Source organism: Agelaius phoeniceus, chromosome W (genome assembly GCF_051311805.1).
Source record: "Agelaius phoeniceus isolate bAgePho1 chromosome W, bAgePho1.hap1, whole genome shotgun sequence".
In the NCBI taxonomy this organism is placed as follows: domain Eukaryota; kingdom Metazoa; phylum Chordata; class Aves; order Passeriformes; family Icteridae; genus Agelaius; species Agelaius phoeniceus.
In genome coordinates, this window is record NC_135301.1 from 4,947,060 (window position 1) to 5,019,148 (window position 72,089).

A 72,089-nucleotide genomic window follows, 5' to 3' on the forward strand; every position below is an offset into this window, starting at 1 on the left:
GTTGTTCTCAGTGAGAGATAATTCTTACTAATTTTGAAAGTAATTCATATAAAGGAATGTTAAAAACTTCTTGCAACACAGCATTCTCTGCCCTAGACACTACACCTGCAATGTAAGCTGAATCAGTAACTAAATTTAAAGGCTCGGAAAATCTCTCAAAGGCTCTGACGACAGTGGCCAACTCAGCAATTTGGGGTGATCCCTCCACCTTGGCAGTATCTGCTTCCCACTGTTGAGTTTGAGGATCTTTCCAAGTCACCACTGACTTGTGAGACGCACCAGACACGTCAGTGAAAACTGTCAGTGCCTTTAGAGGCGTCTTGCTCTGAATACTTGTCAATGATAAAGAAAACTGAACATCCAAATTAAAAATTTTGTGGGCCGGTCGGTGAATCGAAATTTGGCCTGTGTAGCTGTCTAGCTCAAATTGCAGGGCTTCATTCTCTTGATAGAATTGCTCTAGCATTGCTTGAGACAGATGGCCTGGTTTCAGGTTTAAGGAAATGTAAATGCAGTCAAAGTCACACCCTGCCAATTCTCTGATCCGAATCCTTGCTTTCCGGATCAGTTCTGCCATCAGCTTCTGTGGCATTGTCATCCTTTTGGACCTGTTGTGACTGAGGAAGACCCATTCTATAATTAAGAGTGGATCTTTCTTGGCCTGGTCACCTTTCCTTGCCTGGGCAGTTTCCCACTGAAAGATCATCCCATGGAGGTGTGGCAACTTGCCTAAGATGATAAAATTGAAGGGGAGACCCTGCTGGCACCTGTGGGCCTGCCTGGTGGACATTATTTCCTGAACTTTCTCCAGTGCAGTTCTCGTCTCCTGGGTGAGGGTCCTAGTAGAACTAAGGTCATCTCCCCCTTTTAACAAATTGAAAAGGGGGGCTAGGTCTTCGGTGGAAATGCCTAGACAAGGTCTCACCCAGTTTAAAGACCCACAGAGTTGATGGAGTTCCGCTAAGGTTTTGATGTCATGTTTGATAGTTAATTTTTGCAGCACAATGGTCCGCTTTCCAATGTCGAGACCCAGGTACCTCCAAGGTGGCATCTTTTTAATCTTTTATTCCTGGAGCTCGAACCCTGCAGCAACCAATGCATTGATTGTCAGGTCAAGTGTGTGAGTAAGCATGTCATCAGTTGGGGCACACACCAGGATGTCATCCATGTAGTGCAGGATGATGGAATCTCCTGCAGCTTCATGGAATGGGGACAGCAAGGAAGAGACGTACCACTGGCAAATCACAGGACTCACTTTGAGACCTTGTGGGAGAACTTTCCAGTGGTATCTCTTCATTGAGGCCTCTAGGTTAATGGTGGGAACCAAGAAGGCATAATGCGGGGCATCGTCAGCATGTAGGGGAATTTGAAAAAAAACAGTCTTTGATGTCAATTACAGCTAAAGACTAATTCTGTGGAAGCATGCTTGCTGAGGGCATCCCTGGTTGTAGAGAGCCCATGTCTTCAATAATGTTGTTGATTTGACGGAGATCGTGGAGAAGCCACCACTTGTCTTTGTTGGGTTTTTTAATGACAAAGACAGGGGAATTCCATGGTGACGTGGTCTCCACAATGTGACCTTTTCTTAGCTGCTCTTCTATGAGCTCTTCAAGAGCCTTTAATTTGGTTTTGTTGAGTGGCCACTGAACTACCCATATTGGAGTATCAGTTTTCCAAATCAATTTTTGGGCGTGGCGCACTTCAGTGACCGCTCCCCGAAAAACCTGCGGGGTTTCTGGGATGTTAATTGTGGTTCCCCACTGAACCATTAAATCTCTGCCCCAGAGGGGCTCTGTGTAGTCTAAAACAAATGGGCGAATGGAAGCTACTTTGCCATTCGGTCCTTCAATTTGGACAACGTTTTTTGACTGTCTTGCCAATTGAATGCCCCCTACACCTTGCCTGTGTCCTGCCATGTTTTGCAATTCCCAGTGTGACGGCCACTCCTTGGACGGAATGATCGTAACATCTGCTCCGGTATCTAAAAGTCCTTGTATAGATTTGTACTCACCACCTCGGTGCAACCCACATGATAACTTGGGTTTTTCTCTTCCCAATACCTGAGTCCAGCAGACATTGGGATGGAGTTTATCTCTGAGGGTGTCTGCCTGCTCCTGGTCCCATGGAGGCTCAGGCACTGGGATGGCTTGGGCTATTATTTGGCCCTTGGGCAAGTACACGGGTAGGTGAGTACAGTGGAGCCAAATGACAAACTGTTTTGGGTCTGATGATATGAGACCTGGAGGAATATTAATTTCTTGAGGTGTGTGTTTTATGTCCCCAAGGACGACATACTTACTGTGACATTTCTGGCAAAGCTGTGTCCAAGTACCTGGATGTTCAGGGTTAGCAGTTATGAAATGCCAGTTAGTGTCCTTGAGATGGAGAGGCTCTGTCAGTGCCAATCTGTAAGGGTTGTGGGGAGAACTGGTAGTTAGAATTGGTCTGGGATTGTCACAATTAAATGAATGTTCTGTTTTGTTCAATGCTAGTGGCTGACTTGGCACAGGTATGTGTCTTGAACTAGGTATTTTGTCCCCCCCGTGCTGGAATTGAACCCACCCTATTTTTGTCATAGCGTTGGGAAAAAGAGCGCTCTTTATTCAGTTTTTTGAAAGGTTGTCTTTTGGGGAATTCTGATCTTTAAGCTTATTGTATTTAAAATCTAAAAACTGCTTTTTCAGAGGGCAGTCAGGCATCCAATGCCCTAACTTCCCACAAAGATGGCAAGGTCGATTAGAGTTGGAGGTTCTCTCTTGTGGCATCGTGACACGCTGAAGCTGGCTGGTGGATGGTGGATCAGGGGCGTCCACAGCTGCAATCTTTCACTGTGGTTTTGGTCTCTCATCTTGGTCAGCAAGGGTGATGGTAACTTTCCTCTCACACACTTCTAGCATTGCTTGTAGTGTTGGTGTTGGATCGAGAGGCAGGCTCAGGATGGCAGCTTTACACTTGTCATTGGCATTTTCTTTAGCAATCTCGGTGAGGATTTCCATCCTGGCTCCTTCGTTCTGAACTTGCAATTCGACAGCTTTTCTCAACCTTTCCACAAAACTCAAAAAGGACTCAGATGAAGATTGTGTTATTTTCAAATAATTTTCAAGCGGAACACCAGGACAGAGCCCAAAGAAAGCTTTCTCAGCTGCTCTAGCACATTCTTTGAAAACCTTTCTGGGAATGCCCTCTGCCTGACTTGCTCCTTCCTCCCACTCACCTTGTCCACAGAGATGGTCGAGAGATATCAATTTACTGTAAACATCATGGGCAGTAGCTTCATCAGCCCACAGGGCTGGTAAAATTTCTCTCAATCCTTTTTTCCATGCTGCATCCCACAAGAGATATTCAGATGGGGATAACAGGCAGGAAAATGGTGTTTGATATCAGCGGGGGTTAAGGTATTAGCAGAAAGTGTAGCTTTAAGGAGTCCTCTAAAATATTCACTTGATCTGTCAAAATCTTTTTGGGCTTTGGCAAGTTCTTTGACAGAATCAATGGAAAGAGGGGTATAATGTGGCTGAATCCCCCCGTTTAAATCTGAAATATATGACACAGGGGCTGCCGAAAGAACCAGTGATGTTTCCGGCTTCTGGCTGCCGAACTCAGCATCTCTGTGTTCTCTGACCTGGGAGCTGGAGGGCGAGCTGAGGGAGGGGCGGAGTGAGGCGGCGGCTGGTGGGCAAAGCCCTGAGGGGGTGGAGGGGGGCGGGGCCAGGGTAGGAGGAAGGGGCGGGGGGAGGGTGCTGGGAGGGAGGGTTTCAGGGGAGGGGTTTTCTGACCAGAATGGGTTTTTGGGAGAGTGAAAAGGATTGTGGGACGAAGAAGGAGCAGGCACAGCCATGTAGTATCCACCATCATGGTCTGGGGAAGTTACCTGAAGCGGATCGGGGGTACAAAAGCGGGCACGAGAATTCCAGGATGGGGTATCACAACTTGGGGAAGTAGGGGGAAGGGTAGAGTCCCAGGAAGTTTGGCCAGAACTGTCCGGGTTGGAGACAGGGAGCTTCTGAGGGCAGCTAGGGAGTGTAGCTTTCTTCAGAATGTCCTGTGTCGGGGCTGAGGGTGAGGAAAGAGGGCTAGGAAAGGGAAAACATAACTTGGAGGGGGGTAAATCAGGTTTCTGGGAAGCAGAGGTGTTGAAACTGTTCCTGGATGGCTGTTCCTGCATCTTTGAATTGGATTTTACAACATTTCTTATCTGCATAGCTAAAAAAGCAAACTTTGACGGAGATTTGTCAACTGACTTCCCTGCTCTCAATAACTCATTGCCAATTTTGTACCAAAAAGCCAAATCATGAATATTTTCAGTTGATACATCGGGGAAATGAAGGAACAACCATGTAACAAATTGTTTACATCTGTAATTGTTTAACATCTGTTTTTGAAAATTGGATTTCTTCACTCTTAAGAAAATTCAAAAGATGATAATAGACACTTTTGTGAGATACAGAAAGCTTTGCACCCATTGTAGCTGTGATTTTAAATTTTGTATCTCAAATTTCACCAACCCGGGGGAGGGAGGAAGAAAAAAAAAGCCTGCAGCTGGCAGCCTGCCAAAAATAGAGAAAAACAATTTGGCTTTCCGAGGCGAGCCTGAAAACAAAGGCAGGGAAAAATACCCCCCCTCCCGAAGAGGGGAGAAACAGTAAAAAGATAAAACTTACTAATCCAGCTGTAGGACAGGAAAACGGGAGGTCCTGGGATGGTGACTTCTACCTGAAACTGACTCTTGAGGGCACTTCAAAAGCTACCAGTTTCATCTGCAGGAGAGCAACTGTGGTGGTTTGACAGGAAATGTGTTTTTTGGGATGCTGTGTTTTGGGCCAATGGATATTCAGGCTTTAATATTGGCATTTAACCTGGCCATTTAGGACATGGGACACGCCTCTGAGAACACGGGGTTAAAAGCAGAGCTCTCCCCTGGGAGGGCCCTTTTGGGTTTCCGGCGGGAAAGAGTTCGGGTCTCTCCCCTGGCCCAGCTGCTGGCTGGGCAGGGGGAGGGGAAAAGCCATGTGGCCGGGAGAGGTAGGCCTGAGCCCGGGGGTGGAAGGGTGGAAGAGAGAGAGAGAGAGACACCGGGAGCCATCAGGCAGCCCCCCCTGAGAGACACAGAGAGAGAGAGAAAGAGCCGCTGCCTGAGACTGTAACCTTGAAACTGGATAAACATGGGCCTGTGCCGGCAGCACGGCTGGGACGGAGAAGAAGGGGGGGGTGCAGCCAGACGCTTGTAAGAGCTTTTAACCCCTTTTCGGAGAATGAGAACTTTACAGATCATTGACCTCTCCTAGAAGATAGAGTGGAAGATGAGGAAGGAATGTGCAAGTGTGAGAGAGGTCTGGGCGAGAGAGAAATAGTGGAAGAGTAGAGAAGAATCCTAGTGGGAAGAGATGATGGAGTGGCTTTTGCTGGACTCTTTTTGTACAGCCATGGACAGAACCATGTTCCTTGTGACACAGAGACTGCATTCTAGGGGGAGGCAATGGCCACAGAACCAAGAGAGTTCAGTGTTGGTGCCCCTCGGCCCCAGGGGGTGAAAAAATATGGGGGGGACGGGTGTCCCAAAGGAGAGATTGTGGGGACAGGTGTCCCAAAGGAGAGACTGTGCCTTTTTTGGATCGGGGCAGAGCATCCTTAAAAAAGACAACCCTAGAAGCAACTCTGGTCCATGTTCAGTGGTGAGAGCACTGGACATGAAAAGGAAGAGGTCACGACGGCAGATGTTCTCTGGGCGGTGCCATGAGTGACACGGAAACACACAAGGCTTCAGCTGTGTTTCCAGGGCAAGCCCATGGTACAAGAAGGACTCCTCTCCTCTTGATGAACTAAGGGTTGATTGTTTGAAGAGTGGTGCTGGACTAAGAGTTGGTGATTTGAGGAATAGGTATATTGTGTTGGGAATTTGGTGGGGGGAAGAGGAAATGTATTTGTAAGGTTTTCATTTTCCCTGTGTGTGTGTTCCTTTTATCTATAGTTGTAGAGTAGTTAATAAAGTTCTGGGTTTTTTTCTTTCCTAAGTAGGAGCCTGCTTTGCTTATTCCTGGTCACATCTCACAGCAGCTACCAGGGAGAGGGTATCTTCATGGGGGCACTGGCATTGTGCCAGTGTCAAACCATGACAGCAACTCATTAAAACTGAGTGTGTTCTTCTGAGGTAGCTTGCCGGCCAAAGGCTTTGCGAACAGTCTGAAAGAATGTCCGAGCCCCGTCCGTGAGCTCCGGGGATGGTCTCAGAGACCCACGTATGGCGCCAATCTGTCTCGGTTCCTCTGCGAGCCTCTCAGGAACCCTCGGCCAGTCCCGAGTCGGCAGACACCGGGAGGGCAGCCCCGACATGGCTGACAGCGGGGAGACACTCTCTGTGCCCCAAGGGTACTGAAGGCAGCTGGGCTGGTCGCCTTTGCAGCAGAAGAGACATGAGAGACATCGGTAGAAGAGAAAGGGCCGACTCTTAGCAGGGGTTAATCCAAGGTTTTATTAGGAGTCCCAAAGGAGCACCTGTACCTCAGGGGGCTTCCTGCCGAGAGCCCCGGGAGATGTGCCAAGGTTACATTTAAAGGGAGGTGGAAACCAAAAGTAGATAACATTTTACCAACCAATAAGTGACCCTAAGGGATGGATGCTGGGGGATAGACATATAGGACAGCGTATGGGGCAAGGCTTGGGGGGCTGACTCCTAGCCTCTAGCTAATCACTCGACGACTTGGACCGAAACTTCTAGATGGAGGGGATGGGATGCTGAGTGACTGACAGAGAGCCAGGGTGGGGATTAGGGGATGATCTCATCCCGGGAGTGGGATAACACAGATAAAGGGAGGGGGGTACAGTTTGGGATAAACCATTTGGGAAAAATATGAGAATACAAAACAAAACTACTTCAAAGTATTACAAAATATAAAAACACACTACAAGATACCCCTGCCGGCAAAGGCAGGGTAAGTGCACGGCAGTCATCACATGACTCAACAATGTCACGAGCCTCAGTTGGCATCAGCTGAAACTGCTTCTGCAGGGTATGTGCATTTTGGTGGAAAAACCCATGCGATGTCTTGGCCTGCGCGAGTGTATCAGGCTGAGGCGCTACCCACACTGGGTTAGCCAACTTGTCGGCCCTCGCGTTACCTTCCACTATAAAGCCCGGCAAAGTGGTGTGACTCCTCACATGCAGAACATAGAACGGATGAACCCAGGCCTGAATGGCACACCACAAGGTCTTCAGTAAATGAAACAAGGCAGGATTACTGACCTCCTTCAAAACTGAATGACCCAACCGCTGTGCGATATCAGCCACATAGGTGGAATCTGTGACCAAGTTGAAAGGTTCCTGGGAAAATTTCTCAAATGCCATGACAGCAGCCCTCAATTCAACCAATTGGGCTGACCCATCCTCATGACCTTCCAGAACCTGCCACTCAGATCCGTCCCTCCAAGTAACAATGGCCTTTCCTGTTTTCCCTGAACCGTCAGTGAAGACGGTGGGTCCTTGCATGGGTTCCTGAGTATTTTTTGGCCGCAAGGAGATTTGTGTGAATTTTGCCATATGCAGTAGCCTATGACTGGGCAGATGATAAATGATCTGCCCTGAAAAATTTTCCAGAGCACTCTGCAGGGACACACTGTTTGCAAAGCACCAGTCAAAATCCTCCGGTTGCACCAGGAGTATGATCTTTGCAGGATCCGCACCCATCAATTGCAAACACCGTTGCTGGCATTTGATTATCAAGCGAGCAATCAGCACAAACAATGCAGTTGCCGTCTTCTGCGGCTGATGGGGCAGGAAAACCCATTCCAACACGTGCAAGGAATCAGACCATTTGTCGCTCCATTGGCCAATGATGCCCGTGGGATGCAAATATGGAGTGGTGATGAACACAGTGACATCAACGGAGGGATCAATGCGATAAACTTGGCAAGCTGAAACAGCTTGCTGAACCACCTCCAATGCCTTACGCGCCTCAGGGGTCAGTGTGTGAGGTGACTTTAGATCAGTCTCCTTTCAACAAATCATACAAAGGAGACAGCTGTGCGTTGGTTAGTCCCAAGTACGGACGTAACCAAGTGATGACACCGACCAATTTCTGAGCATCATTCAGTGTCTTCACAGAATGCACAAATTGCACCTCCTGGTGACGGATCGTCCGTTCCAGAATTTTGACCCCCAAGTACTTCCAAGGTGATTGTTGTTGAACCTTTTCTGGAGCCACCTGCAGTCCATGAGCATGCAAAGCATCGAGCAACCGAGGCTGAATCCTCAGCAGCTCATCCTGGGTGGACGCGGCCACCAAAATGTCATCCATATAATGATACAGACGTGCATCAGGAAACTGCTTGCGAACTCCAGACAAGGCATGGGCCACATACCACTGGCATATGGCAGGAGAATTGTGCATGCCCTGAGGCAACGTCCTCCATTGATATCTCTGTGCAGGCTCAGCCTCGTTAATTGCTGGCACTGAGAAGGCAAACTTCGGTCTGTCATCGGGATGCAAAGGAATTGTAAAGAAACAATCCTTCAGATCCACAATGAGGACTGGCCAGTCTGCAGGAAGCATGGTAGGCGATGGCATGCCCGCCTGCAATGTTCCCATGCTTTCCATCATGGCATTAACCTTTCGGAGGTCTTGCAACAACCTCCATTTCCCAGATTTCTTTTTGATGCAGAAGACAGGAGTGTTCCAGGGACTGGTAGAAGGCTCCAGATGACCCTGGTCCAACTGCTCCAGCACCAGATTCTGAAGGGCGACCAATTTATCTTGAGGGAGGGGCCACTGCTTCTCCCAGACAGGTTTGTCCACCAGCCACCGTATAGGAGGCATAGGACACTCTGCGCCCTTCACTGCAGTGGCCCCCATCAAAAATCCATCCCGATGCACAGCCCCCAGAAAGACAGAACATCCCTCCCCCAGAGGTTGGCAGGAGTAGAAGTAACATGAGGCCTGACCCAGGCCGTCTGTCCCTTGGGGTCCGCTGGCTCACATAACATTGCGCCGTCCCTCCCAGGCCCGCGACAGATGTCCCCACCGGATCCAAGGGCCACTCCAGGGGCCAGGCGGCAAGGGAGAGAACTGTGATGTCAGCACTGCTGTCAAGAAGCCCGCGGAGGAGGATTTCCGACGGCATCGCACCAGGAACAGACAGGGTACACAGCATCTCGGGATGGTCCTTGGTCAAGACAGCAGTCCAGTGAACTTGAGGCGGCCCAGTGGATCCAAAGCCACCAGCTCCATGCGACCGGTCAGCTGTCCTGCGAACAAAGGACTTAAATGGCACGAGCAAGTCGCGTCCCTTTCAGGATTGTGACGGGGGGGGGGGGTGGGTGTGGAGACCATGGCACAAATCTGCCCCGTAAAATCCACATTGATGAGCCCCAGGTGCACAATGATGCCCTGAAGGGTGGCACTAGATCTCCCCATAAGGAGAGCACTCATGCTGCCACCCAAGGAACCAAAGGCATCCAGGGGAACCTTGTGTATTTCAGAAGATTCTTAGACAACTGTTGCTGCGGTGCAGACATCCACACCTGCTGATCTGCGGGTGCTGGTTGCAAGCCGGCAAAGGAGACCTCCATCGGCTATGGGGTCTGGAGAGAAGCTTGTGTCTGGGCACGCCCCTCCTTCACACTCCGCTTGCCGTTTCCCGAGCCCGGTAAAGCCTGGCCATTAACATGAACAGTCGCCTTGCAAACATTGGACATGTGATTCGGCCTACCACACCGACTGCACAAGAACATGGGAAATCTGACCTTCTGTGCTTTCTTCCCCCGCTTCTTGCCAGCCTGCGCAGTCCCCTGCTGTGGCCGCCCACCCTGCGGTGCCGCCCAAACTGGCTGCACAGCAGCAGCCACGGAAGCCAACTTCTGACCCGAGGGGACGATGTCCGCAGAGGCCTCCGCCATCTGGGAGACAGTAGGAAAACCAGGCAGAGCCACTATGACCCTCCTACAAGCAGCATTGCAATTACACCTGACAATGTTTGCAATTGTAACCCTCCTTACCAGAGGATCAGGTACCTGCCTCTCCACAGATGCAGTCAGCCTTGCTGCAAATGCCATGAAAGGCTCATCTTTCCCCTGGACAATGGTCACAAATGGCTGCTTCGGAGCAGCCATTTCCAGGGTCTGAACAATCGCTGCCATGCCCAGCGTGTGGCACTGGTCAAGCACAAGGGGATCGAATCCAATCTGCCCCTGAACATTTTCCTAAAGCCCTGTTACCAATAGCATGTCAGCGACAACCCCACACCTGGAGTCCTGCGGAGCCAGTGCAGTATTCTGCACCACCGCGTGGGCCACCAAACGAGCCCACTTGGTCTCAAAAACATCAAACTGCACAGGGTCAAAGAGAGCGCCACACGATGGAGATCATGAGGCGTCAGCACATCCGTAGCAATCCTCCGGAGTCTGCATAACCTCAGCAAACCCCAAACCATGCTGAGCAACCACTTCACGGACTTCCCTCTCCAGCTTATATGAAAGGGTTTCATGGGTGTTATGAGTAACACCCCTGAGCACAGGGAAAGCCTGGGAACCCCCTGACAAAGCCACCACACCTGCTGTGTCCCGGTCCTTGGGCCCCACAGGGACAAGAGGAGATGATTGACTGGGAGCCAGGTCAACACCACTCACCCCTGTGCCCCCTGCAGCACCGGCAGAGCCAGAGGAGCCTGCTCTGCGACCCTGCAGACACTGCAAGGAGACAGACTCAGTCATCTCGTCAGTCATAGTTTTGTCTTCTCGCCAGAAACGCTCGGGTTTCCTCGGACGCACGGTCACCTGACACGAGGGAAGCGTCCACAAATTCGACGAGGAAGCGCCATGGCCCCGGGCACCCACCGGCCTCCCACCGGCCATGTCAGCAGTCGCGCTAAAGGAAAACACCTCAGCGCCCTGTCGCGCCGCAGTCCCGGCAGGGGGCGCCTTGGCGTACGCAGGTGCGGGCACAGCCCGCAAATCTGGTGCGGGCCGGGACGAGACCGGCGCAGGGCCCCCGGCCCCCAACATGGGGGAGGGGTGGGACACCGAGAGACGCGCGGCCCACGGAGCCGCGTCACTGCGGGACGGCACAAGGGAGCCCGGCACACCCCCTATGAGCGTCCGTCCTGAGCCGCAAGACTCCACAGCGAGCACCGCCCCCACCGAGCGGAGAGGGGCGGCTGCCCACCCTCCGGAGGGGGGCCGGACAGAACACCGACCGACGCCCCGCCCCCAGCTGCTTCCACCGACTGCGCATGCCCAGCAGGCTGCGCAGGCCCAGAGACGGGCGAAGTTGCCCCCCCCGCTGAGGAGCCTGACTCGAAGGCGGGCGAACCTGCCCCCGCCGCGCTCAGGGGGAACGTCGTGGAAACACCGCAGTTCGGACAAAAAGTTGTCACCAAATAAGACTCAATTCGAGGTGGAGGCTGACCCTCAAAGGCCGGGAAGGCACAAAGAGAGGGCAGCACATCCCCCACCCCCCCGCCTGCGCAGGGCGGGGCGGGGCGAGGACGGCCCGCCGAATCCATAGAGACCCCAGAAACCCACGGGGCTCCGCCCCCCGGACTCGGGACCAGCTGGCCAGGAGCCCAATCCACCCCGGGGGAACAGTCGCCACCCCCAGCACACCGTCCCGGGATGGGGGAGAGGACTCCACATCGCACAGAAACTCAAACTCCCCCTCGTCCACGTCTGTGGAGAGCTAGGGATCTGCATGCGGAAGATCTCGGGCTGTACGGGTAGATAAGAAGCCCCCCCTCACCCTGCAGTCTGACCGTTGCTCTGTACCCGGCCACACCCAGCCGGACGTGAGCAGAGGGAAGTGACACAGACTGCCCAAACCATAAATACCCCTGAGACCCCTCAATAAACGCCATTTGCTGTCCACCATATTGGTGTATGTAGCATTGGACCAAGTGACCCTGGGCTTTGGGTCATCGTGCCGGACCTCCCGAACCAGGTCGCCATGCCGTAACGGCAACACACGTCTGAGACAGAAGGGCTCCCCTGGGAACTCCGAGGAGTACAAGAACCAGATCCCTGCCAATGCTCCTCACACTTTTTCTACTGCACCAGCAGAGATCCCATGTCTACGGTGCAATCATCAAAGAGAGCCTCCATGAGGCGGACTGCCATGAGAGACCACGCCTCCCTGGAAAACGCCTTCGCAGGGTCCGAAAAGAACCCTCGCTCTCGGGCCCACAAAAACCATCTCTCAAAATCACTCCAGGAAACAGAAACCTGTTTCCACTCCAGCACCCCCCTCCAGAGGTCCAAAACAAGGGAATCCTCCTGGAAACCCACAGAGGTTGCTATCACCACAAGAACAGCAGGCAAAGCACCAAAGAGGGGGACAATACAACCTCACCGATAATCCGGACTCTGTGTCTCAGCCTAGGCTGCAGTACACTTCGGCGTCACCAGATGTCACTATAGGACACGAAAAAACACAAGCACACACTGCTCCTTCTCAAGGTGAAGAAAAAAGTGCAGTTTATTTTCTGACTCCAACATTGATAGTTTTCCAAGAGTGACAGCGGATTGGAGGGTGACAGTGCCACCTCTCCAATGACACTGGTCAAACCAACAGTCCATCAACTTTCTCCTCCTCCATAAAGGAATGCAAAACAATGAGTTATTTACAGAAAGTGTGTGAGAAAGTTCACGACAAGAATGTCAACATCAGAAGGCTTAGAAAATCTTAAAAAAACAGGGTGACAGACGACTTCCCAGGATTACCTGTCTTGCTTTAGCCTTATTAATTTTCTGGCAGATCAGGCATCCCTGTACCTCCTGTTTGGCCAATGCATAAGTTCCTCTGCACCTGAAAAAATTCAGAAATTGTTCTGCTAGGGCCTGAGCCCCCCAATGTGTTTGCTAATGCAGTCTCCTCAAGATTCTCCTGGTAAAGCCTTTGGAGACTAGTTCTCTCCCATCCAGTAATTTCCACTTACCTTCCTCCAATTTTCCCCCTATTTTCCCATAACTTTCAATCTCCTTTTGGGAGGGTTGAGGAGGGTGGTCTGGGATCTCGATTCCTTTGATCGCCGGGGTACTTACCGTCATCAATGCCGCGCTTTTGGCCTCCTGGTCGACCAAATTGTTTCCCCGGGTTCAAAACTGCATCCCTGCATGATGCCCTTTCACATTGACAACCGAAATTTCTTCTGGCTCCCTTATTGCTTCCAGAATTTACTGGATCAATTCCCCGTGCATCAGTCCCCGTCCTTGTGTGTTGATCAACCCCTTTCTTCCCAAATTTTCCCAAATGTGTGAACCACCCCAAAGGCATACCTAGAATCTGTAAAAAGCGTTCCCTTTCTTCCTTTCAGTCCTTTCAAGGCTCTCAGAACTGCATACAATTTGCAAGCCTGTGCTGACCATCCTGCATTCAAAGGACCTGCCTCTATCACCTTTCCTGTTCTCCCGTCCACGACTGCATATACTGATTCCCTTTTCCCTTTGATCACCCTGCTTGAGCCCGTCTACAAACCATTTTTCCCCTTTGTCCAATTCCTCTTTTTCTAAATCTGGTCTTATCTTGGTCTGCAATTTGACCGCTTCCACACAGTCATGAACGAGCTTTTCCGAGGCTTCCCCAAACAAAAACTGAGCCGGGTTTTGCACGGTTGTTGTCCGCAATTCCAAATCCAGTGAGTGAATCAAAATGGCTTCATATTTTAGCAACCTAGCATCCGTGAGCCATTTATCTGCCTTTTGTTGTAGCATACCCTGCACGTTATGCAGTGCGAATACTACCAATGGTGCTCCAAAAGTTACTTTCTTGGCTTCTTCCACCAACAATGCCACAGCTATGATAGCTTGCAAGCATGTGGGCCAACCCCTGCTTACAGGGTCCAGAAGCCTAGACAAGTAACCAACTGGTTTCCTGGCCCCAGCCCAATCCTGTGTTAGCATGCCATGGGCTGTGTGACTGCTCACATCCACAAACAGCTGAAATGGACGTTTCACATTGGGGAGGCTCAGCACTGGGGCTTCCATGAGTGCTTCCTTGACTCCCATAAATTCATCCTCATCCTTTTCTGTCCATTTGATTCTGTCTGTGGTGAGTTTTTCATACAAAAACTTCACCTTCTCACTGTATCCTTCTATCCATTGCCGGCAATATCCCAACAACCCCAGTAACTGCCTCACTTCTCTTTTTGTCCATGGGGGTGGCAGGGCAATAATCCCCGCCACCCTTTCAGGATCTAACTTCTTTTTCCCTTTGGTTAACCAATGTCCCAAATATCTCACCTCGGGCTCTGTGAACTGCAGCTTCAACTTAGACACTTTTAGTCCTTTTTCCCCAAGAAAGTTTAAAAGCTCAATGGTACTCGTCCTTACATCCTCCTTTCTCAGACCTGCAATCAACAAATCGTCTACATACTGTAACAATTCCATTCCTTTTGTTGGCACAAAGTGACTCAGCACTCGTTTGAGTGCTTGCCCAAACAGGTTTGGAGAATCTACGAAGCCCTGAGGCAATGATGTCCATCTGAGTTGTTGCTTTCTGTTCGTTTCTGGGTCTTCCCATTAAAACGAAAAGTAATCTCTGCTGTCCTTCGGTAAAAGGACAAGTCCAGAAAGCACCTCTCAAGTAAATCACACTGTACCATGTGTCCTCGGGAGAGATGTTATTTAGCAGTGTAAGGATTCGAGACTGTGGGGAACAGTGTCTTAGTCCTCTGATTCACAGCCCTTAAATCTTGAACTAGCCTGTAGCTACCATCTGTTTTCCACACTGCCAAAATTGGGGTGTTGTGCTGGGACATGCACGGCTCCAGCATTCCTTTTTCACAAGTTTGCCAATCACTGGTTTCAACCCCTTCCTCCCTTCCATGTGGATGGGGTATTGTTTGACCCGAATGGGGTCCTCTGGCCTTCCAATTTCAATATGAATTGGCTCTATGTCCAATCTTCTGGTCTCTCTTTGGACATACAAAACCTTTGGATCAATTTTCTCCTCATCCTGAGTGGTGAGTTGATACAATCTCACCTTGAGCTGGGAATCTTGCACTGCTAAACTGATTTCCAATGCCACCATCAAATCCCTTCCTGGCAAATTGAAATCTGCCACTTTTTATTAATAACATGTTTCCTATACTTTTTTTTTTCTGTCTCTATTTCGACATTCTTTATGATTGGAACCTTAAATGGTTCCCCCTTCTCTCTGATTACCATCATTGCGTCATTGCTCAGAGAGCACCCTCGTGGTAATTGCTGCACTGTGGTCTGTTCAGCCTCAGAATCTACTAAAAACCATACCTCCTGCCTGTGGGGTCCTAGTCTCAATTTTATCAAGTGCTTCCTCGGTGTTCCAGACCCCAGACTAAAAAGCCCGACACCCCTAATCTTCCTGAAACATTTTCCCGTCTTTTTCTTTCTTGGGACAATTCCTCCGAATGTATCCCTTCTGCTTGCAGTAATAGCACACAAAGTCCTTTTTCTGATTGTTTCAGCCCTTACCTTGGGAAGGGTTCTGTTTCTTCGACAGCGCTGACTTTGCCAAGTCCTGGACCTGCTCCTGTTTCTGTGCCTCCCTCACTGCAGCCACTAGCACTTTCGCCTGAATTTTCTGCTTTTTTTCATCTCTCCTCATGTAGATTTTCTGGGCTTCCCGGAGCAATTCCTGCAATTCTCTATCCTGCCATCCATCTATCTTTTTCAATTTCTTCCTTATATCTTCCCATGATTTTGCCACAAATTGGGTTTTCAACAGGACCACCCCAATCGGGGATTCAGGGTCCTTCCCGGAATACATTCTGAGGCTTTTCTGGAGCATTTCCAGCCACTCTGTGGGTGTCTCGTCCTTTCCCTGGCATTCTCTGAGCACCTTGCTCATATTTTGCCCTTTTGGCACCACCTCCCAGATACCTTGTATCATCATATTTCTAAGACTGATCATTTTCTGTCTACCTTCTTCCATCAGGGCATTCCACGACGGCTTCTGGTCCGGCCACCTCTGATCCCCTCACTCCCCCTGCAGGTTCCTGTGCTCCCAGTCTCTGATTGTGGCTTGCCTGATCATCTCCCTTTCTTCGTTGCTGAACAGCAATCTCAAGATTGCATTGAGATCCTCGTAAGTGTAGATGCTGGTCCCTAGGAACTCATCTAATCTAACCCCCAATGGATCGTCCATCAGTTTTCCCATTTCTTTCTTGGAAGCCCTCACATCTCCTGTGTCGATCGGCGCATGTACGAAGCCGATGACTCCTGGAGCTGTTGGTACCTCCCTTAAAGGGAAGAGATTGGGCTTTTCCTCCTCGTCTTCACTGCCACCAGTGGTCACTCTCCTTGTTCTCCGCCCTTGTCCGATGGGCTAGAGGAGAGTTAGCTTTGTTCGTGGGAAGGATCTGTTTCTCCTCAGATTTGGGAGGTGGCGGGGGCTGGGGCTGCTCTCATGGGAGTGGAGGCACCGATGCCTGTTCACATGGCAGGGGAGGCGCTATTGCCTGCTCCAGTGGACTCAGAGGCACCGCGGCCAGCTCCAGTGGGAGCGGAGGCAACGAAGCCTGTCCTTGCGGGAGCAATGCCTCTGGGAGCAGCGCGGATACCTGAGGTACTTGGGCTTGTGTGGGCTGGGACGGAGGGACTAGATAGGGAGGTGGAAGGTTTTCCAGTGGTTCCCATTCCCTGCCCCAGGTTGCTGAGCGCCTGTGGGCTCTGATCGGGTACAATCCCAAGCAAGCAACTTTCCACATCTCAGGATACTCAATCCCTTTCAAAATTCTGTGGGTACTGATCAACTACATGGTCGTACAGGGTCTCTCACGTCCATATTTCGAAGGTGCCAAAAAACTGGCCAGACCACATATTTTGCGATCTCCTTTCCTCCCCACTTTTCCATACAAAAATGAATCATCTTTCTGTGGGTTTCCTCACCCTCCTGGGGCTGTCGTCCCAATGTTCTAACATCCACCCCAACGGGCTTCCCCTTGGGATTTACTGGCAAAATCTTTTTGGTAACCTGGGGAGGGTTTCCCTGGGGCTTTTTCTGGCACTTACTCTTTTTCAGTCTCATCTTTAGAAAAAACCCCTTTCACTATTTTCCTTACCTCAAGTCCTTTTTGGCTGGGATTCTCGGCGCAAATCCTGAGTCTCTTATCTGGTACTGGTTTGATGCTTGACGTCTGTTTCAACCTACCAGCTTACGTAGCCTCATGGAGAACTATTCCATGGGCTTTTTGGCTGGTAACGAGCTCTCTTACGTGAATTCCAGACCAGAAGGTTTACCAGCTCCCATAACCTCTTTGGGAACGTCCTTTCCCTCCTGATCAAAACCCGTGATTGAACCCCCTGAACTCCCCCCGAGTTTCAGTCTGCCCCTGTGCAAGAGGTGCACAGCAGACCTCACCGTGGCTCAGCGAAGGCTGCCGGATGCTGCTGAATCGCCGGTCGCTGCCGAGCAGCCCCCCGGGTCGCCGCCGGGTGCCCACCCAGGGACGCCAAATGTCCGGTCCGGCTGTCTGTCTCTGCCCCGACACGGGTAGAGTGGTTCTTGGGTGGCACGCGATGCAAAGGACGAGTCTGGACTCTTCAGCTTTTCGGTCTTCAGGTTGTTTATTATTTCTTATGTACAAAATTTTCTGTCTGCCCAACAGAGGTCTGATCTGCAAGCAGTCACAGGCACTCTCTGACCACCCACGGGGCGGTCATGTCTTTTTATACTAAAATCTACGTACACAATATTTACCTTTATTTCCCAATGCTTTTCACCCATGTTAGCAAGTGCACCTTCACCATAAACCAATCTCTAAGTGCCAACATCATCACAGGAGATGGAGGACAAGAAGAAGAAAGAAGAAGGACAAGACACGCCCTGATCCCTCCATCTTGTCTCCATAATCCCCCTGTACCAAAAACCTTAAAGTTTATATCTCACCCTCTAATTGTGTCTCTTTTACACCTTTTACTCTAAAGTGATTCTCTTGTCCTCAAACTCTTGTTACTTCTGTGGATGGATCAAAATCAAGCCACCAAACACTCTTGGCAACATTCCAGGATTTTCGAGACCCCCAAGGGTTCTCCTGGCATCTCTGGACATCGGGAACGATGTGCTGAGATCCCACATTCAACCTGCCTCACAAAAGTCTGAGATGTTATTCAGAAGGTCCAAATATTATTTTTTAGTTACTTCAATAGTTTTCAACAGAAGAACTCAGCATGTCATGCATTTTGATCTTCTAAATAGTTTCATTCTCAGCATGGTCATGTAGATGTAATTCACACACATATATAATGCTTTCAGACTGTGTGCAACTACCTGGTTATTGACCTGATTAGTATATGTAATAAATAGAGTGATTTAAGTGGATGTCAGTGTCTTCAGACATGCTGGTTCCTTCTTTCTTGGGCACAAAAAACATGCAGAAACAGTCTCAGAAGTCCACACTTTAAACCATATCTAGGAAATACTTTCTAAAAGTGCAGAAGGAAATCCTCATCAAAAAATTATGCTTAATTAACATAAACAATTTAACTGTAGTGGAAGCAGTCTTTGATGGAAGCAGATTATCCTATCTAGCCTGATTAAAATGAATACCTATCAAAATGTGAACAATGTTTTTCTCTTGCAGTCCGTGTGCCACTAGAGTGATTCAGATTGAGCCTCAAGCATATGTGGAGAAGAGTGATAATACTTACTACAGTACATCCTCATACAGCCGTCAGAGTTTCGTACATGAAACTCAGATTACAATGCAGTCTACAGTGCAGTAACACACAGAATATGATCCTCATGCACAGGTGTATTACACCACAGCAGAACCTTTCTCAGCAATATCTGTGTAGCCGGTGACAGTGATGCAAGATAATATCAGCTGCCAGAGCCCAGAAAGCACAAACTCAACAAGAGATTTGCTTTCCCAGTTCTCAGATTCCAGTATGAATTGCCTTGAGCCACCCTGTATGAAATGGACACTCCCATCTTTTTCAGAAAAGCATTATGCTTCATTCCTGCTAAACCCAAAAGCTAAGGTAATCAGAAAAATATTTACCTGTTTTTCAAAAATAGACTTCTGCCTTGCCCAGTAGGACAATTTTCCTGACAATAGTATTAAATATCAGCAATTAATGGAATTATTTTGGAATTACAGTTCTTAATATTTTTACACAATTTCACACTTTAAAAGTTTTATCTTGGTAGTGCTATAATGACATACTTTTTAAACGCAAGTTGTTAATAAGGGTTTTGGTGACTTTTGGTAACCTAAGCTCATGAAGAGTGAAACCCGATTTACTTTTTATCTTCATCACCATATAAATTTCCTGTTCACTAAAACACAAATTAGTTTGGCCTTGTAGTGTGTGTATGTGTGCATAAATATATAAAAGCTTAAAAAAATAATCATGGGCATTAATTTTGAACCTGATTCTGTGTGCTATTATGAATTCCTAATTTCTTTAGGAACATAAAACCAAAGGCATTTCCATTTTCTGTTGCAGATTGTGGTTATTTTTCTTTTTCTGGATTTACTTGGGCTCAGCCTATATGGAACTACCCGGGCTAGAGATGGACTGAATCTCACAGACATTGTGTAGAGAGCTTTTTGGATAATTGGTTAGCTGAGAAAGGACATTCCGATGTGATACCAATGGATAAGGGTAAGAGAAACAAGCTGGGAACTGAGCAACCGATGCCCAATTACTGATGAAGGTCACAGTGACCTTCTCTAAAACGGGAAGACGGGGGAGAAAATTGCTTGCCAGAAAATGTAGTTATCCCAAGGTAGAGAAATTAGAAGAATGTATACATAGAAGCAAAATAATTGTTAAGAGATAGAAGTAGGTGTGTTTGATTATAGTGTGCTTTAACCAATAATGAGCTTAGATTTTGCAATATGCATAAGCTTCATTAACACTATTATAAAAATGTGTAAGCTTTCAATAAACTTCGAGATTTGCTATTCATCGCATATGGTGTGTCGCATCTCTCCCGCCGTTACGACAAATGGTGACCCCCGACGTGTACCTTCGGGACTAGCCACGGTCGGAGGCGTAAAAGTCAAGTGCAGGTCCTTTCGCGGCTGGGGACGGCAAAAAACACCGCTGAAAAAGGAAGGTGTTCGTGCCCCGGGCGACCTGATAGCAGGGCCCGGCTGCTACGTGCTGCCGGACCTGAATAGAGCCGCAAGAAGCGCGCAATCGTCGTTGAAATGGATAAAGACAGGCAAGCAGCATATGATTTATTTACTGACTTTTTACGAGGGCGTCAGATTAGAGGGATAGATTTACAGAAAGAACTTCCTGGGTTGTTAGCTTATGAGTGTGCACAGGGGTTTTTTCGTAATCCGCATACAGTGCATGAGTTGTTGGAATGGCGTATATTCGGAAATAAGCTGTGGCGTGCTATCTTAGATGAGGATAAGACCGCGAGAGAGTTGGGAAATTTATGGCGAGTCGTGCATGCTGAATTCTTGGAATACCAGGCAGAGGAAAGAGCTGCCCAGCAGACTAGTGCAGCCCGTGAAAGCAACAGGCGTTGCAGAGACTGGTTTGGGTCCCCGCCGATACAAACTCCTGCTCTAAAAAGCAGCTCCCTGCAGCTATCGGCTGCTGCCGCGGGCAGTAGCCCCCCTGCGCGTATTCCAGCCGTGCCGTCCGCGCCGCCTGCCCCGGTGTTAAACCCTGCACCGCCTCCGCCTCCTCCCGCTCCAGACCCGCACCCTCAGCCTCCCTGCCGCGGCGCACAGACCGCAGCCGCCCCGCCAGAGAGGCTCGTGCCGGCCCCGGCCCTGGGCGACTCAGCAGCTGCAGCGCGGCCGCCTCCCGCTCCGCAGCCGCCAGCACCGCTCCGCAGCCGCCCCGCCCCCGAGCCAAGGGGGGTACGGCAGGACGGGCCTCCCGCCCCCCGTGGAGCAGCGGGCTCCGGTGAGTCCGCCCGCCCCGCGGCTGCCCGCAGCTATCACCACTTCGGCTAAACCTGCCTTCAGCCCGCAACCGCCGGGAGCCTCGGGGTAGACCTAGCAACAGCAGCAGACAGTGAATTTGGTGACTGTTCACCCACAAAAGTCCCAACAGGAGTAAAGAGACCACTCATTATTGATGGATTATCTGTGAGAGTTTTGCTTTTGGGACATTTCTCGGCTACAGTGTTAAGATTGTTTGTTTTATCTAGTATAATGGACGCTGGCTATGTAAGAGAGAGTTCGAGTATGCTGTATATTCTTTTTCCACCTATGTGAATCGAGCAATGAACTGTTAGATGCACTTTGACCTTTGTTAAAGGGAACTAATCCAGCACAGCCTGTTCGTATAACCCCTGAACGGGCTGAAACACTGCAGCAGATATTAGACCGTGTTACACAAGGCAGTGTTCAGAGACGTGATCTTGATCTCCCTGTACAGCTGACAGTTTGGTGTGGAAAAAAAAAAAAAAAAAAAAAAAAAAAAAAAAAAAAAAAAAAAAAAAAAAAAAAAAAAAAAAAAAAAAAATTTTACTGGGTGCACTTACTTAGCATAACAGAAAAACGGGGGAGATATGGGCCTTGGAATGGATATCTCCTCCACTTCAACAACATAAAACTCTTCTTCAGAAAATTGACATTTTAACTGATTTGTTCAAAAAGGGTCGTGATAGGACAGTGGAGTTAGATTTAATGCCCAAAAAGATCACTAAAGTCCTTATCAGATGCTATAACTGCTTATACAGATGCAAGGGGAAAATCAAAACAACTGTTACTCATTATATGTTTAGAAAACTGGACTGGATGTCATGTAACATTTAGAATTATAATTTAACCTGAATGTTAGTTTGCACAAAAAAAACAACTCCCTCCAAACAACAAAAATAACAAAACTTCCACTCAAAACAGATACTAAAATATATAATAGACTTCCAACCATAATATTAATACTATTATTATTAGTATTATTATTGTGGACAATTTTGATAAATAATTACCAAAAAGAATATATTCATCCCTACTGTTTAAGCATCAATTGACTTTTAAAACATAAAGCATAAACACTGATGTTTGAGGCCTAGAAAACATTCATTCTATTGTTTGAATAATGATTTCAGTCTACAGGAAAACTGTTGCTTAGCTTTTCCTGTAACATCGAACAAAGAGTATTTTGTACTTAGTTGTTATCCTTTTTCTTTGTCCAAGTGAGAACACAATATGTCATTTAAAATATTCTCTCATTTAATTTACATTTTAATCTGAAAGAGAATATGAGTTTAAAAAATCATACCACAGCAGTAACGTCCCTTTGTACTTAGAAACATATTTCTTGTACCTGTTCAATTTAAAGCAAACCTGCAATACTTTAAGCACCTGACTCAACTTGTAACTTCTCCATCACTTCTTATACTTTTTTTCCTTCTGAAAATAACCAGTGTGAGCTGTAGCTTGTCTCACATGTGTTAAGTTCTTCACTGGCTTTGCATAAAGAGATTCACAAGCACATGAGTTATTCTACACTGCTTATTTGTCTTAAATATCCAATCTAAAACACATTATCTGATTTGTATTTCTTAATATTTTATAGGTGAGTTAGTTCTGAGTTATTTTTCTCTGTTTCCTGTGTTTAACCAAGATGCTGAAAGACTTTGTTGATACGTCAGACTTCACTGAAACAAAGGCTTCACACAGATCAGGCCTTGGTATTGATGGATGGCTCAAATCTTTAAACTTAGGATCATGGTTACGTTCACTTATTAAAGTTAGCATTGTAGTAGCTATTGTAGTTTTGCTGTTAGTATTAGTCTTGCCTTGTTTTTGTATATGCTTACAGAATATGGTGCAAAAGATGATAACTACTGCATTTAATCAAACTATGCTTGTTCAACAGAAAAACAGGGGAGATGTAGAGAGCTTTTTGGATAATTGGTTAGCTGAGAAAGGACATTCCGATGTGATACCAATGGATAAGGGTAAGAGAAACAAGCTGGGAACTGAGCAACCGATGCCCAATTACTGATGAAGGTCACAGTGACCTTCTCTAAAACGGGAAGACGGGGGAGAAAATTGCTTGCCAGAAAATGTAGTTATCCCAAGGTAGAGAAATTAGAAGAATGTATACATAGAAGCAAAATAATTGTTAAGAGATAGAAGTAGGTGTGTTTGATTATAGTGTGCTTTAACCAATAATGAGCTTAGATTTTGCAATATGCATAAGCTTCATTAACACTATTATAAAAATGTGTAAGCTTTCAATAAACTTCGAGATTTGCTATTCATCGCATATGGTGTGTCGCATCTCTCCCGCCGTTACGACAACATTGTACCATGAGAAACCCAGGAATATGACTTTATTGCAGCACAGTTCAAGTATTTCTCATTTTACAACATTTATATAGTGACACAGAAAGCAGACTATCTCAGTCCATATGTCCAGCACTTACTTCATGAACTTCACAAAAGTTTCAGTAATGTGACATACATTTTTTTGGAAGAGGATAAGCAGCTTCCCAAAATGTGGTTGCACTACTTTTGAGACTGACTGCAAGGTAAGAGAGAGAACTGCATGAACTTTTCTTTTTAATTCTACAATAGCAAGCAATTATTCACTGTAGTAATGACTTTGTCTTCCAATACAATCACATGCTTTAAAGTACGCTGTCTTGGTTTGGAAAGACAGGTGTCTGCTAAGGAAGGCAGGAGCCTCCCTTGAAATGGAAAAATGTAAAACCCCTCCCTCCGAATTGTTATAAATTTGAAATTAAGGGGGGCTCTCAGGCAAAAATATGGGAGCAGGAATAACAGTTCTTTATTAGGGAAGAAAATAAAAAGTTAAAATAAACAATGCAATAAACTAAAACAACACTGACAGTCAGAACACAACCTGACACCCTGTTGGTCAGGGTGTTGGTAGCAGTCCAATTGAAATTGTGGCTGCAGTCCTCCTGGAGCATCAGGTGTGGTTTGGTTGGAGCAGTGATTCTGTAGAAAGGTGTAGTCTTCCTCTGAAGATCCAGTGGAAGAGGCACCTGTTCCTCTGGGAAATCCAGTGGAGAAGTCATGCTGGTGTCCCAGAATCTCAACATTATATCTGGGTAGGAATGCTTGGCTCCTCCCTCTAGGCGGAGCATCTCACAATGGGATGCTATAGTTCTTATCAGTCATGCAGTGACATTCAATAGCCTATTATCAGCAGATGTCTTCCCGGAGGGAGGAGTGGTTGTGGAAGAGATAAGGACAACTGCTCACTTAACAGAAGACGACTGCCATACAGATGGCAAGTAGAATACAATTTGCTTGGCAATCCAGGACATATGTTGAGGCTCTGATCTGAACTCAGAAATTAATTCACTCTTTCTCCAACACATAAATTCTTTGTGGCTAAGGTTACTCCCCAATAAAGCAGTTTTAAAGGAACTTTAAAATATTATATCCATGAGAGGTCATCTCATGCCATTAATTTCTAAATGGCTAATGAGGAGTTCTGCTTTATAATCAATGTCCGGATTCATGTTTCTCCAAACTCCCTTTGAAAACAGGCTCAGCTGTCATATATGGTCAAATCGCCAAGTCAAAAGGACTTGAATACCTTTTGACGCAGAAAACATCTGGGCTGATTGTCAATCACTCCATTCAAGCAGAGCTGCCATGGGACCGGAGAAGGGATGGTACCTAAGGAACCCTCTGCACCCTGACCACGCCCCGTCTCTGCCTGTGTCGTCACGGGAATGTGGACGCCCCCGCCCCGACCGCACGTCCCCTGTGCTCGTCTCGGCGCAGGCGCGATCTCGGGAATGTCCTCCTCTTCCAGATCGACACCCACACTGCTCACATCCCATTCCGGCTCCGTGCCAATGCCCGCAACCGGCATGCGCGGTCCCTGCTCGGCCGGTGCCTGTGATGCGTCTGCGAAATGGGACAGAACCCTCCCCGCTCCGACTTCCGGGTTTCGCGTCATCATCGCGTGCTCGCCGCGTCTCACTGCGCTCCCCGCCGTGGACTTTGCGCGTGTCGCGGCCGTGTATTCGGCTCCTGCGACTTCGCGTCCCATCCCGGCTGGCTTAGTCCCGCCCAGTGCAGCTGCCGCGACCCGTGAGCATTCCCCGAGTGGCCGCTGATCGCGTACCCTCGCAGTCGCGCGAGTTGTCCCCTTCGCACACGTCTTTGACAACACTCCGCATGAAACTGCCACCGCCGGCATCGCACACGCGCTCGCTGCCGCAGCTTCTGTGCCTCCCGGCCCTGCCCTGGCAGCTGCCGAGCATGCTTTGGACGGCTGCTGACCGCCCGCTGCTGCGATCGCGTGCACCACCACTGCCATCGCTGTTCGCACTATCGCCTCCACTTCTGCTGTGTCTGCGACTCCCCCCGTGGCCCCCCCGCCGGCCTCCGCAACCCCCACGGCTGCCTCTGCGGCCCCCCCGGGCTGCTGACCGGCTGGCACCACCGCGGCACGGGTTTGCCAGTTGCCAAGAAGCAGCTCTCCCCCGGATCCCGCGACCTACTCCGCCCCCCTCCCCCATGATTCCACCGCCGCCTCCGTGGTGAGGCTCTGCACTGGTTTTTGCGAATCGGGAGAACGCCTCAAAGAAGGCAAAATCCAAGTCCTCCAACTTGCTAGGGAAAATCTCTAGCTTAAGCTTTCCCAGGATCAGTGGGGATAATTCTGGGGATCCAGGAGACACTGAGGACCCCAGGGACTCTGCAGATGATGCTAATTTCTCCCACACCTGTTTGGTAGGGATTGTTTCTGCCCCTCTCTGATCGGTAAGAGCAACTGCCGCCTGCTGGTGGCAGGATGACTTCCCTCCCCCCACCCTTGGGGGAATACTTGCTGCCTGCTGATAGCTGGCAGACCCCGCGGAATTCCGCGAAATTGCCTCTAGCATTACACTTGCTGGGGATAAAAGCTTAAAGGCCGTTTTATCTTTTTTTCTGAGATTTTCACAGGGTGTGTGGCTGCCACGCCCTGTAGGGCTGACAAGATGCTGAGTTGTTCCTGGGAGCATGTACCCCCCATGTTCTCAATTTTGACCTTTCTTACCAAAAGCTGAATCATCTGCAAGGTCGGTCCGGAGGTTGCCCTGGTCACTGTCCAGCAGCTCGCAGGTGAGGATTTCCAGGCCGGTTTCTGGTCCTCCTCCTTCTGGGTCAAGCTTTGAAACGAGTCTTCTCAGCAGAGGTTGAGATGTTCTCCCTGGATTTTTCCTTGAGAGTGCCTCTTCTCTGAGTGTGCCTCTTCTCAGGCTGGGTTTCAGCAGCTGATGGCCAGTGGCGCGGCTGCTTGCCAACTGCCCACCTGGGTGCCTTCTTGGAGCCCAGCCAGGGAACGCCAATGTCTCAGGGTCTCTAGCTGGTCAGAGTGACCCCGAGATATGTTAGAAAGTCTCTTTTCCCAGCCCAGTGGTCGAAGAAGGAGTCAGAGCTCTTCAGTTCTCGGTCTCATGGTTGTTTATTGTATCTTATCTATAAAATTCTTTCTCCTGTCCTGCCGAGGTCCGCTCAGCAAGACAGTCAGAGGCACTCTGCCTGCCCCCAGGGCAGTGTTATCTTTTTATACTAAAAACTATGTGTACAATATTTACAATTACTTTCCAATACCTATCATCTATGTTAGACAGTGAGCTTCTACTCTAAACCAATCTAAAAGTGCCAACATCACAGCAGAAGATGGAGGCCAAGAAGAAGAAGGAGAAAGGCTAGAAATGCCCAGATTCCTCCATCTTTCCCCCTGAACCCCCATTCTAAAAACCCCAAAAATCTATTTTTCCACTCTGTTATAAATTCACTATCCTTCTACTTAAACTTTTGTGGCTTTTAATTCTTCATACAAGGTTGGTAATTGTTTTTTCCAAGGGTTAAATCAAAGGCACAGGGGTTTTGGGCTCTGTGCCAAGGTCTCTGAGCCCCTTGACAGGGTCTGGAGTCCTCCAGGGCAGCCAGAGGAATTTCCTGGGTTCCCACAATCAAACTTGTAAGAACTGTAGCATATACTGGAAGGGAAAAAAGAGGTGAAATAGCTAAGTTTCCACACACTGTAGTAATGTAAAATGTAACTTGCAACCACTAATTGGTAATGTTGCATGCAAATGAATATATTTGGTATTGTGTCTACTTACCTCTGTGTCAGGAGTTTGATATTAGTCTGAAAGTTCTGCCTCCATATATTGTCTAGCATAGCAACTTGTCTCTTCCTCTGAAACTGTCCTTTGAAGGTCTCTCGTTTTTTCCTACATTCTTCAACACCCTCCTCTTAACTCCCAGTGATCTTCTGCATTATTATGATGATAGCACAAATGCTTTCACATAACCACTTTCTAAGAGGCTGAAATGGAGTTAGAGATGTATTCAGGAAAGATGAATTTGTATTTATGCACTGTACAGAATCCCAGAATGATTAAGATTGGAAATGACCTCTGGAAGTCATCTGGTCCAAGCCCCATGCTCAACCTCCAACCAGTTTCCCAGGACTATGTTCAAATGGCTTTTGAATATCTCCAAGGAGGGAGACTCCACAATATCCCTGGGCAACCTGTTTCAGTGATCAGTCACCTTCACATTGAAAAGGGGTTTTCTTATGTTCAGATGGTACTCTCGCATTTCAGTTTGTGCCCATTGCCTCTGGTCCTGTCCCTGGGCACCACTGAAAAGACCCTGACTGTGTTTTTTGCATTTCCACTTGAGGTATTTATACACATTGATGAGATTCCCCCCTGAGCCTTCTCTAGCCTAAACAGTCCAATCTTTCTCAGCCTTTCCTCATATGTAAGGTACTCCAGTCCCTTAAACACTTTGTGGTCCTGTGCTGGATTCTTTCCAAGAAGCTCCACGTCTTTCTTGTACTGGGGGACCCAGAACTGTACAAGGCATTCCAGGTGTGGCCTCACCAGGGCTGAGTAGAGGGGAAGATCACCTCCCTCAACCTGCTGGCAATACTTTGTCTAATACAGCCCAGAATATCATTAGCCATCTTTTTTGCAAGGGCACACTGCTGGCTCATGTTCAACTTTGTGTCTGCCAGGACCTCCAAGGCCTTTTCTGCCAAGATGCTTTCCAGCAGGTCAGTCCACAGCATGTAATGGTGCATGGGGTTGTTCCTTCCCAGGGGGAGGACTTTGTACTTCTCCTTGTTGAATTGCATGTTGTTCCCGTCAGCCCATTTCTGCAGCATGTCCAGGTCCCTCTGGATGACAGCACAACCCTCTGGTGTGTCAGCCAGTCTTCCCAGTTTTGTGTAATCTGCAGTGTTGCTGAGGGTACACTTTGCCTCATCTTCCAGATCATTAATGAAGATGTTGAACAGGACAGGACTCAGTAATTACTCTGGGGGTACACTGATAGTTACTGGCCTCCAACTAGACTTCATGCCACTGATCACCACCATCTGGGCCCAGCCATTTGGCCAGTTTCCAGCCCACTTTACTCATCCAGCCCATACTTCATCAGCTTCTCTGTGATGATCTTATGGGACAGTGTCAAAAGCCTTTCTCAAGTCAAGGTAGACAATATGTCCCCTTGTCTACTAAGTGTTTTGCGGAGATAAACAAAACTCCACAACTTTTGTGAAAGTTGTAAAGCCGGTATGTTTATTACAGCGCTGGACGCATGTGGAGATTACTCTCCTTATAAGACATGCGTACTTCTGGGAACTTCAGGTTCCTTTTTATCCCCCTCTCAAATACATATGCATACAATTTCACAATAGGTTCATACCTATTCATTTTTACGAATTTCGCGTGACATTTGCCGCTAGTTCTTCTTTATCAGAAAGAATTCCTAGGTCAGGTTGATCTGCTCTCACAGCAGTCTCTCTGTCTCCCCCCCCTTATCTCTGTCCTTCACTGAAGCAGTTTCTCTGAGCCTAGGCTTTTTACGAGAACAGGCAGTCAGACTTAATAGCTTTGTTTTCAAACTACAGACTTAACTCAAAGATGTACATTTCACCTAAATCAGAATGGATTTCTACTCTGGAGAATTTCTACTCTGTCTCATTGTCATGGTTTGACACTGGCACAATGCCAGTGCCCCCATGAAGATACCCTCTCCCTGGTAGCTGCTGTGAGATGTGACCAGGAATAAGCAAAGCAGGCTCCTACTTAGGGAAGAAAAGAAAACAAAACTTTATTAACTACACTACAACTACAAATAAAAAGGAACACACACACAAGGAAAATGAAAACCTTACAAATACATTTCCTCCTCCCCCCACCAAATTTCCAACACAATACATCTATTCCTCAAATCACCAACTCCCGGTCCAGCACCGCCCTTCAAACAATCAATCCTCAGTTCATCAAGAGGAGAGGAGTCCTTCTTGTACCATGGGCTTCCCCTGGAAACACAGCTGAAGCCTCGTGTGTTTCCGTGTCACTCGTGGCACTGCCCAGAGTACATCTGCCGTCGTGACCTCTTCCTTTTCATGTCCAGTGCTCTCACCACTGAACACGGACCAGAGCTGCTTCTAGGGTTGTCTTTTTAAGGATGCTCTGTCCTGATCCAAAAAAGGCACAGTCTCTCCTTTGGGACACCTGTCCCCACAATCTCTCCTTTGGGACACCTGTGTCCCCCATATTTTTTCACCCCCTGGGGCCGAGGGGCACCAACACTGAACCCTCTTGGTTCTGTGGCCATTGCCTCCCCCTAGAATGCAGTCTCTGTGTCACAACGAACATGGGTCTGTCCATGGCTGTACAAAAAGAGTCCAGCAAAAGCCACTCCATCATCTCTTCCCACTAGGATTCTTCTCTACTCTTCCACTATTTCTCACTCGCCCAGACCTCTCTCACACTTGCACATTCTTTCCTCATCTTCCACTCTATCTTCTAGGAGAGGTCAATGATCTGTAAAGTTCTCATTCTCCAGAAAGGGGTTAAAAGCTCCTACAAGTGGCCGGCTGAACCCCCCCTTCTTCTCCGTCCCAGCTGTGCTGCCGGCACAGGCCCATGTTTATCCAGTTTCAAGGTTACAGTCCCAGGCACCGGTTCTCTCTCTCTCTCTCTCTCTCTCTCTGTGTCTCTCAGGGGGGGCTGCCCGATGGCTCCCGGTGTCTCTCTCTCTTTCTCTCTTCCACCCTTCCACCCCCGGGGTTAGGCCTACCTCTCCCGGCCACATGGCTTTCCCCTCCCCCTGCCCAGCCAGCAGCTGGGCCGGGGGAGAGACCCGAACTCTTTCCCGCAGGAAACCCAAAAGTGCCCTCCCAGGGGAGAGCTCTGCTTTTAACCCCGTGTTCTCAGAGGCGGATCCTTGTCCTAAATGGCCAGGTTAAATGCCAATATTAAAGCCTGAATATCCATTGGCCCAAAACACAGCATCCCAAAAAACACATTTCCTGTCAAACCACCACAGCCCGAGAACACTCAGGGTGGGACAACGCAGCTAGATAGAGGGATGAAAATTTTGCCCAACAGTATCCAGGGTTGGACAACACAGCTAGATTGAGGGAAAATTTTTGCCCAACAGGATCCAGGTTTGAACAACACAGCCAGATTGAGGGTTAAAAAAATGCCCAAGAATATCCAGGGTTGGACAACACAGCAAAACAAATAATATGCCCAAGAGCATCTGTAGTTGTATCACACTGCTGGGCTGAGGGACAGAAAATGCCCAAGAGCATCTGGAGTTGAACAACACAGCAGGACTGAGGGAAAATTGCCCAAGAGCATCTGGGGTTGGACAACACAGCTGGGTTGAGGGAAAAATACCCAAAAGCATCTGGGGTTGGACAACACGGCAGGACTGAGGGAAAATTGCCCAAGAGCATCTGGGGTTGGACAACACAGCTGGGTTGAGGGATATCCAATAGCACCGGGACTGGCCAGTAACACCTAAACTTGTAATAGGTGATGTGAAAGTAAAAGGTACCTTATTGTTGTTTTGTGGTGTGTGTGAGAGTCAGTCACACACAAAGTCAGCCTCAACTTCCCGGGGCAGGTGGGAAGGGGGAGGCAGTGGAAAGAGGAGTGAGTGACCTCCGCACCAGGCTATTGTTCCGGGTAGGTGGGGACTTTTGGGCTGAAGAGAGTGAGTGACCTGCAAACCAAGCTAGTGTTCCCCGGTGTGTGAGGGGGCCATAGCTGAAGAGTGTGAGTGACACACAGGCAGCCTCACAGGTGAACGGGCACCAGAGGCAACCAGAGTCCCTGGGCTGCTTGTGGTCAGAGACTCATTTGGATTTTACAATCTTATAAAATGAATTCTCTCTGTAAGCATGAATTATTTCATAACATATATTACAGCTAGGAACAAAAGATTACCTCCTCCGTTCCATTTCTTCCCCCACCCGTTTGTGGCTGCACCACCCCTCCAGCCCCTGTGCCAGCTCCACCACACTCCATCTGTCCCAGTCCCAGCCGCCTGGCCGGCAGCTGCTCCGCTACCGAGGGGGGGTCCCATCTGCCCCGTCTGTCCCATCCCCGGCTGCCCTGCCCGGGCCAGCTACCGCCGCAGCAGCAGGGTCTCTCGCCGGCTTTGTCTCTGGTGGACCAGCTGCCATTAGCCATGTGGGGGGCTATCCACGCTCCAGCTCGGTCTGCACCGGAACACCCCCCTTGGGCGATTCCGCCTGCAGACCCCACCTTCGGATGACCGAGACTCGGCGCTATGCCAAGCCCCCCCGTCTTGCCCCGAGCTCCATTCCCTTGGTAACCACAGCTCCGGCTGGTCAGGGGATCTCTCTCTCTAAAGGAATCACCTTATCAAAACATTAAAAGTTCAGTTAAAAGAAAGCCCTCTCCTGATTCTTCCTAAAAATACAGGAGAAAGGCTATAGAAGATAAAAATCCAAAAAAGAATGGGATAAAGGGATTGGTCTGTTTCAATTAAGAGAGGTTGCCATAGAAGGGGGCAGACTGGGGTTTCTAAATGCCCCTTTGGCTTCATCTGAGGCCAGAAATTTTAAGAAATAAATAAAAGGGATATTTTGAGGATCCCATAGGCATAGCTGAACAATTAGACCAACTTTTAGGTCCAAACATTTATACTTGAGAAGAGATGCGGTCTATAATGAAAATAATATTTTTCTCAGGAAGAAAGGCAATTAATCAGAGCAGCTGGAATAAAATCTTGGGAAAAAAGATAATCTGCAGGGACCCCCAGAGAAGGGAAAATGCCAACTGTACCTCCTGAGTGGGGTCAAAATAATGAGGAGGGGAGGAAAAACATGAATAATTACCGTAATTACATAATCAAGGGAATAAATGAGACAGCATATCAAGGCGAAATGCAAAAACAAAAGGTTTTTGAGGGACAGCTTTTAGAGGGAAAAGAAGAAACTCCAACTAAATAGATAAACAAATTTAAGAGAAATAGGAAAATGGTCCTAAGCAAGCGGAAGATCTGAAAATCTTTAAAGAGATGGGCACAGAGGAGGAATAGGGAGGTCATAAGCTCTAATTTTTTTGGGGGGGACAAATACCCTCTGGAGCCTGTGATAACTTTCAAAGTGGGTCCCCAAGAAGAAGAATTGGAATTTGTAGTAGACATAGGGGCAGAAAGAACCTGCCTGTTAAATATTCCAAAAGGTTATGGTGTGAGCAAACATACAGTGAAAGTAACAGGGGCAAAAGGAGAAAGTTTTACAGTTCTGGTCGTTAAAGATGTGGTAATTGAGGGGGAAACTAAAATTTGGATGGGAGATGTCTTATTGGTCCCAGGGGCGAGTAGCAACTTATTGGGGAGAGACTTACAAGTGCAATTAGGAATAGGGGTTATACTAGAAAATGGGAAAATGACAGCTAGAGTTTTAAAACTTGGCCAAGAGGATGAAGAAAAATCAACAAGGAAGTTTGGGCTGGAGAAGGAAATAGGGGAAGATTAAATATCAACCCCATAAGGGTTACAATTGAGAGAGAAGATTGTCCTATACGTGTACGTCAGTATCCTATATCTTTAGATGGAAGGGAAGGTTTGAAGCCTGTAATAGAAGGACTAATAAAGGATGGGACATTAGAACCTTGTATGTCTCCTCATAATACCCCTATTCTCCCAGTAAAGAAGCCCGATGGGAGTTATAGACTAGTACAAGATTTAAGGGAGGTTAATAAAAGAACTCAGACTCGCTACCCAGTGGTATCAAATCCTTATACGCTTCTAAGTAAAGTCCCACCCCAGCATCAGTGGTTTAGTGTGGTGGATCTTAAAGATGCTTTTTGGGCTTGCCCACTAGCCAAGGAGAGACGAGATATTTTTGTCTTCGAATGGGAGGATCCAAAAACTGGGAGAAAGCAGCAATTAAGATGGACAAAATTACCACAGAGGTTTACAGAATCTCCAAACTTATTTGGGCAAGCTTTAGAAACAATACCACAAGATTTCCCTACTCCTCCTGGAATACAAATTATCCAATATGTGGATGATCTTTTACTATCTAGGGAAGCTGAAGTTGAAGTGAGAGAGGCTACTATACAACTTTTAAATTTTCTCAGGGAAAAGAGGATTAAGGGTATCAAAAGGGAAACCATAATTTGTAGAACCAGAGGTAAAATATCTTAGACACTTAATAAACAAAGGTAGTTGGAAACTCAACCATGAGAGAATTGCAGGAATTTTATCCCTTCTCCCTCCCTCTTCAAAGAGGGAGATCAGAAAATAACTTGGGTTATTGAAATATTATAGATTATGGATTGAAGGGTACACACAGGTAGCAAAATTTGTGTATGAAAAATTGACAGGGGGACATGATATAAAACGGACCAAGAAAGATATTGTTAAATTAAAAGAGTTGAAGTTAAAACTAGCCTAAGTAGCAGCTTTATGCTTACCCTTGTTAGAAAAATCCTTTATCATTTATATATAAATACAGAAAATGGAGTAGCTGATAAAATTTTAATTCAGGAGTGAGGAAGAGTAAAAAAAATCTAGTAGCTTATATATCAACTATGTTAGACCCAGTAAGCCACAGCTAGCCAGTATGTATTCAAGTTATAACAGCTACTGCAATCCTAGTAAAAGAAACTTGTAAGCTTACTTTTGGAAGTAAATTAGTTGGGTACACCTCATACCATCTGAGGTGTGATGAATGAAAGAAAAAAAGAAAGTAAGAAGATAAGAAAGAGAGAAGTTGAAGTAGGGGGGTGGTTAGCAGACTCTGGGATGTTGGAATGTGGAGTGATGACATCTTGGTGCTAGAAGAGAGCAGAAGTGTGAATGCGGGGTTTTTTTGCATGAAAGGCAGGGAAGTGTCTTAACACATGGTTGTTTAGAGCTGAACTGGGGTCCAGAAAGGGTTTAGCAGAACTGGCCCTCCTTGAAGAGAAAAGAGAAAAAGTTGACTAAAGAAAGAAAAAGAATGTCAGGAGCACCTGAGAACGCCAAGTTTGGGGTTGTCAAGGTTGGGAGTTGTCTGACCACTCCCTATGAGCAGTGGGGTCTCAGGGACTGGGGCAGGGACCGATTGATGGAGGTGACCCGGCGGTGGTGCTGGGAGCAGATTACACAGGTTTGCTGGCAAGGAGCGGGCTGGCCCAGTGGCAGAACTGCTGGAGTGGCTCCCAGACTATCGGGATCTTGAGTCCAGGAGGGCAGCGTCAGCCCTGGTAAGCGGGTCGAGAGATAGAAAGAAAGAGAGAGAGAAGGAAAGAGAAAGTGAGAGAAGAGAGAGAGAGGGGGCTAAAGGGACCCAAAGCATGCCCCCAGGGTCCCCATGCCCATGGTTGTTCTCCCCTGCTCCCACCGGCTGGGGCCCTGCAGTTAAGTGGCAGCAGTGGGGGAAGGGTGAAGAATAGCAGTTTGACAGCAAGGCTGTGAAAAGAGGGGGAGGGGGCTAGCACTAAAAGATAAAATCAAAGCAGAGATTGCTGACTCTCCAAACCTCAAAAAGGGGTTTATTTTTCTTAAGTAAGAAGTTTTTTGTTTTGTTTGCTGTTACAAAGAAGTTTTTTTTCCTGAAGAATGGGTTTGTAAGGATAAAACAATTAAACGTTGCCAAAAAAGTAAAAAGCAATAGATGGGATTCATCTCATGTTAAAATCGGCCTGGCCTTTCTTATTTAACTAACTGTAACTCACAGAAAGAAGAATTTGCCTCTGCAGCTATTAGCACAGCTGGATAGAAGAAGAAGAGGCTGCTGTGGAGAAAGCTTTTAGCTAAACTCAGAAAGTTTGGAAGAAAAGCGAATGGTAGAAGTTAATGCAGTATTGTCTTTATTATTATTATGCTATTAGGAAATCCTTTCCAGGTACTACTGAAGCAACAATCAGAATCATGGAAAGAGGGTGAATTCATGCCAGCAAAATCAAAGGACTTGTGAAGGAACCTGAGAAATTGACTATCACATTTAAACCGGGTGATACCAAACTGACTTTCCAATGGGGACTGAGTGGTAATAGTTTAGAAAAACATAAATGATCCAAGAAATGTAAAAAGAATAACACTGAAGTAAGAAGTAAGACAATGCTTATATCACTGGTTTCAAGCACTGCCTGAATAAAACATCTCCTTTGGGGAGGAATACTTCAGATAGAAAGATCAAGACTGTTTTTGTATTCTGACCTCAGCCTGTGAATTGTACAGGGAAGAAGGGGAATTACCATTTCCATTAGTAAACTTTATTTGATTCATTCCAATACTGGACATGCTAGCTGGGTTATAAGTAAATGCTTGAATTGTGGGAATAATTAGTATTGTGGTTCACAAAATTTATGCTCTTATTGCAAGAAGTGTTAAAGTAATAACTTAGTTTTGTGGATGGGAATTATTAGTGCCTGTTGAATGAGAGATACCTGAGGAACGGTAAGAGACCACAGTTAAAGGGTGTCAAAAACAATTTGCCTGGAAACTAATTAAGAGAAAGCGACAAGGAAATAGAGGGCAAGACCAGATTGGCCTCTGTATTTTGCCACCGAGAAGATCAAATACACCTGCTGTGGGTTGCAACCTCACAGGCATGGGAGGTGGGAGTATAAGCCATACTGGACCTCTGTTATTCCCGTTTCTGTCACTCATTTGTTGTCTTTTCCCTTTTGGGATACCAGCAAGATCATGTCACAAATGCTACAGAAAGCATCACATGGAAAGAAACCAAAGTTCCTCTTTTATTACACACACCTATGTCAACAGCCACTGTTATAACCCATACAAATTAAGAACCTGTAGGCAAAACGGAGTAAATTACTGGATTACAAGAAACTTAAGAAAAAGTGGTCATAGATTTGGAATTGAATGTCCAAAAGGAGAGAGATGGATTTGTTTTACATTTAATCTTAAAGATACAGTTCAGGATTCAGTAAAAAAACAAATACTAAACAAAAAGGTAAAACCAGCACAGCAATTTAACTCTGTATTGACCCCAAATTATATATTGACCCCAAATTATCTATTGAGTTGTATTACAAGACTCCAAGCAGTTATAGAAATGATAGCAAATAAAGCCGCCCAGGCATTAGAGTTAATATCAAGTCAGCTAAGCCAAACAAAACCTGTAGTGTATCAGAATAGGTTGGCTTTAGACTATTTAGTGGCTAAAGAAGGGGGTGTTTGTGGAAAGTTTAATATATCATATTGTTGAAGATTGATGACCACAGAAAAGTCATTCTAGCAAAAGCGAAAGAAATCAAAGAAGAAAAAAATACATATAATAACCCAGGTACCAGTACAAAAATTAGAAAACAATGTTAAAACCTAGCTGGTGGGGTAATATATTAGAAGAAATTAAGATCTTGCCTTTTATGTGTTACAACTGTTTTTATATCTCTTCCTTATGTAATCCCCTGTTTTATTTTGCCAGCATAGTCCAGAAGATGCAAGTAGATAAGAAATATTGCTCAAGCCAAATGATTTACAAAGAATAAGAGTAGGAATTGTGAAAAATGCATGTATTTTATGATTGGCTTTTCGCAAATATTAAAATGAATATTATATGTGTTGTGTATGAAAGTAATGCTGTATTAATTCTCTTAAGTAGTGTTAAATATAGTTTTAGGTTATAAAAATTGTTAAAATAGAAACGATGCTATGTAGGATACTTTTTTTAAAAAGAAAGGACTCGCAGTGAGATAGCAGCCACAGGACACCTAAATCTTTCAGAGAAGAAGAATTTATGGCCCTCTTATCAGAAGAAATGAACTTCTTCCCGCCTCGAAGGCGCTGTTAGGATTTGGAGGAAGAAGTTGACGATGGCCAGACAGAATCCTGTATTTGAATGGAATTTATGCCTCATGTATGAAGTGTATGAATATTCAACAGGCTATTGTTTTTAAGGGTTAATCCTTTGTTAACGGGTGTCCTTTTTCGGGCTCGTGCTGCCCAGAAAAAGGTACCTGGACGTCCGTAACTCTTTGTCTTTATTGTCTCATATTGTCCTAATTCAGTTTGTCCAAATTATTATTACTCTAATTGTATTACTATTTTTATAACCATTTTATTACTATTAAACTTTTAAAATTTTGAAAACAAGTGATTGGCGTTTTTAACAGTTATGAAGACTTCTCCACAAGAGGAAAAAAATAGTTCTCTTGTGGTTCTCAAATTTGTCACGAATAACAGCTGCCCGGGGAACCTTGCTATTGTGAAGTCCTTCTTATTGTTACAAGCCTTCCCACAGCTTTTTGATGGGCTATGTTGACTTATGGGGTATTGTTTTAAAGATGAGATGTTTAAAGGTAAACGTTTACCTGTTTAAAGTTCTTTTTTTTTTTTTTTTTTCATTTTCTTTATCTCTGGGAACAGTGAGCTTCTCCTGGTTCCTTTATATGCTTGCATCTCATTCTTTTTTCTCACTCGAGGGAGGATTGTAGCACGGAAAGGGTTAACATCACGCCTGCGGCCTATCTGACCCGCCGGTAACTTGTGGTGGGAGCTGTGGCTGGGGCCACGTCAGGCGTCAGGCTCGGCCTCATGGTCGATCCCTGGTCTTTCTGCGTTCAACTCCAGCCACAGGGCTACTCTGCACAGATTGCAGTCTGCAGGGGCCTCTGATTTCAGCCACGCTGGGGGTAGGGGACTTGAGGGTAAGATCTTAACAATCGTCAGCCAGCCCTGTCCCAGCCTGGGCTCTGCAGCCTCCCCCGCCTTCTTGCCTGGTAGCTCCTGGGGCCCAGCCCGGCCAGAACAGGGCCGATGGGGGAGGGGGGGGCTGCTGGCAGCCTGGGGGAAGGGGCTTGGCCCGGCCGAGATGGGGGATGGGGCCAGGATCCACCACATCCTCACTAGTATATGATAGTGATAATTCATGCTAATAATGTATGGTATAAAATATTGTGAAATTCAAACCATGTCTTTTGACCACCCCGGCTGGGAGCAGCTGTCCTATTCAGAGTCAACTAGTTCCTGGACACAAGTTAAGATAACGATCTACACCTTAACATAAGAATATCGCCTTGCCAATTGCATCTATCAAGATAGTGGGGGGGGGGGGGGGGGCGCCAAACTGATACATCTGAACACACGACTTCACGGCTTCCCAGAAGCCAATTGACGTCGATGGCACACCTGGACTCGGCCTTTGTCCAGCTATGCATGTGAAGAGATACAGAGGAAATTTGGTCATCTTTGCCTCGGGCAAAATAAACTGTATAAAACCCCACTGCAAGAGGCAGCATTTGTGAACCAAGGGGGAGACTGACACTCTGGAGGTCAGATCCAGGTTCACCCAGTGTCGACCCCGGGCTCAACACTGTATCTTTGTATCTTTGGCTGTGGTGGTTTTGGAGACCGAACTTTGGTCTCACAGACAAATTAATAAATCTTTGCTAAATTCTTGATAATTTTGGCTCATGATTTGATCATTTATAACACTCACCGACCAAAAAAGAAAGAGAAGGTTTCCCGGTTTTTTCATCTTAAACGTGTGTGTTTCACAGAGGCGTGTCCAGCTTCTCGGTGGTTCAACAGACTGTCAGTTACACAAAAAGCTTCTGCATCACTTCCCTAAATTTTCCTCCCATTCCAAACCACCACACTATCCTAGGGAAGTATCTTGATACCAACATCTCACTATCAAGGATAACTCTCGACACACTCAGAGAGTGCATAAGAGCTTTCTGATTTTATGAAAATCATAGTAGTCTTTTATAGTTTGTAAAAGTGCTTGTGTCTGTCAGTCAGAATTTTTGCTTTTCCTTTTCCATGCATTCAAGGAAGGATGTTTATTGCTGGCTAAAGGTGTTTTCAGCCAAGATATTTTATCACAAGACAAACCATTTTGCTGACTTAGCCATGGAGGAAGTAGATAAGTCTCAGGGCTGAAAGGTCCTGTCACAGGGACTTTGAAGTGCCTTCAAGGATGTCAGAATATCTACTATTAAGTCATCCTCTTTCTGGGCTGGTGCTGAAGGGCTGCATATAGCAATTTTGGCAGTCTTATTTCAACCCTTTTTTCTCAACTTGTTAGCTTTACAAGTGGGTATGATTTTGTAGGATGACCTGGGAGGCAGTTTTGCAAGTGAGGAGGAAAGAATTTATAAACAGGAAGGAATACTGGGGCCCTGAGGGGGTATCAGTATGGTTGTGTTTTCTCTTTCACTCTTATCTCCTTACAGCTGTGGCTAGCCTATCTTATCTGTAATTATGCTGTCCATTACAGCTACTCAGTGCAGCTGTGAGGTGGGTTGGTGATTTCCACCACCACCCCATCCCCAGCCTTTTTCTTTCCTTCTTTGAACATGAAGTTTGTGATCTGTTCTCACAGAACTTCTATAGTAGAGCAAAAGTATTGTACTTGAATATCTGCGTATAGGCTTTGCCCCGGGAGGTCCCAATTGTCCTTTGTTGCAGTGTGTCGCCATTTCCTGTCTCACCTGTCCCATCCCCCTCAAGGATGCCAACCTTACCCCCTCCCCCTTTGCCCTCCTGCCTGGCACCTTCCAGCAAGGCGTCGAGTGATTGGCAGATGCCCCCCAGGCCTGGGCTCATTGGTTTGTCCTAGCGTCCACATCCCCTGACCCTTCCCCTGCTCACACCTGGTTGGCCCTCACCTGTCCGTCCCCTCCCCCTGTCCCCGGGGCTTAAAAAGGACACGAGACCATGCGGAGGGGGTTCTGTCTCTGTCTGTCTGTCTGGAGCTCTTGCCAGATTCAGAAATCTACCATGCTACAATAAACTCTGGATCTAAGCTACACGGCAGAACCCGCTCCTTTTCTCTTCACTGCTGTCTGAACCTTTTCTACCAAAGGTAAACTGAGTTCCTATTTTGCCTGGACTTGTTCTGAGCGCCCAGCTGCAGCACCCAGCCAGCCAAAGGCATCTCTGGGGTGAAAAACGCCACAGCTGCCGCCTTTGGTCCAGCAGCGAGGCCAGACGAAGCCAGGCAGGACACACCCCGAAACATTCGGGGCTTAATATTTAATATAGTGGCGCCAAACGTTGGCTGCACAGACCTGCAGCCCCAAAAAGGAACCTCAGAACCTTGGAAAAGCGTTACAGCAGCTTTGCTTCCACTGGAAAGAGCTGTGGTTGCACAGCTCTCCAGAAGAGACTTTGGGACTGTTCTGATCCCACAAAAAGCCTCGAGGAACACATTGCGCCTCTGGAAAAACAGCTCCTTTCTGGTGAGCAAACTTTCCAGGGGAGAATAGGGGAGCCCCTTCCTGCCCAAGGGGTCCAATTCAAGTGAAGAGGCCAGCCTGCCTGACCTTGCCAGGAACTGCTTTGATTTCAGTGAGTATTTCTGCTCCTTGGGGGGGTAGTAGCTCAAAAACCCGTCTTTGCCGTGAGACGAGTTCCTTTTTGCTCTTTGCATTTTAGGCTGCGCAGCCCTGCGGAGCTAAGATGATTCTCTGTTAAGCTTTAACTCTGCGGCGTGTTCTCGCCGCTTTTGGAATCGGCGCCAGCTCGGAGGAGTGGGACGGCTTTGCCTGCCCCTCCTCCCGGCTCGGCTCGGCAGCTGCTCTCTCTTGGTGCTTGGGGGGTGTTGCGTTCGCGCGGGGGCGGCTCTGTCTCTGTCTCCACGCGGCGCAGGGCAGCTGCATTCCCGCGGGTGGGTCCCGACTCCCTGCTGCTCCTGCCCGCGGCAATTTTAAAAGCAGTGTATACAGCTGCATTGTGAAAGCTTTTGTCTGTTATCGCCTTTTAACCGTAGTTTTTTTTTTTAAATCAGTAGCTGATTTTGGTTTTGTATTTGGTCGGCGGGACTTGTTCTGTGCCATTTACATCTAACATGGGCTCGAAATTAAGCACAGCACAAAAAGGAGTGTATTATCATGTTATTGGAATTTTAGTTAATGCAAACGTAAAGTTCTCTAAAGGAAAATTGAAACAGTTTACAAGGTGGCTTTTTCTGCACTTCCCACAAACTTCTCCTGAGGAAGTCCACAATCTTCAATTTTGGGATAAAGTAGGGCATGAATTGATAACCTTGGGACAGTCTGGGAATACATCCTCAGCTAAATTTGTGTTCTGGAGCTGCTCTCCCTGTGTCCCCCCCTTCCAGCCCTGAACCTCTTACCCCAAAACTTGGTATTTTAAAGAGAGCAAATCCTGCTCATGCGCTGGGAAGTCGACTCCCAGTGCAGGTTAAAATGCCTGAGTCCCCTTGTCCACAAGGCCCTGGCCAGGTCTCGTGGAAAACTTCCCAAAACCCTGTTTCCCTCGCTCTAAATCCCAGAGCACGTGTTAGCTTTTCAGAGAGCAGTGATCCCCAAAATGGCCCCCAGTGCCTAGGGGCTACCCAAGATGGAGGATGCCACGTGGCACCCTCCCAGACCTGGTCATCTTCTTCCCAAGATCCGCCTGAAGATCCCAAAATTCCTTTCCCATCCCCCTCTCCTCCTGTTCCTCATGACACCTTCCCTCCCCCTCCCTCAGCTGCTGTACCCTCAGCTCCGCCCCTCTACTCCTCCCAGGGGGCGTCTGCCAATGTGACGTCACCAGGTGTCCCCGCCCCCTGTTCCCACGGTATTCCCGCCCCTTTGCCTTCCCCCTGTCCCCGCCCCCTGTTCCCATTGCGTCCCCGCCCCCTCCCCGGGTTCCCTCGGTGGGGGCACACCCACTGCATGTCCCCGAACCTGCTTCTGTGATCCCCTTGCTTCCAATGCAAGAGATACAGGGCAGGAAGCTGCAGACCCAATACAGGGTCCCACTTTGTCATTTGCCCCTGTTTCGTATCAGCCTGCAGCTCAAGGAGTAGCCCAAACTGCTAATTGGAGCTCTTTTGGACGTCAATTGATTAAAGAAATCTGTAAATCCCACAAGGAGTATGGCCCACACAGTCCATATTTCCGTGGCCTTTTAAATTCTGAATTGAGCAGGACTGTGGTCGTCCCGCATGATTTAAAACAGATTTTCTCATGCCTCATGACATCTACAGAATTCAAATTATGGGAATTAGCATGGAAACAACTGCTAAAAGAGGCTCTCCCAAGCTTGCAGGCTGATCCAAACACAGCGAAAGATGCTAATGGCATGCCAATGACCATTGAGCATCTCTCGGGTGAAGGGCAGTGGTCTGCAGCCACGATCCAAGCAACTGTAATACCCGTAGAAGCACTGGAGAAGGTAAAAGAAGCTGCTGAAAAAGCATTCTTTTCCCTCCAACCTGAAGGGCCTTTTGAGCCCTACAGTAAGATCAAGCAGCTGCCATCAGAGTCTTTTCTGAAATTTGTAGAAAGGTTGACTAGAGCCATTGAAATCCAAGTTAAAAAAGAGAATGCAAGGGAAGAGGTTTTAGAGGAAATGGCATTTACAAATGCAAATGAACAGTGTCGAGCAGCAATTTTGAGCCTTCCTCTAGAACCTCCCCCTACACTAAAAGATATGCTTCTAGTTTGTAACAGGAAAGTGCCTCTGATGAGTGTGGCTGAAGACACCAAACCAAGGCTGCTGCCAAGACCACCAGAGTATGTCGCCGTTGCCAGCCCTGCGCCCATTCCCTCATCACAGCAGTACCCTGGGCAGCAGCGACGACCAGCAATGGTTGACCCCACAAAGCCATGTGTGGTGGTTTGACAGGAAATGTGTTTCTTGGGATGCTGTGTTTTTGGCCAATGGATATTCAGACTTTAATATTGGCATTTAACCTGGCCATTGGGACATGGACACGCCTCTGAGAACACGGGGTTAAAAGCAGAGCTCTCCCCTGGGAGGGTCCTCTTGGGTTTCCGGCGGGAAAGAGTTCGGGTCTCTCCCCCCGCCCAGCTGCTGGCTGGGCAGGGGGAGGGGAAAAGCCATGTGGCCAAGAGAGGTAGGCCTGAGCCCCGGGGTGGAAGGGTGGAAGAGAGAAAGAGAGAGAGAGACACTGGGAGCCATCGGGCAGCCCCCCCTGAGAGACAGAGAGAGAGAGAGAGAAAGAGCCGCTGCCTGAGAATATGTCCAATCATTTTCAAGACGTTTCGAGGAGGTCTCCAGAGTGTTTATCAAGAAGCAATATAGAGATGTCCAAAAATTTTTTTACCAATAAAATGTGAGTGGAAAATGCAAGAGAGTGGTAAAGTACTGTTTTCTAGAAGTTTGGAAGCTGACTACTATCTACCGCTGTGGTGCGGCTTGGTTCTTCGCCTTTGGGAAGCTACCGCTCTCTCCATCTCCCGGAGGCGAAAAAGCGGCTTCTTCGCGCAAACAGCATTGTACCGGTCGCGGTGAGCTCCGGGCAGCGGCTTGTGCCGAAAGATGCGCGGGACAGCCACTTAGCTTCGGAGAGCTCCTTATCTCCGTCTTTGCCTCGCTCCTCGTTTAACACTTAGCAAAACGCTTTTCCAATATGGTTTCCAAGGAGAAACCGTGCCAGTTCCGAAAACGTCCCCAAACTTGTTCTAGAAGGTTCAAGGATGTCTGAAGACTGTTTAGGAGGAAGAAATATAGAGTTGTCCAAAACTCCATTTAACCAATATAATATGAGGGGAAAATACATGAGAGGGGTAAAGTACTGTTTTTGATAAGTTTGGAAGCTGCCCACACTATACCAGTGTGGTGCGGCTCAATTTTTCGCCTTGTGGAAGTTTCCGCTTTCTCCCTCTCCCGGAGGCGAAAAAGCGGCTTCGTCGCGCAAAGAGCATTTTGCCGGTCGCGGTGAGCTCCGGGCAGCGGCTTGTGCCGAAAGACGCCCGGGACCGCCACTTAGCTTCAGAGAGCTCCTTATCTCCGTCTTTGCCTCGCTTCTCATTTAACACTTAGCAAAACGCTTTTCCTCTATGGCGTGCAAGCAGAAATTGTGGCAGTACTGAAAACGTCCCCAAACTTGTTCTAGAAGTTTAAAGGAGGTCTGCAGACTGTTTAGCAAGAAGCAATATAGAGTTGTCCAAAACTCCTTTTTACCAATATAATGTGAGTGGAAAACGCAGGAGAGTGGTAAAGCACTGTTTTCTAAATGTTTGGAAGCTGCCCACACTATACCAGTGTGATGCGGCTTCATTCTTCGCCTTTGGGAAGCTGCCGCTATCTCCATCTCCCGGCGGCGAAAATACAGCTTTTTCGCGCAAACAGCATTGTACCGGTCGCGGTTAGGTCCAGGCAGCGGCTAGTGCCGAAAGATGCCTGGGACAGCCGCTTAGCTTCGGAGAGCTCGGTATCTCCGTCTTCTGCCTCTTTTGTCGCCTAACACTTATCAAAAAGCTTTTCCACTATGTCATGCATGGAGAAACTGTGCCTGTACTGAAAACATCCCCAAACTTGTTCTAGAAGTTTCAAGGAGGTGTGCAGAGTGTTTAGAAAGAAGCAATATAGAGTTGTCCAAAACTCCCTTTATACCAATACAATGTGATTGGAAAACACAGGAGAGGGGTAAAGTACTGTTTTTGATAACTTTGGAAGCTGCCCACACTATACCAGTGTTGTGCGGCTTGCTTCTTGGCCTTTTTTAAGCTGCCGCTCTCTCCTGCTCCCGGAGGCGAGGAAGCGGCTTCGTCGCGCAAAGAGCATTGTACCGGTCGCGGTTAGCTCCGGGCAGCGGCTTGTGCCGAAAGATGCCCAGGACCGCCACTTAGCTTCGGAGAGCTCCTTATCTCTGTCGTCTACCTCCCTTCTCGTTTAACACTTTAGCAAAAAGCTTTTCCACTATGGCGTGCAAGGAGAAACTGTGCCAGTTCTGAAAATATCCCCAATCTTTTTCAAGACGTTTCAAGGAGGTGTGCTGAGTGTTTAGAAAGAAGCAATATTGAGTTGTCCAAAACTCTTTTTTACCAATATAATGTGAGTGGAAAATACAGGAGAGTGGTAAATACGGTTTTCTCTAAGTTTGGAAGCTGCCCATATTATACCAGTGTTGTGCGGCTTGCTTCTTGGCCTTTTGGAAGCTGCTGCTCTCTCCGTCTCCCGGAGGCGAAGAAGCAGCTTCTTCGCGCAAATAGCATGGTGCCGGTTCAGTGAATTCCGGGCAGCGGCTTGTGCCGAAGCATTCCCGGAACAGCCACTTAGCTTCGGAGAGCTCCTTATCTCCGTCTTTGCCTCGCTTCTCGTTTAACACTTAGCAAAACGCTTTTCCACTATGGTTTCCAAGGAGAAACTTTGCCAGTTCCGAAAACATCCCCAATCTTGTTCTAGAAGTTTAAAGGAGGTCTGCAGACTGTTTAGCAAGAAGCAATATAGAGTTGTCCAAAACACCTTTTTACCAATAAAATGTGAGTGGAAAATGCAGGTGAGTGGTAAAGTTCTGTTTTTGATAAGTTTGGAAGCTGCCCACACTATACCAGTGTGGTGCGGCTTAATTATTCACCTTTGGGAAGTTGCCACTCTCTCCATCTTCCGGAGGCGAAGAAGCTGCTTCTTCGCGTAAGGAGCATTGTGCCGGTCGCGGTTAGCTACGGGCAGCGGCTTGTGCCGAAAGATGCCCGGGACAGGAACTTATCTTCGGAGAGCTCTGTATCTCCGTCTTCTGCCTCTTTTGTTGCCTAACACTTATCAACAAGCTTTTCCAATATGTCTTGCATAGAAAAACTGTGCCTGAACATAAAATATCTCCAATTTTTTCAAGACATTTCGAGGAGGTCTCCAGAGTGTTTAGCAAGAAGCAATATAGAGATGTCCAAAAATTTTTTTACCAATAAAATGTGAGTGGAAAATGCAAGAGAGTGGTAAAGTACTGTTTTTGATATGTTTGGAAGCTGACTACTATCTACCGCTGTGGTGCGGCTTGGTTCTTCGCCTTTGGAACCTACCGCTCTCTCCATCTCCCGGAGGCGAAAAAGCGGCTTCTTCGCGCAAGGAGCATTGAACCGGTCGCGGTTAGCACCGGGCAGCGGTTTTGCCGAAAGATTCCCGGGACAGCCACTTAGCTTCGGGGAGCTCTTTATCTCCGTATTCTGCCTCTTTTGTCTCCTAACACTTATCAAAAAGCTTTTCCACTATGTCTTGCATGGAGAAAATGCGCCAGTACTGAAAATATCCCCAATCTTTTTCAAGAGGTTTCAAGGAGGTGTGCAGAGTGTTTAAAAGAAGCAATATAGAGTTGCCCAATACTCCCTTTTACCAATATAATGTGAGTGGAAAATACAGGAGAGTGGTAAATACTGTTTTCTATAAGTTTGGAAGCTGCCCACATTATACCAGTGTTGTGCGGCTCAATTCTTCGCCTTTCGGAAGCTGCCGCTTTCTCCCTCTCCCGGAGGCGAAAAAGCGGCTTTGGCGCGCAATGAGCATTGTGCCGGTCGCGGTGAGCTCCGGGCCGCGGCTTGTGCCGAAAGACGCCCGGGACCGCCGCTTAGCTTCAGAGAGCTCCTTATCTCCGTCTTTGCCTCGCTTCTCATTTAACACGTAGCAAAACGCTTTTCCTCTATGGCGTGCAAGTAGAAATTGTGACAGTACTGAAAATATCCCCAATCTTGTTATAGAAGTTTAAAGGAGGTCTGCAGACTGTTTAGCAAGAAGCAATATAGAGTTGTCCAAAACTCCTTTTTACCAATATAATGTGAGTGGAAAACGCAGGAGAGTGGTAAAGTACCGTTTTCTTTAAATGTGGAAGCTGCCCACACTATACAACTGTGGTGCCGCTTAATTCTTCGCCTTTTGGAAGCTGCCGCTCTCTCCGTCTCCCGGAGGCGAAGAAGCAGCTTCTTCTCGCAAATAGCATGGTGCCGGTACAGGGAACTCCGGAGAGCGGCTTGTGCCGAAGGATTCCCGGAACAGCCGCTTAGCTTCGGAGAGCTCCTTATCTATGACTTTGCCTCGCTTCTCGTTTAACACTTAGCAAAACGCTTTTCCACTATGGTTTCCAAGGAGAAACTTTGCCAGTTCCGAAAACATCCCCAATCTTGTTCTAGAAGTTTCAAGGAGGTCTGCAGAGTGTTTAGCAAGAAGCAATATAGAGTTTCCAAAACTCCTTTTTACCAATACAATGATAGCGGAAAATGCAAGAGAGAGGTAAAGTACTGTTTTTGATATGTTTGGAAGCTGCCCACACTATACCAGTGTGGTGCGGCGTAGTTCTTCGCCTTTGGGAAGCTGCCGCTCTCTCCATCTCCCGGAGGCGAAGATACGGCTTCGTCGCGCAAACAGCATTTTACCAGTCGCGGTTAGGTCCGGGCAGCGGCTAGTGCCGAAAGATGCCTGGGACAGCCACTTAGCTTCGGAGAGCTCTTTATCTCCGTATTCTGCCTCTTTTGTCGCCTAACACTTATCAACAAGCTTTTCCAATATGTCCTGCATGGAGAAACTGTGCCTGTACTGAAAACATCCCCAAACTTGTTCTAGAAGTTTCAAGGAGGTGTGCAGAGTATTTAGAAAGAAGCAATATAGAGTTGTCAAACTCCCTTTTACCAATATGTGAGTGGACAATATAGGAGAGGGGTAAAGAACTGTTTTTGATAAGTTTGGAAGCTGCCCACACTATACCAGTGTGGTGCGGCTCAATTCTTCGCCGTTCGCAAGCTGCCGCTCTCTCCGTCTCCCAGCGGCGAAAAAGCGGCTTCTTCGCACAAAGAGCTTTGAGCCGGTCGTGGTTAGCTCCGGGCAGCGGCTTGTGCCGAAAGATGCCCGGGACAGCCACTTAGCCTCGGAGAGCTCTGTATCTCCGTCTTCTGCCTCTTTTGTCGCCTAACACTTATCAACAAGCTTTTCCAATATGTCTTGCATAGAAAAACTGTGCCAGAACTTAAAATATCTCCAATCTTTTTCAAGACGTTTCGAGGAGGTTTCCAGAGTGTTTAGCAAGAAGCAATATAGAGATGTCCAAAAATTTTTTTACCAATAAAATGTGAGTGGAAAATGCAAGAGAGTGGTAAAGTACTGTTTTCTAGAAGTTTGGAAGCTGACTACTATCTACCGCTGTGGTGCGGCTTGGTTCTTCGCCTTTGGGAAGCTACCGCTCACTCCATCTCCCGGAGGCGAAAAAGCGGCTTCTTCACGCAAAGAGCATTGTACCGGCCGCGGTTAGCGCCGGGCAGCGGCTTGTGCCGAAAGATGCGCGGGACAGCCGCTTAGCTTCGGAGAGATCCTTATCTCCGTCTTTGCCTCGCTCCTCGTTTAACACTTAGCAAAACGCTTTTCCAATATGGTTTCCAAGGAGAAACTGTGCCAGTTCCGAAAATGCCCCCAAACTTGTTCTAGAAGTTTCAAGGAGGTCTGCAGACTGTTTAGCAAGAAGCAATATAGAGTTGTCCAAAACTCCCTTTTACCAATATAATATGAGGGGAAAATACAGGAGAGGGGTAAAGTACTGTTTTCTTTAAATGTGGAAGCTGCCCACACTATACAACTGTGGTGCGGCTTAATTCTTCGCCTTTGGGAAGCTGCTGCTCTCTCCGTCTCCCGGAGGCGAAGATACGGCTTCGTCGCGCAAACAGCATTGTACTGGTCGCGGTTGGCACCGGGCAGCGGCTAGTGCCGAAAGATGTCTGGGACCGCCACTTAGCTTCAGAGAGCTCCTTATCTCCGTCTTTGCCTCGCTTCTCATTTAACACTTAGCAAAACGCTTTTCCTCTATGGCGTGCAAGTAGAAATTGTGACAGTACTGAAAATATCCCCAATCTTGTTCTAGAAGGTTCAAGGAGGTCTGCAGACTGTTTAGCAAGAAGCAATATAGAGTTGTCCAAAACTCCTTTTTACCAATATAATGTGAGTGGAAAAGGCAGGAGACTGGTAAAGTACTGTTTTCTAAAAGTGTGGAAGCTGCTCACACTATACCACTGTGATGCGGCTTAATTCGTCGCCTTTGAGAAGCTGCCACTGTCTCCATCTCCCGGAGGCGAAGAAGCTGCTTCTTCGCTTAAAGAGCATTGTGCCGGTCGCGGTTAGCTCCGGGTAGCAGCTTGTGCCGAAAGATGCCCAGGACAGCCGCTTAGCTTTGGAGAGCTCCTTATATCTGTCTTCTGCCTCCCTTCTTGTTTAACACTTAGCAAAAAGCTTTTCCACTTTGGCGTGCAAGGAGAAACTGTGCCTCTTCCGTAAACATTCCCAATATTATTTCAAGACGTTTCACGGAGGTCTGCAAAGTGTTTAGCAAGAAGCAAAATAAAGCTGTCCCAAACTCTTTCTTTTGGCATAAATGTGAGTTGAAAAGGCAAGAGAGTGGTAAAGTACTGTTTTCTATGTTTGGAAGCTGCCCACACATTACCGGTGTGGTGCGTCTTGGTTTTTCGCCTAAGGGAAGCTGCCACTCTCGCCATCTTCCCGAGGCGAAGATGCAGCTTTTTCGCGCAAAGAGCATTGTCCCGGTCGGTGTGAGCTCCGGGCAGCGGCTTGTGCCGAAAGATTGCCGGGACAGGCACATAGCTTCGGAGAGCTCCTTATCTCCATCTTCTGCCTTGCTTCTCGTTTAAAACTTAGCAAAAGCTTTTCCACTATTGTTTCCAAGGAGAAACTGCTACTACAGAAAACATCCCCAATCTTGTTCAAGACATTTCAAGGAGGTCTGCAGAGTGTTTAGCAAGAAGCAAAATAAAGATGTCCGAAACTCCTTCTTTTCGCCTATTATGGTAGTGGAAAATGCAGGAAGGTGGAAAAGTACTGTTTTCTATCTGTTTGGAAGCTGCCCACACTATACCGGTGTGGTGCGGCTTGGTTCTCCGCCTAAGGGAAGCTGCCTCTCTCTCCTTCTCCTTTAGGCGAAGAAGCGGCTTCTTCGCGCAAAGAGAATTTTGCCTGTTCATTGAATTCCGGACAGCGGCTTGTGCCGAAAGATTCCCGGGAAAGCCACTTAGCTTCGGAGAGCTCCGTATCTCCGTCTTCTGCTTCGCTTCTCGTTTAAAACTTAGCAAAAAGCTTTTCTTTCGTGAACGGTGGAAGCATTGCCTCACACAATATGCATGAACAGCAAATCCCAAAGTTTATTGAAAGCTCACACATATTTATATTGGTGTTAATGAAGCTATACATATTGCAAAAGCTGAGCTCATTATTGGTTAAAGCACACTTAGATCAACCACACCTACTTCTATGCTCTAATGATTATTTTGTTTCTATGTTTACATTCTTATAGCTACTCTACCTCGGCCATCTTCATTTTCTGGCAAATTATTTTCTCCCCCATCTTCCTGTTTCAGCGAAGGTCACCATGACCTCTGTCAGTGATTTGACACTGGTTACTTAATCCCCAGCTTGTTTCCCCTATCAATATCCAACGGTACCACATCGAAGTGGCCTTTCTCAGCTAGCCAATTATCCACAAAGCTCTCCACATTTTCCCCGTTTTTCTGTTGAACAAGCATGGTTTTATTAAATGCGGTAGCTATCATCTTTTGCACCATATTCTGTAAGCATATACAAAAACATGGCAAAATTAATACTAACAACAAAGCTACAATAGCTACTACAATGCCAACTTTAACAATAGAGCGTAACCATGATCCTAAGCTTAAAGATTTGAGCCATCCATCAATACCAAGGCCTGATTCTACCTGTATGTTCCCAGTTAACCTCCGCAACTCAGAGAGCTTTGAGTGAACAGACTGTGCATGATCAGAAAGATTCATGCAACACATGCCTTCAAATTCTTCACAGCCATGGCCTTGTGCAAGTAAGACAAAATCAATTGCAGCTCTATTTTAAAGTGTCGCATGGCGAATAGAATCAACATCAAGCAAAAGACTAGAAATTTCCAAAGAAGTTGCATTTGTTTGTTTAGCAAGCCAACACCCTAACCTATTTAAAATAGCATGAGCACGTGCTGCTGATACCCCTGGAACTACGAAAGATGCTGCAACTATGGCCGCTGGGGACCAAAACTTCACATCATCCCGGCAGTCTGCTGCAAAAGCATGAGCCATTCGTTTGCCTCTACGATGGCGGCGGCTCATGTTTAGTATCATGGACATGTTATGTGTAAGTAGAGACCGCCGTCCAAGTGTACATGGTCCCCCATGCAGCATTGATGGGATACCGGCCCACGCACGGTCTCCACATATCAGGAAATATCCTGCTGGCAATTGAATAGGGTCATTTGATGAGACTGACACTCTCTTTGTTGTATAATTGCACCAGGCCGATGCATTACGGTAGACAGCCATGCTGGAAGTTACAACATTAGAATGGTTCTTGACTGACAGCAGGCTTCTATAGTTAAAATGAATGCATACATCTGCCATCACTGACCCTAACAACTCCAACTTTTGGGGTTCCTGTGGTGCTATAGGAAAGTGGGAAATCCACTGATCCCAATTATCCACACTCGTCCTAGCATTGCTGACCTTACAAGTTGGTACATGTGAAGGGCACAGCCCTTCTGGTAATCCAACCAAACAGGTTGTGAATGGATTGCCAGGAGAAGATAATGACAGGCAAATAGTCTCCTGTTTAGTCAAGTTTGCCAGGGTGACCCATATGTTAGTCTTGGGCTGAGGTGGGGCCCATGCCTGATGGTCTACACTGTCCACAAAAGAAGCAAAAATTAATAAAGCAATAGCATAAAGTTTCCATCTCACCCTGATCCTTCCAGTCACCTTTTTGAACCATTCAGCCATCATGTCTGTCACAAACTTTTAAGAATATCTCTTCTTTCTCAGATTTAGCTTCTTTAGGTTCTTCAAACAATCCTTCCACACTTGGTTGGGATCCTGACCTTCCAAAATAGGACCTATCACACTCGACTGTGACAGAGGAATATTTCTACCACACTTAGTCTGAAAAATACACGACTGAGAGAGCCCCAAAACACGTTTGACTAAATGTTGTATTTCCCACCTAAACCATGCAAGGATCTTCTGTTCTGGGGATTCATACAACTGTAACCCTTGGAGGCCAGGTAGTCCTGTAAACGATTTAAGATCTCTCTGCCAAGAGTTAAACTGCCAATAGAAACTACACTTTCCACACCACAATTCAGCTAATAGAGATTGATGTACCCACTTAGTTTCCTGACAACCTCCACAAAAAAGCAGTATCCATGCAGCACAACGTCTATCTTGACACTTAATACAAGCTAAATCCCTAGGCCCTTCAGATTCAAAATCAGAAAACATCGAATGCAAGCTTAATATGTTATCAATAGATTTGCACCAATCAACTGCTCGATCGATGGCAGCATCACAGTGTCCTTTCAGTTTAAGAAGTATCGGTCGAAGGATGATCAACAGCTTCGTCTCCACTCACTCGCGATCCTCTTCGCTCAGTTGATCGAGATGTTCCATCAAACACAGCTGCTCGGGTCCATTTAGCAGGTACCCACAGAGATCCTGTAGGGGTAGAAACACAAAGATATCCGCGGCCCCAATATAACACCTTAGCAGGACCTTGCCATTGTCCTGTTCTAGGATCTCTGTATCTCACCCATACGTCTTTCTTTACACCATCTGTTTCTTGTACATAGTGACGGATCACAGCAGGAAACTTATTATCCCCGAAAACACACAAGTGGTTCAAAACAAACAAACACTTTAACAATCTTTCTTGTGGCTCTCTGGTATCCATATATTTACTCAAATATCTTTTCAAGGTACCATTTGCTCTCTCTACAATCGCTTGCCCTGTAGGAGAATTGGGGATGCCTGTTACGTGTTCAATCCCCCACATCTGCATGAATTGCTTTATTCTTTTGCTACAGTAAGCAGGTCCGTTATCTGTTTTGACACGCTGTGGCACTCCCATTACTGCAAAACAACTACTGAGATGTCTCTCTACCCTCCCTGCTTTCTCACCAGTCTGTGCTGTGGCCCATATAAAATGACTGTAAGTGTCTATGGTAACATGTACGTACTTCAACCTCCCAAACTCAGCAACATGTGTGACATCCATTTGCCAGGTCTCATTTGTGCTCAGCCCTCTTGGGTTAACTCCCAGACCTAAACCACAGCCTCCATTATGATGACTACATATAGGACAGGCTTTGACTATTGCCCGTGCCTCCTCCATAGATATCTGAAATTCTCTATGAAGGCCTTTTGCATTCTGGTGGAACATGGAGTGTGCCTCTCTGGCTATGGTTTGTTTGGGAATCGGAGTTGCTTGTGTGATTGAGACTAATTTATCTGCTCGCATGTTGCCCTCTCCCAGACCAATATCCCATTTGTGACTTCTGATATGGATTACACAAAAAGAATGCCTTCTTAACTTAATTGCTCTCTGCAGCTGCATAAACAGCTCATGTAACCTCCTCTTTTGAACCTCTTTTATAGAGGCATCCTCTATTCACTCACACACTCCTGCAACATACAAAGAATCTGTTACAATGTTAAGAGGTCCAGAGAAATGCATCATGGCCCATACAACAGCCAATAGCTCCATCGTTTGCAAAGTGTCCAACTCAGTAGCTCGGAGTATATGATGATGCCATTGTCCCTTTTCTCGCCAGGTCAATGCTGCAGTTTTGGATTTTCTTCTTGCATCTGTGTAGACAGTTATAGCATCCAATAAGGGCTTTAGTGATGTCTTTGGACACTGAATCCAACCCCATTGTCCTATCCAATTCAATGGTACATTGGGAATATCATCAGTGGCAGTCACACTACCGGCTCCCAATAGGGCCTCTTGTAATTCCATACTGTTTGTCAGGTACCAGGTTAATGTATCTTTCTTCATTGGAATCTGTATCTGATCAGGTTCCTTTCCCGTAATCTGTACCGCCCGTTCACGACCCTTTTTGAGCAAATCAGCTAAAATTTCAATTATTTGAAGAAGGGTCTTATGTTGTTGAAGTGGAGGAGATATCCATTCCAAGGCCCATATCTCCCCCGTTTTTCTGCTATGCTGAGTAAGTGCACCCAGTAAAAATTTTTTTCCACACCAAACTGTCAGCTGTATGGGAAGATCAAGATCACGTCTCCGAACACTGCCTTGTGTGACACAGTCCAATATCTGTTGCAGTGTCTCAACCTGTTCAGGGGTTATACGAACAGGCTGTGCCGGATCAGTTCCCTTTAACAAAGGTCGAAGTTCATCTAACAGTTCATTAGGGATACCAACAATGGGGCGTAGCCACTGTAGGTCACCCAGCAATTTCTGAACATCATGCAATGTATGTAATTTAATGTTTAATTGCAATTTCTGAGGGGTAACAATTTGATCAGTAAGTGTCCACCCCAGATATCTCCAAGGTGCAGATAATTGAATTTTCTCAGAAGCTACAGTCAGTCCATAAAGCTTCAAAGCATCATATATTGCCTGAATTTGTTGACCTGTAAAAGGTTTTAGTTGCGCAAATAAAATATCATCCATGTAATGGTAAATGATTGTGTCAGGCCAGGCATGCCGTAAGGGTTGTAAAGCAGTGTCGACATAGAGTTGACACAAGGTGGCGCTGTTGCGCATTCCCTGGGGTAGAGAGACCCATTCAAACCTCTTGTCCGGCTCTCTCCTGTTTAGAGCTGGCAGAGTGAATGCAAATCTCCGAGTGTCTTGAGGATGAAGAGCAATAGTAAAGAAGCAGTCCTTCAGATCAATAATCAAAAGTGGCCAGTCCCTTGGCAACATAGCCGGATTAGGTAATCCTGGTTGTAAGGCTCCCATAGGCTCCATTTGTTCATTTACAGTCCGCAAATCATGTATTAAGCGATACTTTCCCGACTTCTTTTTAATAACAAAGATGGGGGTATTCCATGGGCTTGTTGACAACTGTAAATGTCCTTGTTTATATTGTTCATATACCAGTATGTGAACCTGTTCGAGACTCTCCCTTTTTAATGGCCACTGCTTAACCCATACCAGAACGTCCGTGGTCCAGGTTAATGGGATTGGGAAAGTCCATGCAATGGCCCTTAGCCCAAAGGGTGTTCATTTGTCAGTACCACTCCCATCTTAGCCAAAATGTCCCGACCAATAAGGCACTGCACAGTAGGAGGCAAAGGTACAACTGACAAAACACTCCGCACAGTTTTGTCATCAATAGTCACAGATAGCATGGGTGTGTTTCTTGCAAGTCTCAGGCCTCCAACTCCGGTTACTGGCATTGTGGTTGACTGCAATGGCCAGTTGTGGGGCCAAAAATCCAGACTCACAATGCTGGAGTCCGCGCCAGTATCTAATAACCCTACCAAGGTTTGCTTTTCACCCCGATAATCCAAAATTACAGTGCGCTTTGGTCGTTCATTCAGGTTCATTGTTAAAAGAGTAAGGCCCCCAGTGGATCCAAATCCATGCTCTCCTCTCGACTGTGCTTGACGAGGGGGTACAGTTTTAGCCAACTGTTGCAAAGGAATCAGTTGAGCTATCCTTTGTCCTTTTTCAATTCGCATAGGTGGAAAAAGAGTATGCACCATAATAGAAATCTCCCCTGTATAGTCAGCGTCTATTATTCCAGATAAAACAAATAATCCCATCATTGTAGCCGAGGAACGACCTAAAAGCAAAGCTCCCATAGGTAATCCATCAATAATGAGTGGTCCCTTTACTCCAGTTGGAACCTTTTCTGGGTGGGTGGTCATCAGGGTTACTGTGGCTGCGGCTGCCAGGTCCAATCCAAGGCTCCTGGCGGTGGCGGGCTGGAGGCAGGTTGAGCTGAAGCGGTGACAGCTGCTACTTGTGTCTGGGTGTGGTGGCTGGTGGACGCGCTGGCTCTGCCGTTTCCCAAGCGGCGTCTGCAGGCTCTGGTGTTGTGGGTATCCAGGCGGCAATTATTACACCAAACACTGATTGCGGGACAAGCCCGTTGCGTGTGCCCCATACCTCCACACTGGTAGCATTTGAATCGGCCAGTAGATGGAGCTCGTGGAGCATTTATTGCCGCTGCTTGGAGTGGGGCGAGGGCCGCTAGCATCTGATTCTGGGAAGACTACTGCCTGTTTCTGTAACCCGACTCCTAGCTCTTTAATAGCATTTACTAGCATTGCTTGTGATCCAACTGGAACATTTGCTAACCGTTCTAAAGCTTCCTCTATAGACCAATTAGCTCCCAGGGTATTTAACACATTCTTGGTAGGCTGGTTGCTGTTTTGGAGGGCGCATTGCTTTAGCAAGGTCCCTTTCATGAATTCAGAGACTCCTGCCCGTTCAATAGCGTTGGCTACCCTATCTATAAAAGCTCCAAATGACTCATCTATATCTTGCTTTATTCCCATGTAAGAAGGAATTCCTCCCGGATCCTTAATTCTGTCGATAGCTAAACGTGCCAACCGCATAGCTTCCCTGCACTTTTCAGGACCAATTAATGCCTGTGCTTCCATTCGAAGAAAAGGCCCCAACCCCATTAATTCCCCCAGGGTTACCCCATATAACGGGTTGCCTGGTTGCCGTACTATTGCGACACATTGCTGACAGATCGTATGCCAATGTGCGTTGAACAAAAGTTGTTGATGCTGAGTAAAAATGAGCCATACTAACGCCCTGAAATCTGCCGGCAGCAAAACCTGAGTGCCCCAGATGTAATCCAGCATTTGTTTTGTGGGTTCACTGGTTACTCCAAATTGACTAACCGTGGATCGTAACTGTGATAACAATTTCGTATCCAAAGCAGTTATTGTAGCTTGAAACCCTCCCCCCGCCAGGGGAGAATAAAGCACTGAACAGGAAATTTCCATAGCAGCTGATATCGCTTCGTCATCCCCCGTGTCCATGAATTCTTTCGCTACCACCGCCCGTGCCTCCCTTCGCTGCTGTGCAATGGCCCCTGCTAGGTCATTCTCTGACCCGGGGATGGGTGCATTACTAGGCGGAGGAGGTGTAGGGTTTGACACAGGGGCAGGCGGTGCGGATGGCATTGTTGGAGTACACGCGGGGGGGAAGATGCTGCCTGAAGCATGCGCTGATACCGGCGGGGAGCTGCTGTTTAGAGCAGGAGCTAATGCCGGCGGGGAGCCGCCACTTAAAGTAGGTGCTGGTGCCAGCAGGGGACTGCTGTGTAAAGCAGGAACCGAAGTCGGCAGGGAAGTGCTATTTAAAGCAGGCGCCGATGTCGGCGGGGCAGCGTTGCTTAAAGCAGGCGCCGATGTCGGTGGGGAACTGCTGTTTAAAGCAGAAGGCGATGCCGGCGGCAGATTGACTGTGGGCATGACAGGGGGTAACGGGGAACCAAACCAGTCCCCATAATTCCTGTTTTTTTCATGGGCTGCACTAGCCTGCTGAGCAGCTTTTTCCTCCGCCTGATATTTCAACAATTCATCATGCACAACTCGCCACAACTTTCCCAACTTTCTTGCAGTTTTATCATCATCTATGACTGCCTGCCATAACTTATCCCCAAATTTACTCCACTCTGAAAACTCATGCACTGTGTGAGGATCTTGAACAAGTCCCTGTGCATACCCATAAGCTAACAACCCAGGAAGCTCTTTCTGCAAATCTATACCCTTAACCTGACGCTTCTGTAAAAAGATAGTAAATAAATCATATGCTGCTTGCCTTTCTTTATCCATGTTAAAGATAACAGCGCGCTTCTTGCAGCCCTTCAAGGCGTCGGCAGCACGTATTGGCCGGGGTCCCCGATGAGAACCCGGGGCGCGGCACTTTCCCTTTTTCAGCGGTGCTTTCAGCCGTCCTCGGCTGCGGTAAGACCCGAACTCCTTACACCGATCGACCGTGGCTACCAGCGAAAAACGTCTCAGGTAACCATTTGTCGTGAACAGCGGAAGAATTGCCTCACACAATATGCATGAACAGCAAATCCCAAAGTTTATTGAAAGCTCACACATATTTACATTGGTGTTAATGAAGCTTATACATATTGCAAAAGCTGAGCTCATTATTGGCTAAAGCATACTTAGATCAACCACATCTACTTCTATGCACTAATGATTATTTTGTTTCTATGTTTACATTCTTATAGCTACTCTACCTAGGCTATCTTCATTTTCTGGCAAATTATTTTCTCCCCCATCTTCCTCTTTCAGCAAATGTCACCATGACCTCTGTCAGTGATTGGACACTGGTTACTTATTCCCCAGCTTGTTTCCCCTATCCTTATCCAACGGTATCACATCGAAGTGGCCTTTCTAAGCTAGCCAATTATCCACAAAGCTCTCCACACTTTTCCACTATGGTTTCCAAGGAGAAACTGTGCAAGTACAGAAAACATCCCCAATCTCAGTCTAAAAGTGCGAAGGAGGTCTGCAGAGTGTTTAGCACCAAGTAAAGTAAAGTTGTGGAAAATTGCTTCTTTTCACATATGATGTAAGTGGAAAAGGCAAGAGAGTGGTAAAGTACTGTTTTCGATAAGTTTGGAAGCTGCCCACACTATACTAGTGTGGTGCGGCTTGCTTCTTCGCCTTTAGGAAGCTGCCAGTCCATCCATCTTCTGGAGGCGAAGAAGTGGCTTCTTCGTGCAAAGAGCATTGTGACGGTCGCGGTGAGCCCCGGACAGCGGCTTGTGCAGAAAGATGCCCGGGACAGGCACTTAGCTTCGGAGAGCTCCTTATCTCCGTCTTCTGCCTCTCTTGTGACCTAACACTTAGCAAAAAGCTTTTCCACTATGTCTTGCATGGAGAAACTGTGCCAGTGCTGAAAACATTCCCAATCTTGTTCTAAAAGTTCCAAGGAGGTCTGCACAGTGTGTAGCAAGAAGCAAAATAGAGTTGTCCAAAACTCCTTCTTTACGAATATAATGTGAGTGGAAAATGCAGGAGAGTGGCAAAGTACTGTTTCCTATAAGTTTGGAAGCTTCCCACACGATACCGGTATGGTGCGGCTTGGTTCTTCGCCTTTGGGAAGCTGCCGCCCTCTCCTTCTCCCGTAGGCGAAGAAGCGGCTTCTTTGCGCAAAGAGCATTGTGCCGGTTCAGTGAACTCCGGAGAGCGGCTTGTGCCGAAAGATGGCCGGGACAGGCACTTAGCTTCGGAGAGCTCCTTATCTCCGTCTTCTGCCTCGCTTCTCGTTTAACACTTAGCAAAAAGCTTTTCCACTATGTCTTGCATAGAGAAACTGATCCAGCACTGAAAATATTCCCAAACTTGTTCTTAAAGTTCCAAGGAGGTCTGCAGAGTGTTTAGCTGTCGTGAACGGTGGAAGAAATGCCTCACACAATATGCGTGAATTGCAAATCTCAAAGTTTATTGAAAGCTCACACATATTTATATTGGCATTAAAGAAGCTTATACGTATTGCAAAAGCTGAGCTCATTATTGGCTAAAGCACACTTAGATCAACCACACCTACTTCTATGCACTAATGATTATTTTGTTTCTATGTTTACATTCTTCAAGCTTCTCGACCTAGGATATCTTCATTTTCTGGCAAGCGACTTTCTCCCCCATCATCCCGTTTCAGTGAAGGTCACTATGACCTTTGTCACTGATTGGACACTGGTTGCATAATCCCCAGCTTGTTTCCCCTATCCTTATCCAACGGTATCACATTGAAGCGGCCTTTCTCAGCTAAGCAATTATCCAAAAAGCTCTCCAGATTTAGCAAGAAGCAAAACAGAGTTTTCAAAAACTCCTCCTTTACGAATATATTGTGAGTGGAAAATGCAAGAGAGTGGTAAAGTACTGTTTTCTAAAAGTTTGGAAGCAGCCCGTACTATACCGGTGTGGTGCGGCTTGGTTCTTCGCCTTTCGGAAGGTGCCGTTCACTCCATCTTCCAGAGGCGAAGAAGCGGCTTCTTCGCGCAGAGAGCATTGTCTCGATCGCTGTGAGATCCGGGCAGCGGCTTGTGCCCAAAGATGCCCAGGACAGGCACTTAGCTTCGGCAATCTCCTTTTCTCCGCCTTCTGCCTCTCTTGTGACCGAACATTTAGCAAAAAGCTTTTCCGCTATGTCTTGCATGGAGAAACTGTGCCAGTGCTGAAAACATCCCTAAACTTGTTCTAAAAGTTCAAAGGAGGTCTTCAGAGCGTTTAGAAAGAAGCAAAATAGGGCTGTCCAAAACTTTTTCTTTTCGCATAATATGTGAGTGGAAAATGCAGGAGGGTTGGAAAGTACTGTTTTCTATAAGTTTGGAAGTTGCCCACACTATACCTGTGTGGTGCGGCTTAATTCTTCGCCTTTGGGAAGCTGCTGCTCTCTACATCTTACGGAGGCAAAGAAGCGGCTTCTTCGCGCAAAGAGCATTGTGCCGGTCGCTGTGAGCTCCGGGCAGCGGCTTGTGCCGAAAGATTCCCAGGACAGCCACTTAGCTTCGGAGAGCTCCTTATCGCCGTCTTCTGCCTCGGTGTCGTAGCGGCGGGAGAGATGCGACACACCATATGCGATGAATAGCAAATCCCGAAGTTTATTGAAACTCCACACATATTTATATTAGTGTTAATGAAGCTTATACATATTGCAAAAGCCGAGCTCATTATTGGTTAAAGCACACTTAGATCAAACACACCTACTTCTATCTCTTAACAATTATTTTGCTTCTATGTGTACATTCTTCTAATTTCTCTACCTTGGGATAGCTACATTTTCTGGCAAGCAATTTTCTCCCCCGTCTTCCCGTTTTAGAGAAGGTCACTGTGACCTTCGTCAGTAATTAGGCACCGGTTGCTCAGTTCCCAGCTTGTTTCTCTTACCCTTATCCATCGGTATCACATCGGAATGTCCTTTCTCAGCTAACCAATTATCCAAAAAGCTCTCTACATCTCCCCTGTTTTTCTGTCGAACAAGCATAGTTTGATTAAATGCAGTAGTTATCATCTTTCTCACCATATTCTGCAAGCATATACAAAAACAAGGCAAAACTAATACTAACAACAAAACTACAATAGCTACTACAATGCTAACCTTAATAATTGAACGTAACCATGATCCTAAGTTTAAAGATTTGAGCCATCCATCAATACCAAGGCCTGATTCCACCTGTAAGTTCCCAGTTAACCTCCGTAACTCAGAGAGCTGTGAGTGTACAGATTGTGCATGATCAGAGAGATTCATGCAACACATGCCCTCAAATTCATCACAACCATGGCCTTGTGCAAGAAAGAGAAAATCAATCGCAGCTCTATTTTGAAGCGTTGCATGGCGAATAGAATCTACATCAAGCAAAAGACTGGAAATTGCTAAAGAAGTTGCATTTGTTTGTTTAGCAAGCCAACATCCTAACTTATTTAAAATAGCATGAGCACCTGCTGCTGATACCCCTGGAGTTAAGAAAGATGCTGCAACTATGGCCGCTGGGGACCAAAACTTTACATCATCCCGGCAGTCGGCTGCAAAAGCATGAGCCATTCGCCTGCTTCTACGATGGCGACGACTCATGTTCAGTATCATGGACATGTTATGTGTAAGTAGAGACAGCCGTCCAAGTGTACATGGTCCCCCGCGCAGCATTGATGGGATACCAGCCCAAGCACGGTCTCCACATATCACGAAATATCCTGCTGGCAATTGAATAGGGTCATTTGATGAGACTGACACTCTCTTTGTTGTATAACTGCACCAGGCCGATGCATTTCGGTAGACAGCCATGCTGGAAGTTACAACATTAGAATGGTTCTTGACTGACAGCAGGCTTCTATGTTTAAAGTGAATGCATGCATCTGCCATCACTGACCCTAACAATTCTAACTCTTGGGGCTCCTGTGGTGCTAGAGGAAAGCGGGAAATCCATTGATCCCAATTGTCCCCACTCACCCTAGCATTGCTGACCTTACAAGTTGGCACATGTAAAGGGCACGGCCAGGGATCTGCTGGTAATCCAACCAAGCAAGTTGTGAAAGGATTGCCAGGAGAAGACAACGACAGGCAAATAGTCTCCTGTTTAGTTAGGTTTGCCAGGGTGACCCATATGTTAGTTTTGGGCTGAGGTGGGGCCCATGCCTGATGGTCTACACTGTCCCCAAAAGAAGCAAAATTTAATAAAGCGACAACATAAAGTTTCCATCCCATCTTGATTTCCTCAGGCACCCTTTTGGGCCACTCAGCCATCAAGCCTGTCACAAACTCTTAAGAACGTCTCTTTCTCCTTAGCTTCAGCCCCTTTAAGCTTTTCAGACAATCCTCCCACACTTGATTGGGATCCTGACCCACCAAAATAGGACCTATCACGTTCGCTTGTGCCAGAGGAATATTTCTACCACACTTAGTCTGCAAGATACAGGACCGAGATATCCCCAGAATACGTCTGACTAAATGTTGTATTTCCCACCTAAACCATGCGAGGATCTTCTGTTCTGGGGACTCATACAATTGTAACCCCTGGAAACCGGGCAGCCCTGTGAACAATGTAAGATCCCTCTGCCAAGAGTTAAACCGCCAATAGAACTTACAGTGTTCACACCACAACTCAGGTAAACGAGTTTGGTGCACCCACTTAGTCTCCTGACAACCTCCACAAAAAAGCAGTACCCATGCAGTACAGCGTCTATCTTGACACTTAATAAACAAGCTAAATTTCTAGGCCCCTTAAATTCCAACTCAGAAAGCATCGAATACAAGCTTAATATGTTATCAAGAGACTTGCACCGATCAATTGCTCGATCGATGGCAGCATCACAGTGTCCTTTCAGTTTGAGAAGTATCGGTCGAAGGATGATCAGCAGCTTCGTCTCCACCCGCTGACGATCCCCTTCGCTCAGCCGGTCGAGATGTTCCATCAAGCACAGCTGCTCGGGTCCATTTAGCAGGTACCCACAAAGGTCCTGTAGGAGTAGAAACACAAAGATATCCGCGGCCCCAATATAACACCTTAGCAGGACTTTGCCATTGTCCTGACTTGGGATCCCTGTATGTCACCCACACATCTTTCTTTACACCATCTGCTTCACGTACATAGTGACGAATCACAGTAGGAACCTTGTTTTCCCCAAAAACACACAGGTGGTTCAAAACAAACAAGCACTTTAACAATCTCTCTTGTGGCTCTCTGGTATCCTTATATTTACTCAGATATCTTTTTAAGGTACCATTTGCTCTCTCAACAATCGCTTGTCCTGTAGGAGAATTGGGGATGCCGGTTATGTGCTCTATTCCCCACATTTGCAGAAATTGCTTTATTCTTTTGCTACTGTAAGCAGGCCCATTGTCTGTCTTGATACGCTGTGGTACTCCCATTACTGCAAAACAACTACTGAGATGTCTCTCTACCTGCCCTGCTTTCTCACCAGTCTGCGCTGTGGCCCATATAAAATGACTGTAAGTGTCTATGGTAACATGTACATACTTCAACCTCCCAAACTCTGCCACATGTGTGACATCCATATGCCAGGTCTCATTTGTGCTCAGCCCTCTTGGGTTAACTCCCAGACCTAAACCACAGCCTCCATTATGATGACTGCATATAGGACAGGCTTTGACTATTGCCCGTGCCTCCTCCATAGATATTTGAAATTCTCTATGAAGGCCTTTTGCATTCTGGTGGAACATGGAGTGTACCTCTCTGGCTATGGTCTGTTTGGGAATCGGAGTTGCTTGTGTGACTGAGACTAACTTATCTGCTCGCATGTTACCTTCTCCCAGACCAATATCCCATTTGTGACTTCTGATATGGATAACACAAAAGGAATGCTTTCTTAGCCTAATTGCTCTCTGCAGTTGCATAAACAGCTCGTGTAACCTCCTGTTTTGAACCTCTTTTATGGAGGCATCCTCTATTCTCTCACACACTCCTGCAACATACAAAGAATCTGTTACAATGTTAAGAGGTCCAGAGAAATGCATCATGGCCCATACAACAGCCAAAAGCTCCATCGTTTGTAAAGTGTCCACCTCAGTAGCTCGGAGTATGTGATGATGCCATTGTCCCTTTTCTCGCCAGGTCACTGCAGCAGTTTTAGATTTTCTTCCTGCATCAGTGTAGGCAGTTGTAGCATCCGATAAGGGCTTCAGTGATCTTTTTGGGCATTGAATCCAACCCCATTGTCCTACCCAATTCAATGGTACATTGGGAATATCATCAGTGGCAGTCACACTACCGGCTCCCAGCAGGGCCTCTTGTAACTCCATACTGTTTGCCAGATACCATGTCAATGTATCCTTTTTCATTGGTATCTGTATCTGATCAGGTTCTTTTCCCATAATCTGTATTGTCCGTTCACGACCCTTTTTAAGCAGATCAGCTAGACTTTCAATTTTCTGAAGAAGGGTTTTCTGTTGTTGAAGTGGAGGAGATATCCATTCCAAGGCCCATGTCTCCCCCGTTTTTCTGTTATGCTGAGTAAGTGCACCCAGTAAAAATTTTGGCCCGCACCAAACCGTCAACTGTATAGGAAGGTCGAGATCACGTCTCCGAACACTGCCTTGTGTAACACAGTCCAATATCTGCTGCAGTGTCTCAGCCTGTTCAGGGGCTATACGAACAGGCTGTGCCGGATCAGTCCCCTTCAGTAAAGGTCAAAGCTCGTCCAAGAGATCATTAGGGATACCAACAATGGGGCGTAGCCACTGTAGATCCCCCAGTAATTTCTGAACATCATGCAATGTATGTAATTTGATGTTTAATTGAAATTTTTGAGGGGTAACAATTTGATCAGTAAGTGTCCACCCCAAATATTTCCACGGTGCAGACAACTGAATTTTTTCAGGAGCTACAGTCAGTCCATGGAGCTTCAGAGCATCATGTATTGCCTGAATTTGTTGACACGCAAAAGGTTCTGGTTGTGCAAATAGAATGTCATCCATATAATGATAAATAATTGTGTCAGGCCAGGCATGTCGCAAGGGCTGTAGAGCTGCAGCGACATAAAGTTGACATAAGGTGGCGCTGTTCCGCATTCCCTGGGGAAGAGAAACCCATTCGAATCTCTTGTCCGGCTCTGCTCTGTTTAAAGACGGCAAGGTGAATGCAAACCTCCGAGTATCTCGAGGATGCAGAGCAATAGTAAAAAAACAGTCCTTCAGATCAATAATCAAAAGTGGCCAGTTCCTTGGCAGCATAGCCGGGTTAGGTAAACCAGGTTGTAGGGCTCCCATTGGCTCCATCTGTTCATTCACAGCTCGCAAATCATGTATTAAGCGATACTTTCCCGACTTCTTCTTAATCACAAAGATGGGCGTGTTCCATGGACTTGTTGACAGCTGTAAATGTCCTTGTTTATATTGTTCGTATACCAGCATGTGAACCTGCTCGAGACTTTCCCTTTTCAAAGGCCACTGCTTAACCCATACCGGAGTGTTCGTGGTCCAGGTCAATGGGATTGGGAAAGTCCATGCAATGGCCTTTAGCCTAAAGGGTGCTCATTTGTCAAAACCACACCCATCTGAGCCAGAATGTCCCGACCGATAAGGCACTGCACTGTAGGAGGCAAAGGTACAACCGACAAAACACCTCGTACAGTTTTATCCTCAACCGTCACAGATAGCATGGGTGTCTTCCTTGCAAGTGTCAGGCCTCCAACTCCGGTTACTGGCATTGTGGTTGACTGCAATGGCCAATTGTGGGGCCAAAAATCCGGACTCACAATGCTGGAGTCTGCGCCAGTGTCTAACAGTCCTTCCAAGGTTCGCCTTTCGCCCTGATAGTCCAAAATGACAGTGCGCTTTGGCCGTTCATTTAAGTTCATTGTCAAAAGGGCAAGGCCCCCCGTGGATCCCAATCCATGCTCTCCTCTGGACTGTGCCTGGCGAGGGGGTACAGTCTTAGCCAACTGCTGCAAAGGAATCAATTGAGCTATCCTTTGTCCCTTTTCGATCCGCATCGGTGGAAAAAGAGTATGCACCATAATAGAAATCTCTCCTGTGTAATCAGCATCTATTACTCCAGCTAAAACAAATAATCCCATCATCGTAGCCGAGGAACGCCCTAAAAGCAGAGCCCCCATAGGTAAGCCGTCAATAATGAGTGGCCCTTTTACCCCAGTTGGAACCTTCTCCGGGCGAGTAGTCATCAAAGTCACGGCTGCTGCTGCTTCGAGGTCTAGTCCAAGGCTCCCGGCAGTTGCGGGCTGGGGGCAGGTTGAGTCGAAGTTGTGACAGCTGCTATTTGTGTCTGGGCGTGGCGGCTGGCGGGCGCGCTGGCTCTGCCGTTTCCCGAGCGGCGTCTGCAGATTCCGGTATTGTGGGTGTCCAGGCGGCAACGGCTACACCAAACACTGACGGCGGGACAGTCCCGTCGCGCATGTCCCGTTCCTCCACATCGGTAGCACCTGCATCGGCTAGTGGATGGAGCTCGTGGAGCATTTATTGCAGCAGCTTGGAGCGGGGCGAGGGCTGCCAGTACCTGGTTTTGAGAGGACTCTGCCTGCTTCTGCAACCCGGCCCCTAGCTCTTTAATAGCATCTACTAACATTGCCTGTGATCCCAGCGGGACATTAGCTAATCGCTCTAAAGCTTCCTCTATAGACCAATTAGCCCCCAGGGTATTTATCACATTCTTTGTATGCTGATTGCCGTTTTGAAGTGCGCATTGTTTGAGCATGGACCCTTTCATGAATTCAGGGACTCCTGCTCGTTCAATAGCGCTGGCTACCCTGTCTATAAAAGCTCCGAAAGACTCTTCCGTACCTTGCTTCATTCCCATGTAAGAAGGAATTCCTCCCGGGTCCTTAATTCTGTCGATAGCTAAACGTGCTAACCGCATAGCTTCCCTGCACTTTTCGGGCCCAATCAATGCTTGTGCCTCCGTTCTAAGAAACGGCCCGAACCCCATTAACTCCTCCAGGGTCACCCCATATAACGGGTCTCCTGGTTGCCGTACCACTGCGACACATTGCTGACAAATCGCCTGCCAATGGGCATTAAATAAAAGTTGTTGGTGTTGAGTAAAAATGAGCCGCGTTACCGTCCTGCAATCTGCCGGCAGCAAAACCTGAGTGCCCCAGATGTAATCCAGCATTTGTTTTGTGGGTTCACTAGTTACTCCAAATTGACTAACTGTGGATCGTAACTGCGATAACAGTTTCCAGTCCAGGGCAGTTATTGTGGCTTGAAACCCTCCCCCCGGCTGGGGAGAATAGATCACCGGGCAGGCCATTTCCATAGCAGCCGATCTTGCCTCCTCATCCCCCGTGTCCATAAATTCTTTAGCTACCGCTGCCCATGCCTCCCTTCGCTGCTGAGCAATGGCCCTTGCAAGGTCACCGTCCGACCCGGGGACGGTCGAACCGCTAAGCGGAGGAGGTGTAGGGCTTAACACCGGGACAGGCGGCGCGGACGGCACGGCTGGAGGACACGCAGGGGGGGGGCTGCTGCCCGAAAGAGGAACTGGTAGCGGCGGGGAGCCGTTGTCTGGAGCGGGGGCTGGGGTTGGCGGGGAGCCGCCGCTTATTGCAGATGCCGGTGCCGGCGGCAGACCGCCACCTGAGGCAGGAACCGAAATCGGTGAGGGGGTGCCCGTCAAAACAGGCGCCGAAGCTGGCGGGGCCATGCTGCTTAGAGCAGGCACCGATGGGGGTGGGGAACTGCCGTTTAAGGTAGAAGGCGATGCCGGCGGCAGATTGACTGTGGACGAAACAGGAGGCAGCGGGGAACCAAACCAGTCCTCATAACTCCTGTTCCTTTCATGAGCTGCACTGGCCTGCCGGGCAGCTCTTTCCTCTGCCTGGTATTTTAGCAATTCATCATGAACGACTCGCCATAACTTCCCCCACTTTTTCGCGGTCTTATTGTCATCTATGACTGCGTGCCACAGCTTATCCCCGAATATACGCCACTCCAACAATTCATGCACTGTATGTGGATTACGAAAAAGCCCCTGTGCACACCCATAAGCTAACAACCCAGGAAGTTCTTTCTGTAAATCTATCCCTCTAATCTGACGCCCTCGTAAAAAGTCAGTAAATAAATCATATGCTGCTTGCCTGTCTTTATCCATTTAAACGACGATAGCGCGCTTCTTGCGGCTCTATTCAGGTCTGGCAGCACGTAGCAGCCGGGCACTCCTCTGAGCTCACCCGGGGCACTTGACACCTTCTTTTTTCAGCGGTGTTTTTTGCCGTCCCCAGCCGCGAAAGGACCTGCACTTGACTTTTGCGCCTCCGACCGTGGCTAGTCCCGAAGGAACACGTCCGGGGTCACCATTTGTCGTAGCGGCGGGAGAGATGCGACACACCATATGCGATGAATAGCAAATCCCGAAGTTTATTGAAACTCCACACATATTTATATTAGTGTTAATGAAGCTTATACATATTGCAAAAGCCGAGCTCATTATTGGTTAAAGCACACTATGATCAAACACACCTACTTCTATCTCTTAACAATTATTTTGCTTCTATGAGTACATTCTTCTAATTTCTCTACCTTGGGATAGCTACATTTTCTGGCAAGCAATTTTCTCCCCCGTCTTCCCGTTTTAGAGAAGGTCACTGTGACCTTCGTCAGTAATTAGGCACCGGTTGCTCAGTTCCCAGCTTGTTTCTCTTACCCTTATCCATCGGTATCACATCGGAATGTCCTTTCTCAGCTAACCAATTATCCAAAAAGCTCTCGACACCTCGGTTCTCGTTTAACACTTAGCAAAAAGCTTTTCCACTATGGTTTCCAAGGAGAAAATGAGCCAGTACAGAAAACATCCCCAAATTTGTTCTAAAAGTTTCAAGGAGGTCTGCAGAGTGTTTAGAAAGAAGCAAAATAGAGTTGTCCAAAAAACCTTCTTTTCGCATATTATGTTAATGGAAAATCAAGCAGAGCGGTAAAGTACTGTTTTCTATAAATATGGATGCTGAATACTATCTACCGCCGTGGTGCGGCTTGGTTCTTCGCCTAAGGGAAGCTGCCGCCCTCTCCATCTCCCGGAGGCGAAGAAGCCACTTCTTCGCGCAAAGAGCATTGTGCAAGTCGCGGTGAGCTCAAGACAGTGGCTTGAGCCGAAAGATGGCCGGGACAGCCACTTAGCTTCGGAGAGCTCCTTATCTGCGTCTTCTGCCTCTCTTGTCCCCTAACACTTAGCAAAAAGTTTTTCCAATATGTCTTGCATGGAGAAACTGTGCCAGCACTAAAAATATTTCCAAACTTGTTATTAAAGTTCCAAGGAGGTCTGCAGAGTGTTTAGAAAGAAGAAAATAGAGCTGTCCAAAACTTTTTCTTTTCGCACAATATGTGAGTGGAAAATGTAGGAGGGTGGTAAAGTTCTGTTTTCTATAAGTTTGGAAGCTGCCCACACTATACCGGTGTGGTGCAGCTCTGTTCTCCGCCTAAGGGAAGCTGCCGCTCACTCCTTGTCCTGTAGGCGAAGAAGCGGCTTCTGCGCGCAAAGAGCATTGTGCCAGTTCAGTGAACTCCGGAGAGCGGCTTGTGCCGAAAGATGGCCGGGACAGCCACTTAGCTTCGGAGAGCTCCTTATCTCCGTCTTCTTCCTCGCTTCTCGTTTAACCCTTAGCAAAAAGCTTTTCCACTATGGATTCCAAGGAGAAATTGTGCCAGCACTGAAAACATCCCAAAACTTGTTCTAAAAGTTCCAAGGAGGTCTGCACAGTGTGTAGCAAGAAGCAAAATACAGTTGTCCAAAACTCCTTCTTTACGAATATAATGTGCGTCGAAAATGCAGGAGAGTGGCAAAGTACTGTTTTCTATAAGTTTGGAAGCTGCCCACACTATACCAGCGTGGTGGAGTCTTTGTTCTTCGCCTTTCGGAAGCTGCTGCTCTCTCCGTCTCCCGGAGGCCAAGAAGCAGCTTCTTCGTGCACATAGCATGGTGCCGGTTCAGTGAACTCCAGAGAGCGGCTTGTGCCCAAAGATGCCCGGGACAGACACTTAGCTTCGGAGAGCTCCTTATCTCCGTCTTCTGCCTCGCTTCTCTTTTAACAATAAGCAAAAAGCTTTTCCACTATGGCGTGCAAGGAGAAACTGCGCCAGCACAGAAAATATCCCCAATCTTGTTCTTAAAGTTCCAAGGAGGTCTGGAGAGTGTTTAGAAAGAAGCAAAATAGAGTTGTACAAAACTCCTTTTTTTCATATATAATGTTGGTTGACAAGGCAAGAGAGTGGTAAAGTACTGTTTTCTATAAGTTTGGAAGCTGCCCACACTATACCAGTTTTGTGCGGCTTAATTCGTCGCCTTTGAGAAGCTGCCACCCTCTCCCGGAGGCAAAGAAGCAGCTTCTTCGCGCTCAGAGCATTTTGCTGGTCACTGTGAGCTCCGGGCAGCGGCTTGTGCCGAAAGATGCCCAGGACAGCCACTTTGCTTCGGAGAGCTCCTTATCTCCGTCTTCTGCCTCGCTTCTCGTTTAAAACTTAGCAAAAAGCTTTTCACCTATGGTTACCAAGGAGAAACTGTGCCAGTACAGAAAACATCCCCAATCTTGTTCTAGGCAGTTCAAAAGGTCTGCAGCATGTTTAGCAAGAAGCAAAATAGAGTTGGCCAAAACTCTTTCTTTTCGCATATTATACGAATGGAAAATGCAGGAGAATGGCAAAGTACTCTTTTCTATAAGTTTGTAAGCCGCACATATTACACCAATATGGTGCGGCTTAATTCTTCGCCTTTGGGAAGCCGCCGCTCTCTCCATCTTCCAGAGGCGAAGAAGCGGCTTCTTCGCGCAAGAGCATTGTGCCGGTCGCGGTTAGCTCCGGGCAGCGGCTTGTGCCGAAAGATGCCCAGGACAGCCGCTTAGTTTCGGAGAGCTGCTTATCTCCATCTTCTCCCTCTCTTCTTGTTTAACACTTAGCAAAAAGCTTTTCCAATATGTCTTGCATAGAGAAACTGTGCCAGCACTGAAAATATCCCCAATTTTGTTCTTAAAGTTCCAAGGAGGTCTCCAGAGTGTTTAGCAAGAAGCAATATAGAGTGTTCCAAAACTCCTTCCTTACCAATATAATGTGAGTGGAAAATGCAAGAGAGTGGTAATGTACTGTTTTCTAAATGTTTGGAAGCTGCCCACACTATACCGGTGTGGTGCGGCTTGGTTCTTTGACGTGATACGGCGGAGGAATTGCAACACACCATATGCGTGGATGACAAATCCCAAAGTTTATTTATAGCTCTACACATATTTATATTGGTGTTAATGAAGTTTATACATATTGCAAAAGCTGAGCTCATTATTGGCTAAAGCACACTTAGATCAACCACACCTACTTCTATTTCTAATGATTATTTTGTTTCTATGTTTGCATTCTTCTAGCTTCTTTACCTAGGATATCTACATTTTCTGGCAAGCGATTTTCTCCCCTGTCTACCCGTTTCAGCAAAGGTCACTATGACCTTTGTCAGTGATTGGACACCGGTTACATAATCCCCAGCTTGTTTCCCCTATTCTTATCCATCTGTATCACATCGAAATATCCTTTCTCAGCTAACAAATTATCCAAAAAGCTCTCTACAGTTCTTTGCCTGTCGGAAGCTCCCGCTTTCTCCTTCTCCCGTAGGTGAAGAAGCGGCTTCTTCGCACAAATAGCATTGTGCCGGTTCAGTGAACTCCGGAGAACGGCTTGTGCCGAAGGATGCCCGGGACAGGCACTTAGCTTCAGAGAGCTCCTTATCTCCGTCTTCTCCCTCGCTTCTCGTTTAACACTCAGCAAAAAGCTTTTCCACTATAGGTTCCAAAAAGAAACTGTGCCAGTACAGAAAACATCCCAAATCTTTTTCCAGACGTTTCAAGGAGGTCTGCAGAGTTTTAAGAAAGAAGCAAAATAGAGTTGAACAAAACTCCTTTTTTCACATATACTGTGAGTGGAAAAGGCAAGAGAGTGGTAAAGTACTGTTTTCTATAAGTTTTGAAGCTGCCCAAACTATACCGGCGTGGTGCGGCTTGGTTCTTCGCCTTTAGGAAGCTGCCGCCCTCGCTGTCTCTCGGAGGCGAAGAAGTGGCTTCGTCGCTCCAAGAGCATTGTGCCGGTTCAGTGAACCCAGGAGAGGGGCTTTTGCCGAAAGATGCCTGGGACAGCCACTTAGCTTCGGAGAGCTCTTATCTCCATCTTCTGCCTTGCTTCTCATTTAACACTTAGCAAAAAGCTTTTCGACTATGGTTTCCAAGGAGAAACTGTGCCAGTAAAGAAAATATTCCCAAATTTGTTCTAGAAGTTTCAAGGAGGTCTGCAAAGTGTTCGGAAAGAAGCAAAATAGAGTTGCCTAAAACTGTTTCTTTTTGCGGAATATACGAGTTGAAAATGCAGGAGAATGGCAAAGTACTGTTTTCTATAAGCTTGGAAGCTTCCCATACTATACTGGTGCGGTGCGGCTTGGTTCTTCGCCTAAGGGTAGCTGCCCCTCTCTCCTTCTCCCGATGGCGAGGAAGCGGCTTATTTGCGCAAAGAGCATTGTGGCG